The following is a 72,089-nucleotide window of genomic DNA, read 5'->3' on the forward strand; positions in this document are numbered from 1 at the left end:
GTGGAAGCGAGTTGTTGTTGTTGTGGTTTTATAAAAAAATTCCCCTTACTTGAATGCAACTAGTCGCCAGGCTGCTGTCGCCAGAAATATAAATGATGATAAACAGCCTAACAAGGTTGAAAAACATTGCCAAGCATATGGTAGAGAGCTATAGCTGCTACATCTCAGTTGCACTAAGCATATGTCCCCAAATCCAGTCAAAATATCTTCTAACACTTATGAAGGCAGAGGGAAGCTGGATTGATATTTCCCTTGCAGAAGAAGGAAGAACTGAGCAGATCTGTGCTAGCGTCTCTTTAAGACTGCGTGGCCAATACTGTGCTTCGACTGTGCAATGAGGAATTTCTTTGGTCCGGCTACAAAAAGTCACAGTCAATGTCATTTTTCAACAGTGTACAACTTTGACTGCTTCATAACTTAAAGGAAAATCAATAGTGTAGGGCGTAGGACGGTATTTTAAATAACATTTTCTTTTAATAGATTCTTCAGCTTTCGGTTGGGATTCAGAGCTGGCACCAGCACAAGGTTCTGCTAGCTGAAAGCAAGGTTGCTATGGAAACCGGAGTACAGTCCACGAGAAGATGAACACTCCCTCTGTACAGAGTGTCGCTGGGCAAGGGAGACGGGAGGCAAGGGCAGCGTACTGAATCTTTCATTGTTTTAATAAAGTCTATGTTTCTTCTTGTTTGAATCGCGCCACACGAGAAGGAACACGGTGCACTCCGACGCCATCCCACAGTGCCTCTTGCTCACATCTACAGTTCTGGTGGCACTTTACAATAATGGGCACCAGCAGAACGCAGTGGAAGTGCATGAGGCATTCATATGCGGTTCCTGTGGGAGTCGCACATCATTTCATTAAGATATGATTCAAATTCTTGTTCTATATGGCATTGAGTGGACTGACTTGAAGAGTTGGTTGTTATTAGACATCAAGTTGTATAGTAGAGCTCAGGGTCTGGGTAGGACTGGGTAGAGGCATTTTTTCACTTCTGTCAATTCATTCCGGCAGCTGCTCAGCCACTGACGTTATTTATGCGTGTGTATGCATTGGAATTCATAACTTGATTTCGGCGGTGATGGTTTTTAATTCAGTCAGTAATTTAATTCAGCTGTCAGGGATCCTAAAACACTTTTTTTGTTTATCTCTCTGGCTTGGTGGAAATGGAAGGTGACACTTTTTTGAATAATTAAGTACCAAGTATCTGTCCCATTCCCTCTGAACCAGAGTTTGCCGTCTCTCATCTATACAAAAGCTGAGGCTTTCTTGGACTGCCCAGCTCCTACCCTGACTCACACTGTCTCAATTTAAGCCCATTACTCACTGAGAAGCCTGTTTGTATTCCCCTATTATTACCTGATAGGAGATTACCAAAGGGTAAGCCCCAAAAACACAGGCGTGTGCTGTCATGGGTCTATGAGTTTCTGTTACATAAGATTGTAGAATATTATTTCATTATTTCACCATTCATGTGGGAATGATACAAAGGCCCACGAGAAGACATCCGTTATCAAATATCGCAACAAATTAAGATCATGCAGCACCTGTTAATATTTTTACTGCCTAGAACACCGATAGATTACTTTTAATATATGCTCTTGCCCTTGCCCAGCTCCAGCTGATAGGCTTAAATACCATTTAACCCGATAGGCCTACATAAATCACCTAAAGGCATTTAGATGTTATTTAACCTTGTGCCCTTATGATGCAGTTCCAGAAAACAATGACAATTTAATCTAGGATTATTAGATTAAATAAAACCTGTAAATTATTACCAAGAAAAGCTATGTCATGGTTAATTTCCACTGGGTGAGAAGTATCTGTTAAAGTACTACATTTGTTATTTGTATTTATAAATCTGGGCCATAGCATTTGAACATTACTGAAAAGAGAAAGACAAGATGTTTAAAATATCAAATAAACAAACATCAATAAATACGATAATTGTGGTCATTTACCTTTCACTATGAAAAATTGCCACATTTTCAGATTTAACAGTAATGTAAAGCAGATGTTAACTCTACTAATCTCCTAATCTGGGAGTTGTGTAATGCATCATGTATATATAATTAATTTAAACAAACAGGTGGTCCAGGACTCCCTCTGTAATGAGCATCTGTTTTGTTTTCTCATCTGTCCTCTTCAGGCTGGTTGGTTAATTGAAACCCTGGCATTTGCCTATATATATAACAACAAATATGTAAGATTGACTGTCTCACTTGCTTTTGATGATAGGAATAACTTGTTGACTGTGATTCACCTGGCAAAGTGAAGGCAATGTGTCAGCTTGGCTAAATATTGATTGGGGAAGAAACCACACAGGATAAGAAAACAAAATACAAAATCTGGTGAAGATCAGCAGACCATTAAATAGAAACAGATTGGTGACTCCAATTTTTAACTGACCGCTTCAGCACATTTTAGAAATCCTAGTCAAATAAATAAAAAAGACTATTAGGTTTGCTGGAAGAAGAACATGCAGAGTGAATGAGATTCTCTTTGCATCACATTCTTCATAGAAACATTATAGCATTCAACTCACTCTGGAGTCATTCGACCAAATTGAGTAAAAGCCTTAAAATAGCACGCTCTGAATGAACTTATTTTGTTTTGCTCTCTCGCTTTCTCGCTGAAAGATAATTGTAGCACTGTCACTTCTGCTGAAAAGAAAGAAAATGCTAAATGAAAGGCACTCAGAACTTATAATCACCAGTAGATACTTTTAATTAGTATCAGATTAATGCCCATTTATTTATGATTTGGATTGTACATATTTTGTCAGCTCAATTGGGCCAGTAAATAATTACTGGTTAAGAGCTTTTTGCAAAGTAGTTACATCTGACTATAACTGAGAAATATGAAATTAAATTATTTAATTTCCCACATATATATATATATATATATATATATATATATATATATATATCTTGACAAGATAATCCTTAATAATAACACTTCTTATTTATTGGACTGCTTTAAAACTGTTTTAATATAGAAGGGGGTGTTTACATGTTTCTCATGCAAAATGTCTAAACAGAACAACCAAAGAGAACACTTGCATTTATCCTGTGCATGTAATGTAATAGACATTATCATTATGCAACAGAATATGTAAATAATTAACTAAGTACTTGTAAACCTATTCAGCATATATAAAGGAGAAGATATGACTTTTCATCTGAAATACAATAGTCTCTGATACATCAAAGACAGATAAAACATTGGCAGCATTTTTTATTACCTTTTCAATCTTAGTTTACAAACTAGAATTTGAAAAACATTAATGGCAAAAAAAATTATATAATCTGATTGCTCTTCTTTCACAGAATATTTAACACATTGCTGCAATGTTAAAAATAAATTAATAATCCTTTGGACTGGACTGGAAGCATTTTAAAAAATACTTTGACGTAACAAAACCCTTGGAACCAGCTGAAGGTGAATACTAGGTAGATTATTAACAAATGAATAAGTATGAGTGTCATTTTCTTCAACAGGGAAATCTAGGAAAGGTAAGACTAGACAAATACAAAGGCTTGATTGTAATTAATAGAATGATTGCAAATTAAATGTTGTTTATTCACTGTAATGGGAACAGATCAAAGAATCACCTTCATACAAACATAGCAATGTTCAAAGATTGCTTTACAGACAATCAAGTGACAGAGTTTAGATGGTTTTTTTTTTTGTATTATTGCATTTGTAATTCAAAATAAGTGTTTGTACCAACTTTCAATATACATACCACGGTAACAGAAAGCCTGCTATTCACTGTAATTGGCATTTTTCCACTTCTCTGACTGCAGTTATTTTTCATATTACTATTAAAACCTTCCCAATTGCATACATTGTGTATGTTGTGATATATTTCTGGTGGTCATCATTTTACACTTCCTTGTGTCTTCAGTAGGTGGTTGAAATGGTTTCAGTGGATCTGAGATAAAACATAAAACCCACCTTTTGATGATACTCAAGAGTTGTTTATATTGAAGATGCTATAATAATAATAATAATAATAATAATAATAATAATAATAATAATAATAATAATAATAATACATGCTTAAATGCTGTAATAGAAGCCACCAAGTACTAAATGTGATTTTGGCTTTTTTACACTCCATATTCCTTGTGTATTATTGTATATTTAAGGTGGAGAAAATGCTTACTGAATTGTATATATATATATATATATATATATATATATATATATATATATATAACTGATGGGTAGTATAGCATATTTAATGCATTCGATGGGAAATCAAGACATTTATTTGTTACAGATAGTAGAACTACTCATTATGCTACTTCTATGGTCCTTTGAATAAAAATCAGTTTCATCCTTACCTTGAAATGCAAGAGGCATACATTGACAGCACGTGGCATGTAGTGTGTAATCCTGAAATGGAGAAACAGTGGAAAAAGCAGAGAGCCTGAAGGCAACAGGAAACTACCAGCAATTCTTAAGCATTGAAGGCTATAGTTGGTTGCATAACAAGACAAACCTATCCTGATACCCCTAGAAAACATGAAAGAGAGGCTTATAATGGTGTGCTAGTTCAGATAGAGAAGGTCAGTTAGGTATTAAGTGTGTAATCTCGTCAGATGTCCAATTTCACAGTTAAAGTAAATATTTGATACAGCAACATCTGAAGCAATATATACATATATTGGCCAGAAAAGGTTTGTGAACCCAATGATATGTACAGAAATTCAATAGTTTTAACATGATTTTCTTTACCAGGGTTTATATTCAGAGCCGTTTCTAGGCACAAGCGACATAAACGGACACGTAGGGCCCCCGGCCACTAGGGTGCCCCCTAGCAAAATATTATAATAAATAAATCAAATACATTTTCAATGATTTTCTATAATTGATTTTCATAAATGATAACAGTGATCAGTTTTCAAAGAATCATGGAGTCAAACATCATAATTTATTTGTACATATGTGTGCTTATACAAACATGTACCAGATGGTAGGCTTAAGCCCATTTTTAGTTATATGTTGTACCAGTGAGGGCTGCCCCAAAATCAAATCCTGCTTAGGGCCACAATAAGGCTAGAAATGACACTGTTTATATTAACAAATTCCATGTGAACCCTGGTGTTATCAGCTCAGTTAATGGGGATAATGAGAATCAGCTGTTTGTCACAAACTTTGTGAGTGTGGTCTTCACCACACAGGTGTTTGGAAACACCTGTAAGTACCTCAGAAAAGCAGTTTTTGATGCTCATCAGTCTAGAAAGCATTACAAAACCATTTCTAAGGATTTGGTGCTCCACCAATTAGTTGTCAGTCAGTCTATAAATGGAGAAAATTCAAGACCACAGTCAATCTCTGAACAAACTAACAAATCAAGAATCCCAGAGTAGCAAGCAAGGATCTGCAGGCAACTCTCGCCTTGGCTTATGTGACTGTTCATGACTCAACGCTCAAATGAAAACTGAACAATAATGGTGTTTTTGGTAGGATAACCAGGAGGAAAACACCACACTCTAAAAAGAACTTTGAAGTTCACCAAAGAGCACATAAATGATTCACAAGAATTCTGGAACAGTGTTCTCTGGACAGAGGAGTATCAAGCCATGAGCTGAACCTGAAATGAAAATGGGTCATGTAGCAAGACAATGCTCCTAAACATACAAGCAGATCTACAAAATAATTTCTGCAGAAGAAGACACTTCACGTTTTAGAATGCCCTAATCAAAGACCTAAACCCCAATGCTCTTTAAGGAGGAATTGTCCAAAATCAATGTAAGAGACTGACCAACAGTTACAGGAAATGGTTAGTTGAAGTAATTGCTGTTTAAGGAGGTGCCACTATAACTGAATCTAGAGATACACATACTTTTGTACATTAATATTGAATATTTAATATTTTGTGGAAAATAACTATTCAAGAACTATCATGTCATTGTCTCATTTGTTTAATCAAGTAACCTTTATCTATAATTAGGACTAATATTAAGATCTAATAACATTTTAAGTTTAAGATATGGGTTCACATATGTTGTCTCACCACTGTATATGTACACTAGTGCTTCTTCAAATGAATAATGCATTGATTACAGTCAAATCATCTAGTCCTTCCTTGTTTACCTTTTTGGTTACTTTTTTGAACACAAAAATGTAAATGAAATTAAATGTGGACTAAACACTGTCTGTTACTGGGAAAGGGACAAATGTCATGATGTGGACAATTAAAATACTTCTGAACTGTACTCTATATAGTTTACCAATTTACAAATCCTTCTATTATTCCTATTTGTGATCAAATAAACTTTGTCCACTGATAACAAAAGATCCTATGACCAAAGTTATAAAATCAACACACATTTTTTGGCTAAGAGCCAAACTTTCTTATAGCTGATTGTAGAAATAAGATAAGCAGCATCAGAAGTTTGTGTTTGTGATTTCTTTTATGACGACTTCTTATGGAATACAGCCCCTAACACCATGTCATCGCTCTCTAAGTCTTTAAATGTATGGCATTTTTACAACTGTATTATAAAACAATATATTATTATTTAAGGCTCCCATAAATGGGGTAAGGGTCCATCAGAAACAAATATAAAGTGTTTAAGCTGTAAGGCTATACTCTTTCAGGCAAGGTTAAGGCATGAGCAGCTGAATGGTAAGGAGCAGGGTTATATAAAATTATTAAATCAATTTTGATACAAAATGACAGAATACCTGTTAACCAAAATCAGTAATCTTTAAAACAACATGACAAAGTAAATTAAAAATATACTTTTTATTTTTGACCTGGGGTTACACTTTAAACCTACAAGTTGCTTTACTGTTAATATTATTTATATTTTTAACTCTTTTGGGAATGTGATTATATTCATTGATTTAAATACAAGTGGTTTATTGTTGTAGTATATAAAATTAAGAAATCTCAGTGTCAGGATTCTCTTATTTGAATCACCTTGAAATAGCTGTTCTGCACAATTTACTAAGCTGTTGGCTGTACTTTTGAAATAATTTACCTTTTTATTATTAAAGAGAAAATGCATATTTTATGCTTACAGAACACAACTTGGGATGTGTAACTGAAAAACAATTTCACATATCATTCTGTTAAGAACAATACAGAAGGAATGCATGCTGATTTTGTCTGTTAAAGTTAAAAATTTAAAAATATTGTTCAGTGACCTTGTACTTATCTCCAGTTCCTGTGATGTTTTCTTTTACTGAAATTAGTGGACCTACTGAGTAACTACAGGTAGTGACAATAATACAAGTACTTTGTACAGTACCAGTACTACGAATATGTAATCCAGATTGTTGATTAAGAAATAGATTAAGGTTTCAGTTGGATGTTACATTCCAGTGCTTAGGTTACACAGATAAGTAAGTTGAAGCTTGTGACACACATCTATATATATATATATATATATATATATATATATATATATTATATATATAAATGTCAGGTTTAAGATGGTGCCTTTTGCAAAACAGATTTCGAAACTGCTAAAGCAATTGGAATAATTTAACACTGTGGGATTATTTTTCATAATTTTATTAGGCTTACCATATATATATGTTTGTATGTGTGTGTGTGAGAGAGAGATAGAGATATTGCAATGTTGGATCTATCTCCAATGTAACAAAATACCTTTTTCTTTCTTCATCAGATGGGGAGAAAACATTTTTCAGGGTTAGAAATCACTCTTATTGTGCTGTTCCTGTTGGCTGCAATTGTTGCCCTTGTCTTAATAGTCCTTTTGGCCACAGGAGAACCCGGTGTCTTGCCTGGTAAGTGTAATTGTGTCTATTTTGTGTTTTCATGTATTTGCACAAATGTGTATTTAAATATTATACTACAATCTCCATCCCAGTTTTCTTTAAGAAACACATTTGTGTAATGTATGGCATATGGAATGGCCTAGTTAATACATTTAATCTGTTACATAATATCAGTGAGCTATACATATCAGAGCTATGAGAAATGTATCAGTTTTTAATTAGATTCCTACATATCACTGTATATTCAAAGTTTGAGACACTTTAATCAATCGAAAATGCAAAAAGACGGAAATTCCCTGCGTGTAAACTTCACCAATGGCAGGTGGAATTAGTAAGAACATATACTGTCATCCTATAAAAGAGCACAGGACATACTAATGTGGGCTTCATTATTTTGCGTGACTTCTCTCTTTGCTTCTTTTGAACCCCTTTCTGACATTCTCCTGTAACAACAGCACCAGACCTGAATGCATATTTAATTTTCTTCTGAACCCCATCCTTTCAGTATCATCAGAAGCCCTTTCATTGGCTCGACATAACATGACATGTAAACTTCCCCCATTGAAATAAAGTGAAATGGCAACCTCCTAATTCATAACATAGTTTCATGTGTAACTGTTGTCTTTTTTTCTTCTTTTTTCAGAAGAAAACACTCCTCAGTTCCTTCCAGAATGCCCGAGTATTCCACAATCGGAACGGGTTGACTGCTTTCCGGATGGAGGAGCATCAAAGGTCAGCACCACATATTCAGTTTGGGGTTCCCTTGCTGTTTAATCAGGAACTCTTCATCCACTTTGAATCTTGAATATGTAATTTTATTTCAATATTATGAAATATAGTATAGTATAGCAAATACACAATAACACAATATATTTGTTTCTGCTATAACTTTTAACAGGACGCATGTTTCTCACGTGGATGTTGCTGGCAGCCTTATAATGAAACATTGGTGCCTTGGTGCTTCTACTCCAAAAATCATGGCTATGAAGTAATAACTGATCAAACCCCCAACCAGCAAGGTGATGTATGTTTAAGTATAGAATAGTATTCTTGTGAAAATCCTAAGGCTTTCATTAAAACTGTAACTTTTCACTTTTTAAGGATTCGAAGCAAAACTCAGAAGACTTCCGGCACCTTCTATTTATGGAAACGATATTGAGCATGTCACTTTTTCTGCAGAGATGCAGACACCCAACCGTTTCAGATTTAAGGTTTGTACACATCTGGATTTCCCCTCCCATTAACATTCATATCTATATATGGTATTAATTGCTGTATTGTTTAGGTATGGGCTTCTTGATGTACACGTTTTAATCTCTCTCTGTGTTATACATTATTTAATACAGATTATCGATTCCAACAACAAAAGATTTGAAGTTCCTCATGAGCATATACAGCCATTTCATGGCCCACCAGCATCCAATCCCAATTATGAAATTGAACTTGTCAAAAACCCATTTGGATTCAAGCTTAGAAGAACATCTTCCAAGAAAGTCCTGTGAGTATTTCCTTTTTTATATAATTCTATTTCTTCTTCTTCTTCTTCTTCTTCTTCTTCTTCTTCTTCTTCTTCTTCTTCTTCTTCATTTCATGATAGAGAGCTTGAGATTAATCAACAATTAAATCATTTTAATGAAATCAATGATTTTATGTGTGTGTGTGCAAGCATGGGATGACTGAGTTTGAAGTCCAAGTGTTATCAGTCCTGTTTGAATGTTATCTTCTAATAATGTTTCCATATCATAAAATATAAGAACTAATCTTGTGCATGACTGACTAATTGGTGACTGATATTGAAATAATCACATTAATAAAAATGTGTGTAGTATTTAAAATGTATCTATATTTTGCATGAAATATAATGCAGATAAATGAAAACCATATGGAATAAATCGTCAACATGACATGTTTTCAGCATGGAAATCTCTTGACGTTTCATATTTTGAGTGTAGTTGTATAGGAAACAATATAAGCTTAACAGAGATAAGCTATAAGAGATAGTCAGATGTAATCTTGACTAATAAGGTCTTTAATCTCTTACCCACATTGTGTCTCATTTTAATCATTACTAAAATGCTGCATGGAGTTCAGGAAATTCACTACTACTTTTACAGATAATCCATGCTGTTTTGACACGTGTGATTGGACACAAGGATACATGTCTTGCCATAAGCCAATGTTTTATTCATCTTGAGTAACTTAATTGGTTTGCTTTCATAGGTTTGACACAACTATAGGTCCACTTCAGTTTGCGGATCAGTATTTACAGTTGTCTGCAAGACTACCTTCTCATAACATTTATGGTCTTGGGGAGCATGTTCACAGAAATTTTCGTCATGACACTAATTGGAGAACCTGGCCCATTTTTACAAGGGATGGATTTCCCAATGGTGTAAGAATATATTTTTTCTTTAACCAGATTTTATCAACCATTTTCCTACAGCACAGAATCATTACCTGTTTACCTACCTGTGTAGTGAAGTAAATGAGTTATTACCTCAGGGTACATGGAAAAGACAATGAAATATTAAGCTTCCCAGAGACGGCAAATCAACAACACTGAGTGATTCTGGCAGTACTAATTCTATACAGCTTAAAAACACACATACACAAACATGCACCCTCAATAGCTTGTTGGGAAATGTTAAAGGCTATGAAATTAACCTTATCCAAATCTGAAATATATATGTATATGTATATATGCCTCTGTTTTCTGCAGGCCATTGTTGTTTAATAGTGTAGACAGTGATTCAAACATTAAGAATTGCACTGACTTAATTTCAGGAAACACACAACCTCTATGGACATTATACATTCTTCTTGTGTCTGGAAGATGAAAGTGGGCAGTCCTTTGGTGTTTTCCTCATGAACAGCAATGCTATGGGTAAGAATCCACATACTGTTTCCTATAAATTCTATGTGTATATATATATATATATATATATATATATATATATACAACTTTTGTATTCAGACCTTACATTATTTATGTAATTATGGACACCTACAAATTATTTATGAACATGTCAGATAATTCAAACTCTAAAATGATTGATTCTAGCGAAATATACAGCAAACTATAGGCAATCTATAGAGGAAATCCTTTAAAGCCCTTCCCAGGGCATCCCAGAAATGTGATTAATTATCTATGAGCTCATCTCAGTTCTTTCTCTTTTTTTGTAGTTCTGTATTGATATTTGTCTCATTTTAATTAAAACTAAAATAGCATTATTATTATTATTATTATTATTATTATTATTATTATTATTATTATTATTATTATTATTATTATTATTATTATAAGTAGTAGTAGTAGTAGTAACAGTTGTTGTAATAGTTGTAGTGTTGGCATTATGAACCTAAATTGAAATGTACATCCTGTTTTGTTTGAAACACCCAGAAATAACTATTCAGCCTGCACCTGCTGTAACCTATAGGACTATCGGGGGTATCCTGGATTTCTATATTTTCTTGGGGAATTCTCCAGAAGCAGTTGTTCGGGAATATTTGGAGGTAAGAATGTAGGAGAATTTAGGTTAATCTCTGAGTAAAGAAGACGATGTTTGCACTTCTATTTAGGAAATGTTACATAGTATTTTCATGAAAACAAACTGGTCTCTCTCTCAGTCTGAAACAAGGTTAATAATTGGGGTATCAGGCACTTTGATACCTTTTATATCAATGTCAAGAGAGCAGTCAAACCAGAAACTTCACTGCCAGCTTAGATAAAATTATTTTTGTTTTATCTTTCTGTCTTTTTTAGCTCACTGGAAAGCCTGTGATACCGGCATACTGGTCTCTGGGATTCCAGCTTTCTCGCTGGGACTATGGGAGTCTTGATGTGATTAAGGAAACTGTGGAAAGAAACAGATTGATTGGATTGCCATATGTGAGAGACGTGGCCTTTGAGGGGCTTTTATTGTTTTATTGTTTTATGTGCTATTGGTATTGGTAACTGTCCATCTGGCTTTACATCTGTAATTAATCATTACACTCCTTTACATTCCTTACAACTCATTACATTCCTTTTCAAATGTATAGTGTCTATTCATCGCAAATAAATTCAAAAATTTAATATTTAGATTAAATTGGACATAGGTGTTTCAAGCCATTCAAAGTAAGTGAAATGTGACAGATGAAAATATTGAGAGACTGGTACTTACACACATCTGGGTTTAACACGGGCACAATAACATTATGCCAACCTGAATCAGATGTAATTGAGTTATTAAGTTTATTTTTCCCTGTGCATAATCCCTAAGAAGATTCATTCAAGCTATAGAGAAAAATAAATTGAAACCAACTACGATGAATAGCTTTCTCTTATATTTTAATTAAATCAAGTGCACTGGCTTAAACAAAAAAAAAAAGAATATAAACAGAACAGAAAGCACTAGATATGGGCCAGTAGTACATTGTTTTATTATTATTATTTATTATCTCAGCTAAATGAGACTGTATGTAAGATAAACATAGCATGTAAGATAAGCTAAAGAAACTACTTTGAAAACTAAATGAAAAGCTGTTAAGTACAATAAAATAAAATTAAATCACTCAGTTAAGAGCAACAGATTTATTAATTGTAAACCTACTTCAATTAAATAATCCTGTAATACTATAGCTCATAACACTAGTTTTAAAATGAGGAATAATTCAGTCAAGTGGTTGTAATTGTTCACCTTAATACAACATAGCTCAACAACATAATCCATTCAAAAATGAAGTGTATGCATACAATGGAATGGTTTAAATGAACGTTTAAAGGAATATTGCCACTATAGAAGGCAGGGGAATCATTAAAGGTAATGTCCACATTTAATCACATTTAAAAGATAACATAATTACAATTCCTAATAAATGGCTAGGAACCTCTTTTTGGTATTGTGATGTCAGTTATTGAAATGATTTATTCCTTAATTTTCTACTTTTTTTTTCTTTACAGGACATCCAATACACTGATATTGACTATATGGAAGACAAAAAAGATTTTACGTATGATCTTGTAAATTTCCGAGATCTGCCTCTCTTTGCCGATTACATGCACCAAGCTGGACAAAAATACATCCTCATATTAGTAAGTTTGTTATCTTTAGTATGTGATAGAAGCTTTGTTTTCCCAATTGATTTGTCATCCACTAAGCAAAAGATAATTTAAATTGCAGCAATTTCTTTCAGGAATTTGATTTAGGCTTCAAAGACCTCCATTCTCCTTTCATCAAACTATGAAACACGGGTCTCTAATGGATTAATGACAGTACAAAACAAACACATCACAGTGACATGCTAATCACAAGTGGTTATGTTTTCAGGATCCAGCTATTGCTATCAGTTCCAGAATCAATGGACCTTACCATTCTTTTGAAACTGGCAGCAAGATGGGCGTGTGGGTCAACGAGACTGATGGCAGAACCCCCCTTGTCGGAGAGGTAATTATTTCAATTATATATCATATATGAGAAACCAGCCAATCACAGAGCAGCATTTCCATCATTCAAATACCTTTAGGAATTACATCTCTTATACAATACAAGCCCCTCCTTCAAGTGGCCTATTAACTTATAACACAGGGATAGGTAGAATATGTTTCCTAGCAAAAAAAAAGATACAAAATGTAATTATCATTTGTATTTTATTTTATAATTCTTTCAATATTTCAAAACATTAAGTGCTGTTCTGTAATTGGATGCCTAATGATTTACCTTTCTTAACGCTTTTCAGATAAAATGGTTACATTTATGAGCAAGGCAAAACAAAATAGATAAATCATTATCAGCCCCACGATGTAGTTTGTTTTATTTCAGTTGTAAGTGCAAGTCTTCAGAATGTTTTTCATGAAACTTTAAAATACATGACATATCGGCTGTCTTAGGCAATGTAAAATTCTGTGTCATCTGTGGACTTTCTTTATATTCTGATGCTAATTGCTTGATACGTTTAGAGTATCAGTTGAGCTTCAAAACCATAGCACTTCAAAGTTGCTTGCAGCAGGAACCAGGTTACAGCTTTGTTTCTGATACAAAGCCCCCCCTCCCCAAGAAGGCTGAATAGGATTGTTATATGTATAGTGTAAGTCCTTAATGTCAATTAAAACACTTTCAAAGGATTCTTTTTTCAAAGAGTGAAACTAATTTGTGACTTCTGCCTTCTTCCATGCTGATATCTTTCCAACTAGTGAATACACAGTTAAACATTTTTTTATGTATGTTCTAAGTAAGATTCATTTATACAATTTGTTTTCAAATATATATAGGTTATTATATGGCAGTTCGAATATATCTTTCATATCATCAACATCATCATCATTAATTATAACTAGCCGAATCTACTTTTTAAATGATTATGTTCCTCCTAGGCATTTTTACAACATAATTAAAAGGACAATATTTAAACTATGCCAAATGTATGTCATTAGTTAATGCACTTCCATTTAACTTTTTCTATTCGTTATTATAATGTTGTATTTATTTCCTTTTGGAAACAAGATTAATACAATTTGTAAGAGGTTCATGGGATGTTCGAATTATTATTTTTATTTATGAACATTGTTAGATTTGAGTAGTTCCTAAATAAATAAATTGGCATGTGTAAATCCATGTTAAGCTTGTCTGACATGTTGCTTAATGAGGCCTCCCATTGTTTATAACCCAGAGTCAGTACGATTAAACATTTGAACGGTACCCATATTTCCTTCCCCTGCAAAGTGGTTATGATAACAAGGCTTTCCGTTGCAAAAGAATAGATAAAGGAAAATGCTGAAAAACAATTTCACTTTGAAACATTAAGAAGAGCTCTTTTTTTCCCATTCTAATTTTATTGATTAATGTCCTTGACACAAAACAGCAGATTGTTGTTACAGGATATTTTACACTTTGGACAGAGCATTTAATGTAAACAAAACAGAATACAAGACAATCAATTAGCCTCATAGTGCATGTGTAATATATAACTAAAATATGACCCTCTATCTGCCTTCAATCCTCCAAAAAACAATTGTTGACAGCACTCACTTCAACACACACAGAAAAAGAAAACAAATGGTGGAGTAAGACAATGACAATGTAAAAACAACACTGTTTTATCATAGCATGGCAAACGACTTTGACATTTAAGTTCAACATCAATCAAAATCAACACCCTCTGATAGGAAATTACAAGACCAGTAGTTGATGGCGTATTTCTTTTACATACAAGAAAGAAGAATCTGGCAAAAAAAAGGCCAGCATCAAATACCAGTTTTATAATTTGTGGTAGCCCATGTCTTGACTTTTTGATATAATCCTGACTTTAGTCTCAAAAGACCAGTCCTGTTCCAGTGGTAGGACTGGGTCAATTAAAAGATTAGTTCTGACGGAACTGCTGACGTTTCAAAAGTTTCTCCTAAAGCCTGTTGAAATACTTTCCCTGTTTAATATACTCTGGCAATGTGAAACACAATACATTTACATGAGAATTGGAGACAGGAAAAAAAAATGTTTTCACTTGTACAGGCACCCAGACAGCTGATAAATATTGCCATGAAATCACAGAATTGTGTACAATCATATTCTCTCTTCGTGTGTAACATTGTACAGGTGTGGCCAGGTGACACGGTTTTCCCAGACTACACTAATCCACGGTGCACTGAGTGGTGGATTGAAGAAGTTGAGAAGTTCTACGGAGAAGTGAAATTTGACGCTCTCTGGATTGTAGGTTCCTTCATTCTCCTTCCCTTGGGTCTAGAACTGAGTTCAGATCCAACATTCGTACTGAATACTTGTTTATGGCAATTCATATGCCTGGGTAATATGAAATGTACAGTATAAATATATATATATATATATATATATATATATATATATATATATATATATATATATATTACTGCAAATTACCATTGTGTAAAGCCATCTTACCAGTGGAAACAGAAGACATGCTAAACAACTTTATGAATGTTATTTATGGAGAGTGAATATTGCTTCAAAGCTCATCCTGGATTAAAATTGTGGATAAACATTATCCTCTGTAATATCATGCAAGCGTACTGTTTTAACCTTTTCAGAAAACAGACTTTTGATCCTTTATATTCAAATTATAATTATACTATTTACACAGTATGTATTTTCCTGTATGCCCTCCCCTCTTTCTTGAAAGGATATGAATGAGGTGGCAAGCTTCAAGAAGGGTTCAGCAAAAGGGTGTGCCGATAATAACTTAAATTACCCTCCATTTACCCCAAGTAAGTATTCTTTGATAGCCAGTTGTACACTTCCATTGATATATTTCAATTGCATCTTTTAATATATAATTAACATATAAATATAAAAAATAGCAGTCCACATGTGTCACCATCTTGAACCTTTGTCAATGCACTTTTGGGAGACAGCTTTTCTATGATACTTCCACAAACCTCCGTATGTGAATAAACAGACACAAATGCACACATACACAAAAGAGAATGAGAAAGAAATAGACAATTTTACACTGTTTATTGTACATAAAATTATATAAAGCAAATAATACTAAGAAAACAATCTGATTATTGAAAACTGATCAAAAAGTTGCATATGTTTTCATCTTATAAAGTGAATATTCAATTATTTAGTTTTCAAGTACAATAAGGAATTTGGAAGATGCTTGTTTTAACAAAGTAGGCAAAACACGAAATGAGTTATTGTTTCATTCAAATACATGCACATCCTTACATTGGATTCTTGTCTAATTCACATTTTTTTAAATGTTCTCTTTTGAAGGAATTCTTGACAATGTTATGTATTCCAAGACTCTTTGCATGGACGCAAAACAAACTTGGGGAAACCACTATGACGTTCACAGTCTATATGGCTACTCGATGGTTTTATCAAGTGAGAAGTAAGACAACTTCCTTTTGTCAACCTTTGGTTTTTGAATTTACAGACATAAAATCTTCTAAACAGATATCAAATGAATTCTTCAGTAAGATCAGATAAACAAAAGATTAATTTAAATTGTTAGTTTCCTAAATGTAAAAATAAAAGATAAAAACTGCAAATACATATTTTGAAGCAGTAAATATGATACATTTTCAGGTTTTTATTTTTTAAGAAAGAAAGCATTTCGTCTTAATTATAAAATCAATATAAATCTTGTTAATAAATTATAAAAAAAGGCTTTTAGGGCACTATCTGATTACTATATATTGAGTCAAGTGGATGGTGATTTATTTTAATTTGTTGTACAATATGTTTTCACTATTTCCATCTTTCCACTATTAAACATAGATTCAGATATGTCAGCTTGATTCATAATTAGATTTAGTTTATTTCTTTTTTTAAATCCATACTATTAAGTTTGCTGGTGTTTTGTTTTAATTGTAATTTCATCTTTTTTATGTGCATGTGTTTTGCACTGCAGGGCCACCATAAACAATAAACATAATCAAATACATATACACTAGCGGTTATTTAAGGACTTATAGTCACCAAGAAACAAAATAATTATCATAAATGATGTGAGGTCGTGGCGATTTAATGGTAGTAACCAATATGATCATCGTCATCATCATGATAATTATAGAAATAATAATGTGATTTTTTTTTCTCCCTTCCCATCAGAGCACTCAGACGTATTTTTCCTGACAAGAGAAGTTTAATGCTGACAAGGTCCTCGTTTCCTGGAACGGGCAAGTTCTCAGGACATTGGCTTGGAGACAATGCTGCCAATTGGAACGATATCAAATGGACAATTCCAGGAATGCTTGAATTTAGTCTTTTTGGGATTCCTTATGTAAGGGTTTTGTTCCAGACCTATTTTATTTCTTTTTACTCCTCTAAACAGACCTGTCAGTTTGTGCTCTAGTTGATACTTTTAGTGACAGAAAAAAATATCACATTTTTAGATTTATATGTTTAATATTTAATATTCATACGTATCCTACATCACATCATCACCTATGTCGTTGTTACTGGATTTCATTAACTACTGCGTCTATATTAAGTTACATTCAATGATATGAAACTAGGGAAAGTACTGACATTGCACATTTAATGTAGCACTCCTCCGAGTCAGCTGTCAGCTCAACTGTCACAACTGAAGGAGATGGTGGAACATGAAATACAGTCTGTCTTTGTGTTTCTTCCACAGCTGATGATTTGCAATGTGATCTTATACAAGAGATAGCAGGTCTGGATTTCTGTGGCGGTTTAATTCAGTTTTCTATATTATAGTGCCCAGTATGTTCTGGATTTTCTAAAAATGTAAAACACATGTTATCTGCAGAAAAGGCTTATGGCTTACAATATATACAGTCTGCATTAATGTGTGCATTGTTCTGTGATTACAATGACTCAATACAAGCAATATTTAATCGATTTCAGATTGGAGCAGATATTTGTGGTTTCTTTGACGACACAACAGAGGAACTATGCAGGCGATGGATGCAAGTTGGAGCATTTTATCCTTTTAGTAGGAATCACAATGCGCAAGGATATATAGTAGGTTTTTGCAAGTGTACCACATTCATTCTCATGTAGAAATGGCAATCAGGGACAAAAGTTGATTCTATAGATTTATGTTCCTTAGGTTTCAAGAGAGAGAAAGAGAGAGATCTGGCTGATGCATCATCATGCCAAATAAGTTTCTATGAAATTGTGAATAAATTTGATCACAGTATTCCTACTACTAGAAAATAAGTTGGTTCGTCCTTCAAGCTACAAGAATCATCTTATTTAACTTTTGATCCTAAATCATCTCCAATAAGTTAAACCAAAAACAATGAATCACTTCTAAGAAAAAAGCTTTTAGATTTAGAAAGAATTGTCATTAATCTTCTTCCTTTGTCCTTTGTTTTATTAGCCTCAAGATCCAGCTGCATTTGGTGCTGATTCCCTTTTAGTGCAAACATCCAAAAAGTACCTTAACATCCGGTACACCCTGTTGCCATACCTCTATACCCTGTTTTACATGGCACATACTAATGGGGACACAGTAGTGCGACCAATGATGCATGAGTAAGTCAGAATTTACTTGATCTCCTCCAAATGTTGCTGAATAAATAAATACATGAATCTAGCGCACAGTACATGCATTTGTCTAATCTGGGAGATTTTGAAAGGTATTGTAGCATCTGTAAACTCATTAATGTGACATTTAATTTACTGACATGTGTGTATTCATTTTCTTTTCTTCTTTTGCTTTCTTTTCTTAGGTTTTACACAGATGAAGCAACGTGGACAGTTGATCGTCAGTTTTTATGGGGGCCTTACCTTCTCATCACACCTGTTTTAGACCCTGTAAGTTGGTGATATTTCTCTTAATTAGAGGTAAATATGGTTAAATGAACAATGGACAACTGAAAATGAATTACACAGCAACAGATTCAATGCAATTCTGTGAGAAAAGGAAAGACAAAAGCTGAAGCTCAGAATGTATTGTCCAAACAATTTCAATTGTATAGGAACACCATTTAACTGTTCTTCTGCTTAATACTCAAGGTTTGTGGAAAGATTGATGGACTTATCGGTTTAGTTAATACTGTGACTTAATCATCATGCTTCACTTTCAGTTTTCAACCTAGTTAATGTGAAATCAAGTCTCTGACATTAAGACAAAGCAATATTATTGTTTTTATATGCAGAAGCATCATAATTTGGCAGATGGTGCACGCTTCCATAGTCATTTCAGTTTCAGCAGTTAATTGCATTTAATTATGTTTGTTTGTCATTTATATGCACATCCCAGCTTTTCTGTCTGAAGTGCAATTTTCATGAAATAACATCTTAATGATTGGATGAGCATTTGGGGGCGTGTCAGATACTTGAAAGTTATGATTCATTCTTCAGCAATCTATATCAGCAATCTGTGAATTTGCATGAAGCGGAGATTCCTTGTTTTGGCTACAGAGATTGTTTTTGTTTTGTTTGTCGTTTTACTTCTTGCATGCTGACAGAATGATTTAATTGTTTGTGTTAAAGAAATACATAAAAAAATGTGCTGTTGGTAAAAAAGGAGTGAAGTTTGTGAAATTCCAATAAGGTCAAATTGGATTGACACATTTTAACTATTACTTGAATTCAAAACAAAAATTCCACCCTTACATGCATTTTTCTTAATATGATGCAAGATTTAGTGATGCATGGATTAAAATTTTCTCAAGTGTGCCTGCACGGAAATTGTGTGCATCTGCTTTGCTGTAATTAATGTCAATTTCCAATGAGTAAATGATGCAGGGTTAAAAAGAAAAATGTTAGACCACTTTCTCTTGATGAAGTATCTTAGCTGTTACACTAATGAAATCCAAGATCTATCCAAAGATCAGAAAATTGTAAACCTTGATCTTATCTTACAAGATTGACTTGGGAAATTCTCACCACGCTTCAAAATTTAACAAGATCTTGATAGCAGCCACCCTCATTTAAATTCACCTAATTATTTTCTAATACAGGCCTTTGTGACCATCAAAGAATGGGGAGCTCTACTTTCATATAAGGGGTCTAAGACTGCCTGACCTATCTCTTTTGAGCATTCTAATTAGACCGGATATATGCTGCTTTTGTTTGTGCTCCTTCACAAAATAAAGACTCCCACAACACCTGAGTCTGACACAAAGTCAATCTCTCCTCAAGAGCTAGCGCATGTTTTAGGGAAGAATTACGTTTGAAGAATCGGCAACAAGGCTCTTAAAACAATAGGACACAAACAGCCTTTTTACTCACTGAGGGCAGGGGCTTGTATGCTGTTTATGTATAATTAAAAAATATTGTAAAATGCATCTTCCATATTCATAAAGTGCATAAAGTGGCATCTTCCCCAATTGCTTCCTTTTCAAAAAGATAAAACATCAGTTAAATAATGTACAGTGGCACTGATGCAGACAATTAAAAAAACAGTCCAAGCTATTTTAAATGCTTAGATAATTTGCAGATACCACTTTTGCCTCCGGTCAGTTTGATTAAAACTGGGAAGTTTGCGTAGATTTTTACCAAATTACTAATAAATTGTATATAATTATACTGTTTATCTACAATAATTACCTATCTACGTATTCATAATTTCAATAACATTTTTTATGCTGGCAATTACTGTGAAAATACTTTTTACAATAAATGCAGGTACACAACTGTATCAATATGTTTAGCGACAATACTTGCGTAGGACAATACCTATAAAAGCCTACTCTTAGATTGTATTGGCTTTTGAAATATGCACAGCTATGTGAATTATTAGGGTCGGTTGTCTTATCAGATGCAGAGATAGAGTTGTAATTGCTAATTACCAATTACCAATTACATGGATGTTAAAGCATTTTATTTTGATTTTTAGGAATCATTTCAGCTTGTGTAAGCCTGTCACAGCACATTTTCCAGGACAATATATAACTTTTCATTAATGTTGTGTTTCTTTAACATTTTTATTTTCCGTTTTTATAACTTAATTAGCTTTTTTTTTCTCATTCAGGGTGTCGACAGAGTGAATGCTTATATTCCCGATGCAGTGTGGTATGACTATGAAACGGTAAGGTTCTCTTCATCAAAATTCAATAATATAAACTTGATCCTTCAATTTAATTAGTCAAACCTTTCCAAAATCTCATTACCCATAATTTGAGTGCTCTACAATTCCTGATTTAATTGAATGAGTTCAATCAAAGTGGAAGAAATAGTACACACCTGAGAAAGTTCGGTTTAATAAGAAAGTAATAAAATCTTGAGGCCAATCTCAGTACTGAGCTGAATATTCACTTCATCGAAAGAGCATGATGGATGCATGTGTTTCCACTGCATTGATGACTGTTAGGTCCAAGTGATGTGTTTAAGGTTTTAGCTGCAATCCGAATCTGCTTAAAAACAGTGTTTGTTTCCTTAAAAATGCTCATGTTGATACCAGACTTGGATTTGTTTATAAAATTGCCTCAGCATTTTGAGTACGCCGTGAAACTGAAGCTAGAATTGCTCAGCTTCTCATGCAGGATGATTCAAATATAGTTGTCTATCTGCCAAGAGAATTTAAGCTTTAATCTTCCCACAACCTAGATCTAGACTTTCTAGACATTTTTGGGAGTTGATGCTTTCACTAGATGTCCTGACTATGGTTCATCTCTGGTTGAATCACTAGCTCTACTCCTTATTCCTGAAGTTGATTATTGGTGTCCCTTGTAAGGAAGGTAATCTATCTTTTTATATTAAACTACAATTAAATTGAAAAGGAGGCGGACATTACATTCCAAAGGTGTGAAAACAGTGTAGTCTATATAAACTGGATGACTGGCTGTTGCATGTGCTGTAGATGTTAGATCAAATTAAATTATTTCTACTGGTTCCTCAAAGCAAGTGACGCAGTGTCAAAAGGTTGTGTTGATTAAGAAAACAGTTCTTTACAGACCAGGATACAATGTTAAGGTTGGAAAGAGAGGGACGTTATCACGGCGAACAATAAAACATGATAGGATCTGTAATTGCTTATGGATGCTTCAGTGATTTAAGCACGCGACGCATCAAGGCTGTGAAAGGGATACTCAGGAAGAGGCATTTAAAATTCTTGCCCATTCTGTCAAACACTTCCTTTGGGGTTTAAAATTAATTGTAGCGGAATTCATGTTTCAGCTGTATAATGTCCCCAAGCCCTTTTACATTTATGTATGAACTGCACACATTGGAAGGCAACTTGGGGAATGTTCGGACTGATAATGATGCCCACTCACATTGTGTCTGTGGCTAATTCTGTGGATCATTTGGAGGTCAGGTTGATAGAAGACATACCTGGGCAATCTATGAGATCTGTTTGCCAACTGGAGAACAGTAGCAGTAGCAGTCGTTCACCCTCGGGAAACGCTACATATCCAAATGGATGGATCAGAGGAAATCCAGGTGCATCTGGATTTCACATTTCTGTTTCTCTTTTTCATTTCACTGATCAGGAGGAAAGAATAATTCCCCGTAAACAATCGATTGACATGTATCTTCCCGCTGACAAGCTGGGACTTCACATCAGGGGTGGTGCTGTCCTCCCAACTCAGAAACCTGCGGTGACAACTGTCAATAGGTATTCCCTCACTGTGGTCTCCAAGCACTAGCACAGTCTCCAGAATCATACTCATTTAATCTCTTCCTTTGAATGTACAACAAAAGTGTCAAACCAGATCTATGGCACAGTGTTTGCTAAGTATACACTCCTAAACATGTGGGTTTTGTGTTTGTTTTTTGGGAATAAAATAGATCAACACTTGTATTAGAGTAATACTCTTATAAATAACTTTAATTGGATTCCAGTGTAGGAAACCCTGAAATATTACACAACAAATATCTTTCCCCCTTCATAAGCAAATGCAACTTTTCCACAGTCGTCAGAATCCTATGGGACTGATTATAGCACTGGATGACACTGGCAATGCAAATGGAGAGCTATTCTGGGATGACGGAGAAGCCCGAGGTATTATATGATACAGTGTAAATTAAAATATATTTGGAGGATTGTTCCTTTATTATGGGGTGGGGGAGGCAGAGGGGATTTACTTAGACTGGCTGTAAAAACAGTTCCCTATCTAGATGCATTTTCATATTTTTTGTTTGTTTTAAACATCTTTAATAAGTGTTATTTGAAAGCATCTTCAATCAGCAAAGTGAAGGTAAAGGACTGTTTCTGTTCTGTCAAAGTTGAAAACAGGCAAGTTAAATAAAATCTCTAGTCAGTAATGCTGACTTCTTTTTGTCTTCACATGTCTAATAAATCAAATATGCAACTGTGTCCTATTATTTCAAACATTTCAGATACAGTTTCACGTGGGACTTACATTCATTACCAGTTCATGGTCAATCCTGTAAGTACTTTTCTAATTCAGCTTTGTGTGTTTCTAATTCTACTTTTTATTATTTTATTGATCATGTTTCACACGAGTTGATAACTATGCCAGGTGTCTGTTTTCAATATTTTATATTAAAGACTTGTCAAACTTGCAATAAATTAATATAACATGATGACATGCAGTATCCATTTTACTTCCTACCCTCAGGGGTTTTTGAAAATGCAGGTGCTGCATAACAACTATTATGACCCAAACAACTTGATGTTTGAAGACATCAAAATTCTTGGAGTTACTGATCCCCCAACATCAGTGTTTATCACACATGAACAAAACGTCACAGCTGTACCAGCAGGGTACATTACCTACGACAATGTTAAAAAGGTAAATTATATAATTTATTTAAATGAAGATTACGCATTTTTGAAGTATACTGTTAGGGAACCTGTCAATTAGAGAGACAATTCTTTGTTCAAGGTTGTGTGTGTGTAATATAATTTAAACACTGAGAGTATTACTACTTCAGCTTGTCAAATATGAGGGCACTGGTATCGTGGCAACATGGTTAACATGTTTCTTCTTTGGTAATGCAAAATTACCTCTCATGGTTTTGTAAATTAAGTTACTTTGAACAGTGGAATGAGGGTAGTTACTAATTAACTTGTGCAGAAACAAAACACACAGTTTACTGTAACCTGTTGGGCAATGTTTGGGAAAACATTTTTACAGTAGCTTTGAAATTTCACTTTTTACTTCATGATAATGTCATAAACCAATTCCTTAACACCTCAAAGATCAACTGAACAGTATTTCACCAAGACATTAAGTTAACAAAAACTTTCTATTTAATTACTAGTATTGTAGTGCCTTTTTAATTTATGAAGGCCGACAGATCGACTTGACAGTTTGTTATTATAATCAGACACTTATTTCACAACATTTCAGGCATTGCTTCCCAACACACACAAATCCTGGAAAGTTTTCATTGTTTTATGCAAGCCTAATTCCCAGTAGACATCCGCCCCACATCCTGGGACATTACTATATATCTTGGTATTCACACTATCTCACATATTGGGAGTTTTGAGAACTTGAGATCTGTGTATCATATTAATCTGCAATCAAAATAAAAAACAGAATGCAGGCGTCCTGTACTAGCATTGCATATTTATTGGTAAGGACATATGTTTTTTACTTTGTACATGTGAGTGCATGTTATGGTGTAGATGCAATCAAATATGTCAGTTGTATAGTTGACATGGTGGTGGGCTACAATACTTCACCACAAATTGCCCAGTTTGGGGACCGTTTTTACGCATTACAGCTTCATCTCATTTCACAATATTTAGTTTTTGAGCAATCATTGTAAGTTTCCTTTGATCTCTTATGGAAAGGTACAGTTAGTTAGTTCAATATGCTTTATGTGTACTTCAGCATATAGTATTAGTACATTACAAATTAGACAATTCTATTGTGGAGTTAAAAGTTCTGCTTGAAAGGATTTGTTGCGGTTTTGGAGGAAGTGCCAGTCCGAGTGAAAAAGTTAATTAATCATTTATTGAGCCTTTGATACCAAAATGTACAAAATAATACAAATAGAGGAATACAAATAAAGTGAAAGATACCAAACAAGTTAAGTACACTAGGTATATTTTATTGAAGTATGAATACACTGCATACCAAGTTTACTTAAAAGACGAATGTTTTTTTTTGTGGACCAAGACTTTATTTAGAAGTGGGAAATTGTTTTATGCATATTAAATAATGTCAGCATCTTTATTATTATTATTATTGTGTAACTAGTTTTGGGATTTTCAAAAACACGTTTGACCCTTAGCCTTTTATATAACTTGTTTTGTGTGATGACCCCCCAACAGTAGAGGTCTGGCGAAGTCATCCCAGCGGGTATGTAGTCATGGTGTTGAAAAAAAAGGAAAATAATTGCTTTTAATTAAGTACTTACAGGTGGAGATGGATAAGTTGTTTTTCCCCAAAAACTTTATTACACCTTATTGTGCCACATATTAATTGAAAATGACGACATGCCAAAAACATTGCACAAAATGTCATTGCTCTGAACCCGAGTTTTCACATAATCAATCGAACGTGGGCACTGTGTTTTACCACTTTTACCACACATTTGTGTATTGAATTTTCAAGTCTGCCATGTGTTGTGCTTTTACAGGTTCTTCATGTAACAGGTCTTCAGCTTGAACTAGGCCAGAGTTATACAGTGGAGTGGAATAAAGTTTTAAATGAAGTTAACAGATTTGACTGCTACCCTGAAGAAGGCTCCTCAGAAGAAGCATGCAAAGCGCGTGGATGTATTTGGGAGGTCATTATTTACACTCAATTTCAATGTAATATTCTAATTTACAGTGTCAACTGAGAATCATAAGTAACAGGAATTTTAATATACAATTGCATACATCAGACATTTTGAAGCTATGAGGGACCAGGCTGTGGTCTGCTTGTCTCAAGAAGATGGTCACATATGGTTGCTTTTGCTTAGATATCCTTGGTGTGCTGACAAAGTGTTTCATTAACACAAGCTTCTGTAAAGAAGCTTGAAAGCAGATGAATTAGACTGTCTAAATGGTTCTTCAGTTTGTCACAGAAGACTCAACTAGTTAATAAGGGGTTGCAGATATTGATTTATAATATATTGAAAACGGTTATCCCAACAAAACATTAATAATATGCTTTTAATATGACAACCACTGTATTCTACTATATTGTAGCTTTCGTTTTCCTTATTTTCAGACCTCAAGCACTGCCAAGGTCCCCTGGTGTTTTTTTCCACAAGACTATGGGTACATTGCCAGCAAAATTTCAGAAACCCCCTCTGGAATGTCTTATGAACTTCGAAGAAATACAAAATACCCAAACAACAGATTAAAATCAGTTGAAACCATTCGTCTTGAAATAAATTATTTAAATGACCATTTACTTCGATTTAAGGTAATATTTTGACATTGTTTTGTTGTATTGAATGGGGTTGGGCATGTTATTCAGTTTATTTCGAAGCACATATATACTGCATGTGTTTGTATATTAATGTATGAAAAGATTGATATGGTAGATAGATACACAGATACGATTTCACTTCGGCTAACCGAAGATCCTCTACGCGAATCACAATCTATTGCTGTTATGTATCAACATTTAAACAGAATAGATTAGTGATCAATATAGTTCATGCTGAGCATTGTTCAGTTAAGCTCCTCTCATAACTTTTTTAATCTAGGCATAATACAAGTTTAAGGCAGCAGTATAATTCTATGTAAAAAGCTACTTTTGATATTCAAAAATACATAAAGCACAAGTAAAATATTCAGCATGGAACTATGAAATCTAATGTTTAGTGTTTTTTTTTCCTTGGGAAAGTTATTTGTTGTTTTCCAAAAAATCTGTCTTTCCAAGTTTGCTGTCAATTAAACTGGCAAAAGAAAATATTCAACAAGTATTATACCTGTTGGTTCCTCTACAGATAGACAACCCAACTGCTAAGCGGTATGAAGTCCCTGTTCCTCTTAATATTCCCAATATACCAGAGTCCAATTCAAACAGCCGACTTTATGAAGTAACAGTTGACAGTAATCCTTTTGGTATAAAGGTGAAAAGAGCAAGCACTGGAACCGTAATGTAAGTAACAACATGGCTAAAGACATGTATTTTTGATATACTGGTTAATTGGCCTCTAGATTTAACTTAACTTTTAACTAAGATCCTAAAGCTGGTTTATGGTCAGCCTAAAGTTAAAATAGATGGCACAGTCAGACATGATGTGGAAAATGTCTGATAATTATTAATGTGGTATAGCCCAGATATAAAGAAACCATTTAATCCAGTCAAAATAATAAATAAACAAATAAATACAATCCCTTTTGTTTAAATGCAGTTGTCAGTTTAGCCAACAGCCTTCATATCATAATCCAGTTTTTGTTTATGGTGGAGTTTTTTTGACAGCATTTTCTAGACTACTGCACACAACAGTATTTGTACACAGTTGAGGAAAAATATTTTGGGAAAACATTTATGACACAACAGGGGGAAAACAGGCTATGCTGAAACATTTTCTTGCAAGGTCAGCTGGTTATCATCTCATCTCATGTCTTCCTGGCATCAAAGACATGGACGAAGGTCACACCGAGCAAGGAATTGTATAAGCAGGGCTGTGCTGGCGTATTTGATTATTTATGTCCTTCTTTAGTGGGCTTTATTCCTAATAGATTCTCTGTCTTGTATCCATAAAACACCACCCCACATATCCTTCCATAGATTGTTATAAAGAATAAATGCATGTGTGCTTTGTCTTCTGATCTTATTTAACTCAAAACTTCCAATTTACTCATACGATTTCTCAAAAGGTAGCACTGAGGTTAGAGTTTTACATGTGTTGTGTGCTGGCAGATTTACGGACACAAACCATTTATAATTTCAGGAACGTCAATCCTGCAGGGGTTGTACTGTACTAAATATAATCTATAGTAGTTGCAGTCCATTCCCTCTGACCTGCTTGTATGTATGTATTTACTGATTATTTATTGTGTCACTTGGGACACAACCTAGTGTGTACACTGTGAAGGACGAAAATCCACAGCTAACCATTAACACTACCCAAACTTCCTGCCCAGGTGTAAATACTTATCTTTGTCTGCTTGTCCAGACTTTCGGATCTCAGCCAAATACGTTTTAGTCCAAGAACATCTGTAATCTTTTTGCTCATCTGTCAGTAAGCCACTGAAATGCATTATGTTGTCAGGACATGGACTGTATCTACAGATTATCAAATTGAACTCTTTGAGTCCATTTTTTATAGCTGGGATTCCCAAGTTCCAGGCCTCACATTCAGTGACCAGTTCATTCAGATCTCCACTCGATTGCCTTCAGACTACATCTATGGTTTTGGAGAAACTGAACACCATACCTACCGCCATGATCTGAACTGGCACACTTGGGGAATGTTTAGCAAAGATCAACCCCCTGGTGTGAGTATATTGTTTTTCTTTGCCGGTACATTGCAGTACTTGGCTAATAGTTTATTTAACCCACACAAAACCAGTAAGGAGTGGAAGTAAAGAGCAAATCTGTTTCTGTTTTCACTCTGCAGCTAGGGATGCCTGCCGCTAAAGGAGCAATTATGTATGCATTAACTAAAGGTTATTACTATGGATGAGAGCCAGCATTATACCGAGTTTACTGTGTTTCAATCATATTTACATCTCAAAAGACTGCAAAACTTTGTGCTATGAGAACAATGCATACCCTACAGTGAATTTTTTCACTTACGACATTAGGATTGTATGCATGATGTCACAAGCTGTCAACCTTCATTAAGGAATGTGTTAAATGCCTTTTCTTCATGTCACATAAACTATCATATCAAAACTAAGACTGACACATGCCTAGGAGCAAACGTTTATCCAATGACACTTTCATTAAAGGATTTCCTTTTATTCAATTTATTGTATCAGTATACGGATCGTAAAGGGTACTTCTATCAAAAGGCAATATGTAGCAATAGGAGAAAAGACAATGATACAAATGGAATGAAAAAGTATTCCTTAATGACATCTTCAGACGTTTCAATAAATTATTTATTTTCATTATAATAGCTCATTAGCTAATTGCTCATCTAAATATTATATAGAGAGCAGTGGCAACAGAAGTAGCTGCATTCAAAATGTAAACAAAAATACACCAGAAACAAAAAACCTAAAAAAGTAAAGCCACTCTGCAAAGCTTACAGCAGGACATTCTTAACTACACAGTCATTCATAGCGGTTCTCAACCCTCCAAGATTGGATGGGAATCTCTAGGAAATAAGACATGCATCTTCTGGACACTAGTGTGAGCCACCCAAGAAAAAAACATTCAGAGGTGTAATCAACACTCCTGTTGAATAGGGCATTAAGATTTATCCTGCTGTCATCTTTTTGGTAGGGCAATCCTTGTTGGATATGTGCACTCTGAGCATCTCAATTCCTTTTTATTTTCAGTACAAAATGAATTGCTATGGTGTCCACCCGTTTTACATGGCCCTGGAAGAAACTCAAGATGCACATGGAGTTCTTTTACTCAACAGCAATGCAATGGGTAAAGACAAAACCCTATTTTTAATTTCCCTTCAGGTTTATGTTAAGAGAGAGCACTATTGGCTTAATATCTTTGTTCAAGTGTTCTCCAACAAGGAAAGTTAAAAAACAACACCTCACACACACATACACAATGATTTCAATTTAGATGCTGCCTAATTCAAAAGTGTTCTAAACTGATGAAGAATACATACATACAACCATTCTCACTAGACAGTGTTTTAAATAATTATGTTATGGGGCTTAGTTTTCCAAAAGACTTATGCATGCAAGCCCTCCCTAAAACGATTCAAACGATCCCAGTCACAACCTATCTTTCAAGTCGGAAGCACTGCCCAAGGGGGAGGGGTTACTGTATAAGAAAACTGTCACAAGGGAGGAGGCAGCGAGCTGATAAGGGAGCCTGCCCTGAGGTGCACTGCCAGGGGGCCTTGGCAACACAACTCCAGACAGTAACCTCAGAGGCCCCGTAGGACCACACTTGGCCGCCCAGGAGTGAGGACCGCAGTCACGCTCTTACCGGGAACTGTCTAGAATCAGCATATACAAAACGGGGCTACAGCGATCAACTCTTACACCCTCCGCTTACAATAGCAAGACCGGCTGCTCTACTAGTGCAGCTAGGAGCAAGGCCATGATCTACTTGCACAATATATGGCAATTGAGCAACTTGTGCGGCCTCTGCGAATATCATGGCAGTGGACCCCTGATCCACAGGAGCAGTGCCACAGACCCACTGAAAAAATCAACAAAATACACATTCGGCTAGTCACCAGAGTAGCCAAACTGAACACAACATTATACACAGTGTGGCAGCAGGAAGTTCTGCACAGCACAGGAGGATCCTCGCACAACTGACCAGTACAGAACGGACAGCTCCACTGTGCTGTTAAACTTACAATGTTGTTTGAATTAACTGTATACAGCACGGGGCAAAGGAGACAGCTCATGTGCCACATGTGGAACCTCGAAGCGGTGGCCGCTTGCTCCGCTTGTTGCAGCGGCGTCCTGCAATGGACCGGGCCTCCGGGCACACCGTAGCGGGGGCTGCAGCCTGATCGTGCCTGCTGTCGGTGCCCAGACAAACGGGGTATAGGACCTCCCCACTCCAGGCTGGCAAGGTGTGTTGGCCGCAAGCAGCATAGTGGCGGGAGCGGGAGGAGGAGGAGGAGGAGGGGAGTCTCTCCATTCTTCCGAGCGCACAAGCGTGTGAACCAACAAGCATGCAGTGGGGGCACCGGTCAGTGTTTGCACCAGGGGGCACACAACAACTGGGACGCCGCTGTGACAAGCAGAGCGCCTAGTGGGACTGGCCGCTAGTAAGGGAATCTCCGGACAAATGCTGTGTATCCAGACACCGCGGTGTAGGATACAAGCGCCGCAAAGGCTTGTAGTAGAGAGTAGTAGGCCACCAGCTGAAGCGGGGCCTAAAACTGAGGCCTGCACACACGAACGAGGAGCGAAGCAGAGCTCGATCCCAGCAAGCTGAGAGAGCGAGATCTCCTATAGCCGCAGCGGCGGGCTGTAGTGCGGGCCCAAGCTGGCATAGGAGGCCCTCACGTGACCGAGATCTCAACACACCGAGGCTCAGGTGGGCCACGGATTTTCCTGCTGCTGCTAGTGCTCTTGCTGTGAAGGGAACAGAATTCGATAGCTATCAGATAACTAAGACAAACAAATAGACAGTGGTGAAGACGGTAGTGAACAACACAGCCGTGAAGCCAGCCAACCGAATACAGAAAAGACAGGTAAGGTCTTATGCACAAACAAGACATGGAGAGCTCACGTTCTTGGGTCCAACGAAATGGCAAAAGAGGACGCACCTGCGTAGATATCACATTTAATAGAACAGGATGTGGGAAGGGACCTGTTCTGAGTGACGTGCGCAGGGGCCAATGGTAGCTTTAATAGAGTGACTTTTCAATCGGGGTTCCTACGGAAGTGCATAGAAACCCCTCCCCTCCCCCTTGGGCAGTGCTTACGACTTGAAAGATAACTCCCCAAGTTTTATAGAATGTTTGCCTTTAAAAAGCTAAACTACAATTAGCACAAGTGCCATCGTGTTTACAGCCACTGCAGATGGTGACTGTTGAAACGTGTTTGGGGGGAAAACAGTCCATCTGGAAGTGCAGGACATGGCAATAAAGCCCCACACAGCTGCATTCATACATACTGTACAGGAGCCATCCGATTTATGCTTCCATTATTGCCTTACTCATCATGCACAATTTTATATTACATTTTTAATCACAACATGCTGCAAAGAGGACCAATGCAGTAAAACTAAATTGGGTGCAGTTTAGAGAGAAAGTGAACACTAACTAAATAAAAGAGTAGTTGATAGATTAAATATGCTCACCTTGTTACATGCCTGGCCCGTCTTTCTCTGTGTTGTGAAAGACATTGTTGTGAAGGAACAAGGCAGGGTAAACCTACACAGCTACATTTGAACCTACAGGTAGAGAATTGTTCACATCTGCTATACACAGCTGCAGCCTAATCTTGTCGGTAATGATCTGTCAGTGAGAAACCAGCTAGAATGTCAATTCTCCCATTTTGAGGACAATACTGACCCCATATTCTTCTTGTAAGGTAATATAATGATCAATAGAATACAATATTTGCTCTTTCTTTCTGGGAATACAAATTATTTAGATTCTCACACCGGAGCTTTTTGTATGGTGAGTTTAAATTACACAATAAGATATTTCTAATTTAAGAGGACCACGTTTTCAGAATACAAACACCAATTAGAAAGACTTTAAAATATGCATGGGTCAATGCAAATCAATATTCGAGATGTTTGGAATACCGGTCATGTTTCAGCTAAAAGTCTTTACTGTATGGGTGTTGATTTCTAATTCAAGTTGTCGAAAACCTGGTACCCTCTTTGTTTTCATTTTCTTCGCATGAAGGTTAATTTATTTAAAGTGAAGATTTAAAATATTTAGAAGTGGCACATTAAGCTTAAATACAAATAATCTAATATCGTACTTCTCAGGCTACAGCTGTTAGATTCTTATACCACAGCACATATAACACAAAATGTTTGTCTTATTATTTATGGCATAAAACCCCTTTTACAATGCAATACAACATCCTGCTAAAATATACACACACATACACACACACACTTCAGACCTATTTGTATACAATTGTTAAAGCAATGGAATTAGAATTAATTTCTCTTTTTAATTCCAACCTTTCAGATGTCACCTTCCAGCCTGCTCCTGCTTTGACGTATCGCACTTTGGGAGGGATTTTGGATTTCTATATGGTTTTGGGTCCGACCCCTGAACTTGTTGTCCAAGAATACACGGCTGTATGTTTCAATCCTGCTAGAAAATGTATTCATGTTTAAATTGCCCCTCACCTGTTTATAACACCACACAATTCAGGCAAAACATGCAATCTACAGGTTTGCTGGATTCAATGTTGCTCCTAATGCATGGCTGATCTAGGCTGACGGACCTTAGGGAGATGTAATTTGGCCAGACACGAAGCAAAAGCAGCTGGGGTTGGTTCGCATCGCTGCACCACAGCATCCCCTACTAAGTAATCATCTGAGTGAGGCCAGCTAAGTTGAGCCCTGACCTTGTTGTCTCAGAAACTTGGCAACATTCATTGATCAGGCCATTATGTGGAAGTGTCAGCTCCCATGCATTGGGATGCATTTTGCTCCTTAGGCTTTATGGCATTCAGATAGTGTGTTGGAAGTTAAGGAGAGAACCAGAGTACAATCTCAGAAGTCTTCATGTTTGTTTCCTTGTTATTTTCTAACAGCTCATTGGACGTCCAGTTATGCCTGCCTATTGGTCACTGGGATTCCAGCTCTGCCGCTATGGATATGAGAATACTTCTGAAATTGAACAACTATACAAAGAGATGAGGAGTGCTGGCATACCATATGTAAATATTGTATTGACTTTTTGATTTGAAGTACTGGATTAATACTTTAACAGTTTTCAATATACAGTGTTTTTATATAAATTATAGATACTTCATCAACTCAATCAAATCTTAATAAATGAATGGCTTGTGTACAGTTCTATAGTCCCTAAGCTAGATCTATAATTCTTAAGGTTTTAAAATGCTATTCAACAGGTAGTTATCCTTTTGATTTTATGAGGTCTCTATATATTAAAACACCAGGAAATGTGGACATGTAAATTAAATATATGATTTGTCTCACATTGTTTTAGAAGAAACGATATAACAAATGGGGCGGTCCCAGTGGTTTCATTTTCAATATATCGAGTCATGTTTATACCTGAACTGTCTTTGGCTTTCTGTCCTAGGATGTCCAATATGCAGATATTGATTATATGGAAAGGCAACTGGACTTTGTTCTTGACAGTAACTTCCAAACTCTGCCAGCTCTTGTTGACCAAATGAGGTCTGAGGGCATGCGTTTTATTTTTATTCTGGTAAGTGTGATGAAATACCTTAAAGCTGCTGCAAATTAGAAGCTGCAGAGGAAATAAAAGATCAATGGCATGATGTTTATGGTACATATATGGAGTTATTGAAAAGGTTATTTAGAAGAGGTTTCAGTTTTAATTGTAATTATCTTCTATGTAGGTTATGCCTCCATCTCTTATGTTTTTAATAGGGGTTCATTACATAGTCCATGCAGTTAAAAGATTCTTTGCATATGTACAGTGTCTGTAGGGATGTATTACTTCCTTAATAATGAAAAAAGAGAAGAAACTAAATCAGAACCATATTTGAAATGTTAGATTTCAAATGATACACTTGCTATTGTCATTATATTTTATATTACCATCATTGCTTCATGGAAAGAAAAGGCTCTGATTAATGAATGGCCAACAAAGCCACAAGGCAGCCTAGGAGTAATGCACAACACGTATGTCTTTTCACATAGGAAAATACAATATAAATTGGTAGTTGAATTATATGTTTCCAGACTGAGTAAGCCAGTATTTTCTCTGATATTAGGATCCAGGAATATCGGGTAACGAAACACTTTACCCAGCGTTTGAACGAGGACTTGAAAAGGATGTTTTCATAAAATGGCCGAACAGTAATGACATTGTGTGGGGAAAGGTAAGAATGATGATAATAATAATAATAATAATAATAATAATAATAATAATAATAATAATAATAATAATAATAATAATCCTCATCACCATTATCCTCAGCATTAACATAACATGTTTTCTTTCATTTTATTTTATAATCAGCATGTCAAGTATCCTGGTTGGTTTGTCTTTCAATTTAATGGTACAATACTTCTCAGTGGCAGTCAAGTCAAATCTTGTGATTGTAATTTACGGTTGTCAGGTGGTTCAAAAGTCTGATTTGATCTGCTCCCATGTTTATGAGTTTATAATCATTTCATATTTGTACTAATTTGTATGATGTTTTATATTTGTAAACCAGAAAAATATTCACCATTATGTGTGTTCTTAGGTTTGGCCAGATTTTCCAAATGTTATAGTGGATGAAAGTTTGGACTGGGACACACAAGTCAAGGTAAATAAATAGAAAAGATTTATAACACTCACTGTCCTTTTATAATACAGTGTGGATGTCTGTGCGGCATCTTTAAACCTATCAATGGTATTATATATGCATGCAGCATGCAGGCATTTGTGTATTTACGTGTTTGTTTGCTTTCAGTTATACAGGTCATATACTGCTTTCCCGGATTTTTTCCGCAATCGAACAGCACTATGGTGGAAGCAAGAAATTACAGATTTCTACACAAACACCATGAAATTTGATGGTATTTGGATTGTAAGTATAATTGAGAGACTGACCTTTCAGCCAACCATATCTGTGTGTTGTTATTGTACAACTAAGGTTATTGTATGATTAAAATATTGCATTTTGAACCATCAATTTTCCACGCAGTCACGTCTTTTAAAGGAAACATTCATGGTAGAATATTTAGTCAGAGAGAATATTAATGTTCACATAGACTTACTTATTCAAAACTACTCAATAACAATGTGTATGCTAGAAGCAGACTGAACATTAGAAAAGATTACTAAAAGATAATGCACTGTAATAAAACATGTTTTTTGTGTGGTTTTTTTAGGATATGAATGAACCTGCAAGCTTTGTTCATGGCTCTGTTGACGGGTGTAAAAATCTAGAGCTAAATTCCCCAGCGTATATGCCACGTAAGATTAAAGAAAATACATAATGCATTAATACACATTTCTACAAAGCATGTGTTTTGTTTAGGGTATACTATTCTTTTTTCTTGTTTTAACCTAATTTGTTTTTCGTTTTTTTAATCCCTCTCAGCCTTGGAATCAAAACATCTCGGGCTCAATCATAAAACTCTGTGTATGGAAAGCGAGCAGTTCTTGCCTGATGAGACTCCAGTCAGACACTATGATGTTCATAACCTTTATGGATGGTCTCATGCTAAGCCCACATATGAGTAAGCTAGAATTTCCATATGTAATTGTACTTTTGTATAATGTTTGTTCTGGCATGGGCAAATTGACTATAACATTACAGCATATATTCCACTGCCTGTTCACCAAACTGTACTCCTTTCATTCATTTAATTCATTTTGCAAACACATTGGAAATTGCCAGATGCCTTCCCAGAGGTATCAGATTTTGCCACCAGGGGCTGCCACTTTAATTCAGTTTTTTATATAAAGGATCACGAGCTTTTTAGAATGATTCATAGACATCTATACATCCAAACTGACACGTCTGACAACTCTATACACTTATGTACTGCTGAAAAAAGAGTCAAAGATTATGGATGTCACATAATTTAGATGAAGCCTTCAGAAACAAAACGCAAATTCTGAGAATACACCCATCACAACCACAAGCATGCACACTTAATTCTGTTTGTATATATGTGTACACTGTAGGAAATGATAACCGAATGAATGCCAATTAATAAACCCATACAAATACAATTAAATTTGATTTAACTGAAAACGCCATGCAAATTCCTATTCTATGCTCTGAAAAACGATACAGAGATTGCACTTTTGCCACCGATTTCAAGTACTATAAAGCCATAGAAAATCCAAAACAAGAATATTCACAAAGGTCCGGTACCCATCCATGCACTGTAAAAATGACATGGATAGAAAGCACCACTTCAACTGCAGTCAGCTTTTGACAACAATCTGCATATGCAAATGAAAGCAGAAGAGAGTTGGATCTCTCAATTTGAAAGAACAATTTGATTGCCTGGTGGCCTTTCTGCTCACTCTTACACTTTCAGTTTCAGGAACAAAACACTCTTTGCTTCTGAATCTCCACTGTGTATTAAGTACCATGTATGGAATAGGGAGATGTGCAACTTAACAATGACAACCGAGCTTGAATATATTTAAGCTGTGTGTTTGAGTGTGCATGGCAGTTTATGAGGCTGATCAAATTATGCAAAAATAGTCATTTAGATGTAAGACCGTCTCAGTGGTATTTGTGACAATATAAAGAACAGCGACAATACAACTGACATGTCTCTTGTCTCTTTTTGAATAAAATAGTGCTCTATTAGAAGTCACAGGGGAGAGAGGCATAGTTGTCACGCGGTCAACATACCCATCCAGTGGTAAATGGGTAGGACACTGGCTTGGTGACAATTTTGCTAGGTGGGATCAGTTGTCAGCATCAATCATAGGTAAGTATAATTGTATTGTGTCTTTAGTGAGTCAGTTAGTTAGTTTTGTTTGTTGTCATTGTTTTTTTTTTTGGGGGGGGGGGGGTTGTTTATTATCTTTCGCCTGAAAAGTGGTGTATCTGTATCTTTATAAGACTGTATGAACTCACTCACTCATTACCATAGCACTTAAATGTCAATTGAAGTGTCTGTTTTTAAGATAAGTACATCTATGGAGGCACCAGTTCTCACAGACCATACTGTATCAATTAGATTGAACTTATGTTAACAATCTGAAGCCAAATAACTGTTTATGTTGTCTGCATCAAAAACAATGTGCCTTATTTTGCAGGAATGATGGAATTTAGTATGTTTGGAATTTCATATGTAAGTATTTGTTCATTATGGTGTTTGTTTGTTCTCATTTTGCATTGAAAAACTCTTGATTTTTCTTAACAAAACGCCTTATGCTTCTGATCTCTTCAGACTGGAGCCGATATTTGTGGGTTCTTCAATGAGCCTTCTTATGAATTGTGTGCGCGATGGATGCAGCTTGGTGCCTTCTACCCATATTCCAGGAACCACAATGGGAAAGGAAACAAAGTAAGCAATCGTAATTTAGCTTGGAATGTAACCTTGTGAAAAAGGTGTGACTTCATTGCCAGTCATTATCAATGTGAATTTTCTATTTCACTTTTCTTTTCTTCTTTTATACATATTGTGGCATTCTTTCCAATCTGACCTTTAAAAGTGTTAGAGCAGCTTGAACAATAATTCTGCTGTAAGAGTCAATGTAGTGTTTCTAAATTTCCTTGTTAAAATCCAACATGACTACATTGTTGATGGGTGCACCTGAAATTGAATTTTCAAGGTTATCCCCTTTTGTCGAATCATTTCATAATGACTTGCAAATGGGCATTTAAGCAACAGAAGACATGCACAGAGAGCACAGAGTCAGCACTATGACCAGGGAACCCAAGCAATTGAAAACGGTATTAAGGTCACTTAAGAGCATGCTTCTTGTTTTTAATCAATGCCACTACTGGGCAAGGTGCATTATTGTTGAATACAACAATTTCAACACATATGCCCCTACAAGGGCGATGGATGAGACAGCATTTCTTGACACTCATTAACAAACCAGCTTATCTTCAAAGAGATAGCATTACATTATAATTGTAATCATTTACACTGTCTCTGTTTCATAGTCCTTCATAGTTAACTAAATATGATATATATATATATATATATATATATATATATATATATATATATATATATATATCACTTGTTTTTAGACAAAAATAATAATTTGGATTGGAAACAAAAACAGCAAGGACCTAGTTAGTGATCTCATTAACAGAGAAATGTGACATGGGTATCAGAGACAAGCAGTCACAGTTAATTGTCTTAATTAAACATATTTTCATTAAATTTAACCAATGATTTGTCTCAATACAGATGCAGTATTGCTATTAACCAAAAAAATAAGACAATTTTCTGTCTCCATATTTTTGGTGGGATGATTATGATTAAATGACTAATTTAATAAATGTGTAACAGGTGACAGAGAACAGGAACTTCTTATCAGCTGGAGATTAATTATTAGACACTTTATCTTGGCTCTGCTCACCCAAATTACACCATATTTCTTCTGTTATCAGAAATGGCATGCAAAGAGTTGTCCAGATAGTGAAAAATCCCATCTTACCTTGAACTTTAATCAGAAATGCTTAAGTTTCTACTTCCAGCAATGTGACGTGAGAGGACATGTGGTCGTGGGCTACAACCCGAGTACACATGCAGACAGTTTAATATTATACAAAAGAACAATTCCATGTCATTGATCTAGCTAATTTTTAATTACTGACATTTCATTTTGTAAGAATGTAGTGCGAGCAGCCCATTGAAATTCATGCATCTGTAAAAATCAGAAGTAAACATAATTTGACAAGCTGTTGGTTTGACATTGCTTGTCTTTCTGTCTGTGAATAACCATAATGTTTAGAAATGCCCAAGTCAGAATTTGTCACTTTTAAAATGCTCAAATCTGGAAGGTCATCAAAAGTTTGGAACTTGCTGCAGTACACAGAGATAGATCCCTTACAAATGCAAAACTGCCACTGTTTAACGGGGCCATTCATTTATGTAAATGCTCTCCTCCAGAATATTAGCTGTCCCGAAGACTAATGCTCAGCCTTTAACAACACTTTTGGAAAGGAAACAGCCAATACAAATGTGTACCACTTACAGATATAGAGTTATTGTAGTACATACTGTAAATCTGCCATTCATTGGTGAGGTGATACACTTCATTTAATTCAACTTTCATTCATAAAACTGAGTTTGGATAATTGGGACAGGACAGATTTGTTTTGGCTGTTCATTTCTTTCCTGTGTTCTGTTTCCTCCAAAGATGTTCAGTAGTGGTCAGAATGATTGACCCATCTGCAAATCTTGCAGAAACCCAACTAAGAGTCACAGTAAAGCATTGATTTGCATAAAACTGTTGTTATACACTGCAAAAGTAATGAAACAGAAGATGTTTTGGTTAGCATTTTATTGCACCCCCTTTTTGCAATCATATGCTAGGCACTCTAACCATTTAAGCAGTGAAAGTTGATTTTGTTTGTCATTAGTCTTTTTTTTTAATCAATTTATTATTACAGTATTATTATTGTTATTGTTTGTTGTTTCACCACTACTGTTTTATGAGCTGCATCTGATAGTGATATATATGGACTGGGAATATTTTAAACATTACTTGTTTTTTTTGTTTTGCTTTTTGTGTTCTCCATTAAAGGCACAGTAGGGTTTTAAAGACAATAAGTAGATAGCAACAACAATGATTATGAGCTAGCCCTGACTAATGAACCAAAACTAGTCAGACTAATTTAGCCTTTGTTCTGTACTTTAGTACTTTGCACTATACTTTAGCCTGAACCATTTTAGAAAACTGACTACTGAAGAAGTAACTAGAATACAGTGTAATATCGTTTCGGGTTTTATGCTCAGCAACATCACATACTATATGTGTGCATATTAATTTAAGTATATTTAACAATTTTCTCCCCCAAAAAGAATGAAAAAAGCCAATCCTTCTGTTGGTAAAAAGGAAACTGTGAACTTTAATGTCTGCAGCCTGCCTGTAAGAATAAAATAATTTGCTCAAGGAGGAGAAGGAAACTAATATGTTTCATGGTTTAATAAAACCCATATAGGAGTGACTTTTGCCTAGTTGGAAAGTTTTGTTCCCCCTGGGTTACTATAGCATTTTCCAGCAGGCACAAGCACCCTGCAGTCTTCAGCTTTGGGCAAAGTAATCTGTCGGCAAGTCAACACAAATGTAAAGTCTCTACAAATTAAGACTGTGGAAACTATGAGTTCATTATTAATATATCTTAAAACATATATTTATTTATTTTTAAAAGAGAGAAAACTAGATTTAATTGAAGTACAAGAACAGTTTTAAAATTAGTCCCTTCTCCCCCCTCAGAAGTGAAATGATTATCATATATCCTACACTTCCACTAATGGGCTAAGAGTAGACAACACTAAGGCTGGGTAAACAGAAGGTGTTTGAAGTACACAAGGCAAAGGATAATTACAGTTTACAGCAAGGAGTTTGATTTTACTAACATTGCTGGGGGGGTTGTAATTTCAAAGTTCATTACCATTCAATGATTTTGCACCTTATTAATCACTCATCAGTTTTGAGTTTATTATACCTCAGGATGCCTGCAGTTGCATGTATTTATGTATCTGAGAACATAGCTACGGTGTTATTTTGATGAAAAATGAAACCCGAGGTTCATTAATGGCAAAACTAGGGCGCTAATTATGCTGCAATCCATGTATTGTACACCTGCACTTTTGAATGTATTCATATCTCTTCTTGGCTCTTAACACTTTCTTGTGCATGCTTAATTTGGTTTTAATTTACTTGTTTTTTTTGTGTTGTTGTTTATTGTTGTCTATAAGCTTATTTTGTGATGAACACCAGATATTCTATAATGGCATACAACCACAATATAACTTCATCGGATTCAGGGTGACTCTATCAGCTTGGGGTTAATAGACAGTGTTAAAAATTCAATTTGTTTGATTTTATGTTCGGCATGTGGAATTCTTCCAAGTGCCTCTTTCCCAGTCCATGCCATCTGAGTCCTTTGGCTAAAGCTATCATTTCAAATTCAGCTGCTACATGATTCATCTGGTAAAGATGGAGACTGTTTCGCTGCACTGTTGAATATCTTTTCCACAACATATTATGGCATGTACAGTATATCTGATTGATCTGCGCTTTAAATGGAGAGTAAATATTTCATTGTGTTCTTTAAAGGAAAAGTGAATGAAAGCCCAACACGTGTAGATACTATTTATTTTGTTTTTTGCAGAGACAAGATCCAGTTGCATGGGATGAAGCATTCAAGGTGCTTTCAAGAGATGTTCTTAATATCCGCTATACCTTGCTGCCATACCTTTATACTCTATTGTTTGAAGCCCACAGCCAAGGAAGCACTGTGGTCAGACCTGTTTTTCATGAGTAAGTGTGTTATTGTAAGAACTCTATTATGATGATGATGATGATGATTATTATTAATGCTACAAATGACATATATTCATAATAATCATATTTATAATACACAGTTATTATTTCAAGTAATTATTTCTGCCTTAATGAATAACATTATTGTATTGTGTCTCCTTTAATGCAGGTTTGTAAAGGACAGACAAACATGGGATTTATATAAGCAATTCCTTTGGGGACCAGCACTTTTGATAAGCCCAGCATTAGATGATGTAAGTACTGCAAAAGCATTATAAATCATGTGCCGATACAAGTTATGCTCATGTTAGGTTGCATTTTGTCCAGGCTAGGATTAGGAGTCCCCAGTAAACATAAGCTTTCATAATGGGTCAGGTTACCTACTGGTGTAATTCAAAGGTTTATAGTGACAGGCCAGAATAAAGGTTATAAACATTATTATCGAGTCTTTAGGCTAATAAACCATATTTGTATTAACGAAAGATGTGGATGTATAAGGAATAATTCACAATAAATAAAAATACAAAATTCTAAGATTTCACCAACCTACGTTTTTATTAGGGATAAAGATGAAGGAAGGAATGGCCTGAAAAGGTTGTTTAGAGAGCATAATTTGGAGTCAGATGTAGTCAGCTACATTTGGCACTAAAATTAAGTGCTCAAAATTGTTTTATATTTTGGTCTGGGCTTGAGATAGCCTGCAGTAAACTCTGGATTTGGTCAAGGTTAGGGTTCAATTTCTATTGAGTTTTCCTAGGCCTAGCTGGTTAAAGATGTAATGCAATTGTGGTACACCTGTTCATGCCTGATGGGCCCAATGTGCTGTTACACACGGGTTGGGAAACACGTATATAAACATAAAATCTCTTAGGATGTATGCAGGAGTCAAACCCCCATGCACATATATTAGTGTGAGAGACCCCTTTATAACTGAATCCTTTCCTATCTGTTTTTAACAGGGTGCTCGAGAAGTCAGGGGTTACATGCCAGAAGCACGCTGGTTTGACTATCATACAGTAAGGGTCTTCATTATATTTGTATATTTGGATGAGATCAATTTGTTCATTAGGGATGACATGTACTGTATATCTGTTTCTAGGCAGAGGATACTGGGAAGAGTGGTGAGTGGGTTAACATGCCCACTCCTCTCAACCACATTAACCTGCATGTCAGAGGCGGATATATAATCCCATGGCAAACACCAATGAACACTACAAAAGACAGGTAACTACTAATAGCAGTTCCATACAAACTTTACTAGCCTGTAAGTGAGTCATTCAGTAGAAATGAAGGAATCCAGGATCTTTGTGACGTCTGCAGTGTTACTTCGGTTCTGGTTTCATATTGAAGCATTTTTATAGCCTTATTCTAGCAGTGTACATACTATATATATATATGTATTCCTGAGAGACATAGTGTGTCAATTAAACCTATCTGTTGTTGTATTTATTAATTATTATTTTGCCAAATATAAAATGAAATGTAGCTTATTAAGTTATGTTCTTGGTTTTATAGTCGCACAAATCCTATGGGACTGCTTGTTGCTTTGAACGACCAAGAATTTGCTCACGGTTCTTTGTTCTGGGATGATGGAGTAGGCATTGGTAAGTCATTTATGATGCCATTACCCATTGTACATAAATGTATAGTTTTGTAGAGAGAGACATCTAGAAAAGCTAAAATGACATGTTTCTAAGTTATTCTAAGCTACTGCATGTGTCATTTTGTGGACTGCTTTTATGATCAAATGACCTTCGAAGAGATAAGTCTCTCTGTCTTAATGCTTTAAACAACAAGGAATATACATTACTGCACTCGGATCCAATACTATTGTGCTGTTTATTATTTCCTCTCTATCTTTCTCTGTAAGATCATTCAGTTTATAGTGACATAGATTTCTTCACCTTCGTTGTATATGTGTGGTTTATATAATTTTACCAATGTGATTTTCCCAGGATGTCAGAAATGTGAATTAATTAATGTCAGTTAATATGATAGTAATGTATATGCCATCATTTTACACAGATGTGTTTGCTTTTCTTATTGACAGATACTTATGAGAAAGGAATGTATATGCTGATGTCTTTTACAGCTAATGGGGTATGTTTATTATGCATTTACATGCATGTCATGTGACATTTTATGTTTTAAATGTTGTATTGCATTGTTACTTATATATACATATATAATTTATGTGTGTGTGTTTTTTTCATCCTATTACCAGAACACCTTGATGAATCACATTTCACATTCCAATTCCTCTGGTGATCATCTCACATTAGGACAAGTCAAAGTGTGGGGCGCAGGAGTCATTCAAGTCAAGAATGTAAATGTATTGTATGAGAATACTAACTATCCTATTGAAAGCTTCAGCCATAATTTGATGACACAGGTATGTGTTTCATGAAGGTTTTAGTCATTTTATTATTATTGATTGATGTTACACAGAGCCACCGACTCAAGGTGATAAAGTTTCCGGTACCTGAAAAACAAATTGAACAGTCAAGCAATCATTGGATCATCAGTTAGTTAAAGTTTACCATGTGCAGCTAAGCAACTATTTGATAAATGCGTAAAATCTATATCAATGAAGGCTGAGGCCGAAGTTCAGCAATGTGGCGCACAGTAACACACAACGCACTGTAGCGGCGCACAGTAATGCACAAAACAGTGTTGTATTAAGTTTATACTCCAATAAACCTGTTAATGGCATGAGCTCTGCTGACTGAAGTAGCATCAGTCACCACAGAATAACCCTTCAGATTTAGCTGGGTGACAAGCCTCACTCAACGCTTTTGCAAGAAATCCATCTTACTTGAGTGGAAGTCATTATTACTGCTTGGGACATATATTTCTTGTTAAAATACAGACATCAATGGGCACAATATTATCATGAGGGATTATTTTCCATTGGCAAGTAATGTAAACATGGATTTGGAAATCTAGGAACACTTTTGTACTAGCACTTTTTTAGAAGGCACCACTTGTTCATTTACAATGACCACTATGGCACTTTTTATAGTAACTCCAACCATTGCCTTATGTGTCACTTTAAGCCAGTCACCGTTAAAAAAAGACTGGAGAAAGTGAACTATGGGAGTAAACCTCACAGGCCATGCACAGATCTAAATGTAGCTGCTAACTTGATAAACAATTATGCTTATACTTTGACACTTGATGGAAGAGGAATATGAAATCTAAAGCTGTTTCATATTGCTAATGATGATTTCAAATGTATTTTGCAATGCTTCATAAACGTCTACCAATTATTTATTTCAATGAAATCTAATCAGTTGGCATAAATGCACATAAGGCTAATTTAGATAATTTAATTAGCTAATTAGAACAACAACAAAACTATTTTGTGTGCATTAAAGTACAACTACATGTTTTGACAGCGAAAAACTATTCTAACATTCTTTTATGGAAAGTTTTTTTTTTCATATTAGCATCAGTTATTGTATATAATTGTCTTCATTGTATAACATGAATACAATATCATCATACAATACATACAATACAATATCATTTCATGATAAAAAAAAAATCGTAATACTTAAGAAATAGTTTGACCTTTTATTTTGTGTATGTAAAGAGCACACCATAAATATTCATTTTTAAACAATACTCAAAAAAAGTTATGTGTTTATATCCTCTACTCCATTTACTATTATTTGTGTCTTCCTGCAAAATAATAATTTGCAATAAACAGATATTTCTGCCATCTATCATCTTATATTGTCGCCTGACTACGAATTGCTTAAGTGTTCAGAAGAGTTGTGTGGCATTTTGAAATAGACTTGAATTAACATCATCAGTATCCATTTCAGCCAGGGCTCAGCTCAGTGCCAGGTGGAAATTACCTTTGATTGCTCTAAATGTATTTAAATAATCCTGTTTCCAACATTTAATAAATACATAACTTATTTAAAATGGTTATGGAATAAAGATGGCGTTTTTATGAATCAAGAAATCCTTTGCAGCCAGAGCTTCCTAACTTTTTATTTGTGTATTGTTTTGTTTCAGGAACTTATCATAGATTTGGCGGACAAGTTATTCATTTTGGACAAGCTCTTTACAATTTCCTGGAAAACAAGTATTTAACACATTTAACACAAGCATATCTGCTAAATATGAGTGACAAACCCATCGTGATGGAGAAGATGGAATGAATAACAAAACATTAGTGATTGAAAATGTTTTCAATGCTGAATGTGAATTGTTTGCAATAAAACATTGTCATAATTTGTAATAAAAATAACACTTATTAATAGTATTTTGTGCACTGAAATCCATTGAGTTGTTTTGCAGGATATATTGATTGGAAAAGCATTAACATGGCCATTTAAAGTATTTAGATCTATAATTTCTCATTTTCACAAGTTTATTGTAAAATCACAATTCTGAAAACCTAGTTTTGTGATATACTCTATATATACTTCATTAATTGCAAATATAATGTTACAATAATCAATTATTTATACAACAATAAACATAGTGGCATCACTTTTTCAATATGAAATTTAATTGATTTCTGCTCTAATTGGCAGTCCTCTGGGGGTAAGAAACATAGAATGCTATAAAATTAGATGCAAATTAGAAGCATAATAGATTATCTAGGTGATATTTCTGCTAAGAGCAGCAGGAGATAACAGGAATGATAATTATTTGGGTTTTATTATTAGTAAGAAAATTAGAGTTCCTATTATATTATCATGTTAGTATTTGTTCAAGCGAGAGTTATATATTAAAGCTAGAGGAAACAAAGTTTTCAAAAAACTAGATTAAATAATGTTTTGTAAGTAGAGTCTAAAATTCACAAAATTATTGTTGTTTCTGTGCTTCTAATAAAGTACATTCAGTTAATGTAATCTAAAATTTCAAAGAAAGAATTACGAATGTGCCTCACTGATATAACATTGATTGTCACATTATGTAGCAAATGTAGTGTAGACCTTTTCCCTGCCCTCATTCAAGGACACACTACAATACAATTAGCACCATATGTGTAAGTCTAATATACAGTCTCCTTTTCCTATACTGCTTTCCAGAATGAGTTTGCAAACACATCATTTGTTTGTTGTCCCAGAGACTATGTAACACACATTTAAGTAGGCTGATTAAAATCACTCCACTGTAAATGCAGACAGCAACAAATACCACACCGAGGTCAACCTGACCTTATTATAGTGCTTCCTGGCAGAGATCTGTCTGCGGATGTAAAATGATGCACTGTCAGAGACATGTGTATAGTAGACTTCAGTTTTACAGATCAGTATTAGATGCCCAAAGCAAATCAATTTCAGCAAGCACTTGCACTTGTTTTGACTAAGCTCTGCATTGCCAGTTAGTGCCAAATGTATTCTTTCAATTACATTTTGATAGTAGCTTATTAATTAACCTCTTGCAAACAGTGTTGACATAGTAAATAAATACAATTGGTGATGAAAGTTGATTTTAAAGGCGTTAAGAGTATTTTTTCCTATTATTGTTATTATTCTCTGGCTCAATCCAATAACATATGTTGTCAAAACTTGGCTCTAGGATAGCTTTTGCTTATGTTATTATTTTAACTAAATGGAAATCTTGTGAAAGCTTGAAGTTCAGACGTATCATCTTGATGATCCAAACACTGTTTTCTATTCTATTTTAATTAGACTGACTTTCTTATGGGAAGTCTGTGTGTTGCCTCTCAGTAAGAGATACAGTCAAGAGCTCCAGCCTGCAGCTACAGTTTGCCAGTAGTAAGAATGACGTTATTAATATCATTGCTTTCTGGCCTAGAGCTTTGATTGTGACACAACCTTCACAAAGTTTCTGTGGCCCGTTGTCTTGTGTCACTGAGCCCACACGATTAATAATTTACCGCACAGTTGTTTTTTAACCCTGTGGCACGTTATGGAAAATGTCAAAGATAATGACAGTTTATTTTATTGAATTCACATATTTTGATATTAGGATCATTCACCTACTGTTGATTGGTCAATGAAAGGTCCACCAATGAATTGCAAATTACAAAGTTGTCCCCTATCATGTTTTGATTTATGCATAGGAGAAAGTGACTTACAACAATAAATAAATCAGCGATGGGGTACAGATTTGTACTTTGCGATGCATGGGTAGGTCACAGTTTTAATTTGGTCTCATCCTAAGTCAGTCAGTCATCTAGCTACCCTGATCAAACCATTATCCTGATTTTATCAGACTGGTTTCTGGATCTGAGAGACACAGAAAATGCACAGAAGTTAATGCTTGAATTACAACATACTCTTTCAACAATTAGTCATATTTTGAATGTGAACTGTATAAAGACAAAGGCAGTGTTGGATGTGTGTAGGAAGTCACAGTGTCACACTGTTGGTGCTGATTCATTAAGACTGAAAAGTTCTTCAATCAACTGTCTATTGCAGTAAGAGTCAGGTGGGATTTGGACATAAAGCTGATTTAATGACTTTAATGGAAACTGATACTGTCTGCTACCTTAATTTATGTAACTGTTTTTGTGTTTGCATTGCTTAATGATAACAAATGGAAAAGTATTATTCTCTGTAAGCAAAATGGATCTGTCCTTATTTTATGTTGCAGGGATAGCAGAGCGGAGTCTCTTTAATTAATGAAATATCAAAATCACTCCTCCAACTTCGTTAAGAGGATATTAAGAGGTCATTGAGGACAAGCGTGAAATAATAATGGTAAACACAGTACCAAGAATAAATATACAAATAGGGATAATGCATGTGGTTTGTATGCATTCTGCTATCTAGTGAGTGCGAGAATACATCAGTGAAAGAATACATTAGCTGTGGCGTGGGGGATGAAAAAGAAGTTCTCAGTCTTTTGCATGAATATATAAGAACTAGCTTGGTTTCGATACCAAGAGATTGTTTCAAATATACACAACTTCTCTAAACTGACACGACAAGGGCATTATACTAAATCCTAGAAAGATAATATTTTGATACACGCATATAACAAAAAGGCAGTTGTTATAAAAATTAAGCTGTCAGATAGTGACATCTTGCATTCAGCTAATTGACAACTTGTGAAGAAAGCCCAACACAGAAACCACATTACAATATTACCTCTGGAAAAGAAGCCTGAAGCCTTTTGTGATATTAAACCAATCAAGTCACAGTTTCTCCCAGTTAACATAAAATATTTACAATACTGGCTTTGTGTGTTAAATGTTGTTTTATTGGGTATTTATGAATCTCTGACAGTGTTGTAAATACGATTTGAAATTTAGCAATGTGTATTATGCATTCTAAACAGCAGGCAACAACTATAATTCAAGAGACAGAAAAGAAAGTTTACCACTTAAACTACAAACTGCAATTGTTAAGCTCTGTAGGGTTACAAATAAATACAAAATAACTTGGAAATGTTTTATTTAATCACTGCAATTCCCTAATGTGGTTTTGAGTATCCACGCAATTTGTTTATAGACCGTTTTGGCTACTGTGAGGTATAGTTTCGTGTAGTCACGGTTTTGTGTTCCCGTGAAATTGTTGGCCAGTCATTCATCCATAAACACATTGTGGAATCATGATGTTGCACAGTGATTGTGAAACTTATATATTTCATTTATTTTTGCCTTAAATGATGGCAAACCAACCAACTGGCCCACCTCCCCAGCACCATCATCGACCAGAACATATTACTCATGTTTATTAATGTATATGATGCATAGTTACGCCAACAAGTGAGTGTAAATTGTGCCCATGGAACCTAACCCCATTTTTCCCATAGGCTTTTAGTCTTGCCAACCACGATATTGGCTCCCGCAGGGTTTTTCAGGAATCTAACCCGCGTGGTTGGCAAGGGATTACTGTACTCACTCTGCCAACTTCTACATCACACTTTTTTATGAACCATTTTGTTGGCTCTGTACTATTGTCTGGAGTATTACCACCCTCCCAAAAGGTTCAGTGCAGCTTGAAAGTGGCACATGGTGCTTTAAACCAATAGCGCCACCTAGGTAACCCTTTGTTTATTAACTTTGTGTGTGATATCACTCTGTCCTTCCCTCAGGAAATGATGGATAAGCACAGATCCACTTCAACAGGGAGTCCCCAACCCCCTGCTCCTGTGAAGGGTTTGCACCTATTATTGTTAAAACATAACATCATATTGTTACGAGAAGCTTTGTAGTACATGGACAAAAGCAGTCACCTTGTAAACTTTATTAGTTTCAGCTCAGGGTTTTTATTAACCGTAGAGGGGCTCTTTCACACAACAGGGTTTCCCAGGGGTTCTATTAACAATACAGGTGTCCAAGGATTTCTATTAATAGTGCAGTTAACTTTAAACAGTCAACAATAGAGAAGACACTGTGTAGGAAGTAATAGAAAAACAGTTCACCAATAATAGACATAAACAATTGTCACTGAGCCATTTTGATTGGCCACTCCTTATTTACATTAAAATAGTACATTTTATATAACTCAGCTAGGGTAGAACAGACCCTGCTGCTGTATTTCCTGTGTGTGCTTAATTCCATATCTTAAAAATCAATTGAAACTTCACTGCAATCAACACTGGGACACCTCTGACATCACCAATACCATCCCAGCATTCTGTGGACTAGGTCAAGTGACCATACTGAAGAGAGCAGGAAATAATCAACAAGAGTAATTTCAAGTCATTTTACCATTCTTGTAGTATTTTCCTTTTTTTATATATATTTTTAATTAGTTTAAGATTTAATCTGAAGTATAGTTCTGAATATGCGAATATTGTCACATTTGTAAACACAGCCACGGCATTATCTGTTACCTATTATTTCAGACTATAGGGACTGATATGGGGGAAGGGGGGAGAGAAAATGAATATTTTGACTATACAAAGCAAGTTAGTGTAATATTAGAACATATGCAGTATAAAATAATTGTAATCTGCCAGCTTTTATTTCATTATATTATCAGCACAGGTTTGATCTATGGTGTGATCTACAGCTTTAGACCCTACTCATCACTTTTTGTCAGTCCCTGTGATGTGCGCTGGATAACTAAACACTGATTCATATACAATTTTTCCCCTTGGTGAACTTTGCATTCGATTAGGCTAATTACAGCTGCTGTTGTATTAGTTCTGCCATCCTCATATCCAGTTATCTAAATGATAATGACTTTGGCTCATCAATTTAAGAGTGACTGTGAAGAAAAAAAAATGGTGAGTGATGGATTGATGTAATGAGCCTGAAAATGATTATGGAGGCGTTTCCGCGGAATTGAGCATTCTCGGTACAATTTCCCCTTAACATAGAAGCTGTCTTATACAAGGTCTTTAAATTATATATACTCCCCAAAAATAGTAATAAAAGGAATTACAAGGGATGCTTCTGAGTTCTCCATTGTGATTTATTGTCTTCTCTGATTCATGAGTTGTCAATTTATGACAAAGATTGGGCGATACTCAAAAGAGTTCTCTATGCATATGAATTGTCATAATTGAACATAATATTTAAACACACAAATTGCTTTTGGTTTGATGTTCAGTTGTGTTTTATATCCAGGGAGGTGTTCGCAGAATATCTATCTGTCAGGATTTCCCTCCCCAAAAATGTGGGATAACGTCAGGATGGCGGATGATCAGAAAATTCATTCAACAAGTGGAAGATCATTTTGACCTGAATATTGCTGTTACTTAGATGTGAAAAGGAGTAAACCTTTAATCTTCAATTCAAATTTGTATTTTGTGGATTTTGTTTGTTTTTGGATCTCCCCAGACCAATCTCTGTTTTTTTTTTTCCTGAAATACATTACATCCATGCCATGAACATGCTAACCTCAGAAATACACTTGGAACATAAGCCAGCTGGGCAGAAATGTATGCCCAAAATAGCAAGTGGGTTAATGAGCCACACAGTGCTTAATCTGTTGTCCTGTCACTCAGCACATAGTTTTCATGGTGCTTTGCCACTGACAGCTTTAATAATAAGCTTTTTTCCTATTATTCCAGGCCACTTCACAAGTTGACACCCCCAACACCCACACATTTTCGTTTCAAATATATAGCAATTATATTTGGACAAGTCAAACCAAAAAAAAAAAAAAAAATGCAATTAAACAAAATGGAAGATAAATGAACGTGGCCTCCACTCCAATAATAAACATTTAATTGCCTTAAAACCTTTTATTATTTTATTTTTTATTTCTTTGCAGACACTCTTATTCAGGACGGCACATATTGTTTTGCATCAGAAATCTCAATATCTACTAAGGCTTTTACATTTGTGTTTCCCAAAATACGAGTGATTTACAGTGATTGTAATTATGTGAATTTTTAATTGCAGTGGCTTGGTGCTTCTGTCTGCAAGGTTCTTGAAGAGCAGAAGACAGTACAGGGTATGAAACACAATTGTGAACATACATTTGCTTTCCTCACCATATGTGAAAGGGTCGTGAAATTATCAATATTAAGGAAGGGTTCTCACAGCACAAATTGATTTAAAAAATAAAGATAAGCTAATTGTAGGAGACTGAAATTCAAAGCATTATACATTGGCATTCAATTAGATTGTGTATGCAGAACTACAGACAAACAAGGATTCTCCATACATAGGTATGAGGACATTTTAAGAACAAAGCTAAAACTCATGGTATGAAGTAAATCACAACTAAACATTTATGGAAATAGAGTCGCTTTTCAAATTCCTCACTGACAGAATCTTCCACATCAGCAGAAAAAACAGTAAAAACTAAAAAAAAACAGTCTAGGCTCTCTTTGCTTTAAGAATTGTGTCACTTTTTACCTTACTGGACTTTCAGAATCACAAAATATTCTTCCACTTTGTGTTTTCAGTTACTGGTTAAAGATATGATGAATTGCTGACAACTCTGGGGATATTTTGTGTTAGTTAAGGTCACTATTAGAAAAAAGAAGAGATAGTTTGTGTCCTTCAAATGATTACAATATTGGCAATAACCTTATGTGTTATTTTAAAAATATTTTTAGCTGTATTGTATCTTCAAATAAGATATCATATCCCAAGTCTGAAAAAAAACAGCATGTCCAAGAATTAAATATACCAAAGAGTTAAAGAGTGTTAGGTTGTGTAAATAATACAATGTTCATTGGTGAGGCAGGTGGAAAATTGCTATTCAAACCTGTGTCTAATTTATTATAATAAAAAGGGCTAGAACAACATGAAATCTCACAAATGTCTGCTTACTTACCTTTGCTATTCACAAATCACAGTATTACAAGACTATTCAAAAGAGCTTAATATTTTTAAAATAATAATAATGGTATAGTCACCTACATGTATTTTGGAGATGGCACATGCTATTCATACTATTATGCTGACAGGCCTGCAAGCAATTAGTTAAATTCTCTCTTCATTATGACCACTTTTCATTCATTTGGTTCATTTAAAACAGACGTGGGTGAGCTGGATTGTTATGACTTTCCGTGATCTTGTGCTCTTTGCCCCTTATTTAAATTTAATACTTGCAGTCAGGTGGATTGAAATCTCATAATAAGCCTTATTAACACCCACCCAGAAAAATAAAATAAAAAATCCAAAAGGGCTTTTTAAATCATTCAGATGCAGTGAGATGAGGTGTTAATTTAAGTACTATTTGATTTCACACACATGCACATATTTATACATAAATATTTAAAAAGAAAAAAAATAATAGCCTCACCAGGTTTAGAATAACACCACCTTTTTTTCCAAGGATTGTGTTAATAGTTCATTTCATGTAGCAGTAATTGCCTGTTATCACTAAATACTGTGATTTGTCTTTTGGGGGATCAGCTTAAAAGTCCGGGAAGTACTCCACTAGTACTCTACTCCATAGAGAGTGTGAAATCTGCTACCCCCTGTCCAAAGTGAGGTGAAGTGGGGTCATCCGTCATCACTTCCTCTAAATGGCAAAGGTAGGTCGAGATACGCCACTTATCCGTAACTGCAGAGTTTTCCAGGCAGGCAGAAAATGTTTAAGCTCATGGCCCACACCCTTTCTTCCCTCTTCCATCAATTTGTGCTAAAGATCTCCTTTGAACCTTCCTCAGATCTCTTTGATATTTGCCAGTGGAAAATAATTGAAATGTGTGATCTCTGTGTTACTACATCATGATGATGGGAACTGTTGGTCATCAGTCACGAATTGGGAGACACATGCAATCTGCATATGATAATAAAGGGTAGGGAAAAATACTAGTTTACTCTTTTTATGTTGACCTAGATGTATTAAAGAAGCAATATTACAATTAAGAATTTTGTTTAAGCCTATGTCATAATTACAAAAAATAGCAATATACCGCTAATAATGGGAAAAAAAAAAAGTCTCAGGTAAGATTAATTTACCCCTTCATCTTGGTTTTCAGTGGAAGATACCTTATTTTCTCTAAGGGAAATTCAGACATAGTAATCAAAAGTATAGCATTAGAACAATCAAAAAATATAAAAAAGGAAAGTAAATGGGAGTGAAAATTATATGTAGATTTAAGCATTTCAAAATAATGTAATCTGTTCTACGGCATGACATTATTTAAGTCTTAAACCTTGAATGTCCCTGTCTGAGGATTCTTCAAATATAAGGTGAATTGAGGATATTAATTGACCTCCCAACAAGGCCTTTGTCATTTGATTTGGCCTTTTGAAAGGATATGAAATGCTATGGCTGCCCGGTGGTGGAAAATAGCTCCATAGAGAGCTAATAAGATTTGAAGTTTCAAGGGAAAAAGAACAACAAAATCAGGTAGCATTTTACCTTATATCTAAACAAAACCATTTTGAATGAATTGTTATCTACATGATTGATAGGCATTTAAAATTCTGCTTTTAATGTGTAGCGCAATCCGAACAGTAATGTGACCTGTTTGTTTTTATTTCAGTTTTTTTCCTGGGTGTGTTAGAAATTACATTTTATGGTCTGGGCTTTTGCACATGTTGGAAAATTGGAAATTTGGAAAATGTTTGATGAAGTACGAGAGGAAAAGGTGAGGCGTTTTGTGAAGTTATTAGGTGTTATGTTTGATTTATGGGGGCTTTTTACACAAGCACACAGAAAAATTAATTTGTTATTTCTTAGGTAAAGACATGCTTCTTTTGTGCTGTTTTTGTAATGTTTTTCTACAGGTATCATGATCAATAGGCTCCACTGAAGGCTATTCAATAATTCAGTCATTCTTCAAATATAATTGTATTTGTTATTATAATGCAGTACATCCTTATGCATCCTTATGAACTAATATATATGTCAAGCACAACACACAAATGCAAGTGTCTATCCTCTCAGGGAGTGAGATGACTTAGGAATAAATCATTTTTATATTATTAGTTCTCTTAAAGAGATTTTTTCCTGCATAAACCTGCAATGTCCTGCAGTGCTAGTTAATGTTCCTTAATGTCATTTGTACTTTAAAGTCCAGGAGAGACAGCCTCATCCATGTTTACAGCTAACTGCTAACTTTCCACCAAACAGATTTAAAATGAAGCAATACACAGTTTCCATCTTCCTTTGTGTCTGCTGTTGTTCATTTCTGTGCTCCTCCCATTGTTCAAAGGACTCAAATACCTCAGTGCCAAAACACACTTAAAAACAAATGTTTGCGCAATCAACTTATATTCAGGTATGCAGTGAATGTTTTAATTATTAACTGAAATTAGAAGTGCAGAGTATAGCCGGACAAGTATAATGGGGCAGTTTGAATTAAATAAAGACAACATAGCAACTTGTACACGATCAGATTTCAGTTATATTATTTGTTTTAACAAACAGAGTTATACTACCGATCTGGACAAAAGAAATACAACAATTCCTGGCATCATCCATTTATTTATTTTCAAGAATTTGAGCCATGGACAGGAGATACACATTTGTACAACACATTCTATCTTTAGCCGTACAACAACCACCGAATCATGATTCATCTCTACAACTTATATGGCACTGGCATTTTTGCATCTCGAATAGCATGTCAACAATCACTTGTTTCTGTAGGGACATCATGGCTTGAGAAACACAGAGTTTTGAATGATGCTTTCACCAAGACATTTGATTTTCGGCAGCTCAAAACACTGTATTTTGTAATATCGATATTACTGTGTTAGAGCTTGGATATAAACAAAATGCATGACTCTTGATGTTTAAAGATCACGGTAATGTATCTTGGCTTGCCTTTCACATAACATTAACTAATCATTGAAGTGATTTCAAAATATTTCATTTCATGAATAAATATAGATACAAGTCTCTGCATTCAAATACATTTATGGCTGCAAATCATAAGCAGAAAGCAGAAAAAAGAAACCTGAAATACATTTCCCTATAGGTAGAAGTCGGAATGTCCACTATTTAAATCAGCAAAGCAAATAGTTCCTGACACACAGTTACAATGAGTGCAATTCCCATTAATCACTAGACGGCTGTTCAGTGGTATGCTCCAGTGGGAAGCCTATTCACTAAGACACTGTTTGAGTATGTGCACCATGGGATTGTGCAGCCATGCCATGGTACTATTTTATGTGGAAAAATCATTAATTCAATTGCACATACTGCCTTCAAAGTAGAATGCTCGATGGAACCATGTTGAATACAAACAGGGATAATTATTACACAAAAACACTGATGCCAGTAAGAACCACTTCATTTTGTACACTATAAGAAGTCTCAAATGGGATGATTTAAGAGAATATAACTAATCATCTAAACATTAAATGTCATGAAATCCTAAATCTAGTTCATTTCAGTGGCATAAGAACTCCATCTGTGCTGCTGAACTCAACTTCAAAAAGAAGAGAAATTTTAATTCAAGGATGAGTAAAAGGCTGAATCAGTTATTAGCAACTACCAACTGATGCTTTCAAAGGGTGAGAGTGTAAAAGCTGTTGTTCTCATATAGTCATATCCAGAGGCGTACTGCAGCTTATTCTTTGTATCAGTGAAGCTTGAGGACCAAGGTTTGCAGTCTAATTTTTTTTCTTGTAGCTGCAGCAAAAAAAAAAAAAAAAATGAAGCGGAGTGTAGCTTTGATTAAAGAGAATATTTGATGAGGGTATAAAACTACATTTTGGAAAGAATATTGTTATACATAATAAAAGTTGCTCTTGCAACACCCATGAGATAACCGAGATGCTTATATTTACAGTTTAAAGCGAGTGCATTACACGCAGCGCATGGTTCTGAAGTGCAAACAGTCCCTAAATTAAAAAGATGAAAATCAAAAAGAGCAAATGCAAAACAAAAAATCCATAATAATAACCTTCCTTTTTGCAAGAAAAGGTTTTGCAAAGTCACAAAGAACACCTCTCGCTTTCAGCAAAAATGGAGTGCTGGAAAACGTGTTGTCATCTGTTAGACAGTCCAGTGGTATTTCTTATTGATTTTTAATCTACATATTTCAAAATTTAATTCTTCATGCATCAGTGACACAAGCAGATAAAACTGATTAAGTTGCAGAGAGGATAAAATATCTTGGGGAAGATATAGTCAGCTGGAGAAGTTATTTTGTGAAGACCAACAAACAAGAAACCAACAAAAAGATAACAAAAAGCACATGACCATTATGCATATTGCTAAAGGGAATGTGTTAATGAATATTAATTTATCAAAGTAAACTATGGCATACACTGCAAGACTGTGTGTACACTTATGTTGCATGATACATGGAGTTTTCGTCCTTTATTAATTTATTTTTAACCAGGAAAATGGAAGATTTAATTGAATTGACCTTAAATAATTGAAGAGACACATTTCTTTTAAAGCATTAATTGAAATAAATGTTCACAATGTGACTGAAGAAACAAATGCATCACAATAATTGACAGGCCAAATGTATTACTAATGTCTGTTTGAGATGTGAGTTATTAAGAAGATATCTGATTTAAATGCAGAACAGAAGAGCAGATAATTAGTAAATGACAGATGTCTTAAAAAACACAAATTCCTCTAAAACTTGCACCTACATAATTATATCATGATTAAGGCAAAAATGCATTTCAAATGTTTTATTTATTCAAATTAATAAGCTATGTTTAAGAAGCATAGGACTTAAATATGCATGGTTCCATTACTTGAGTCATGAGTCTTTTGAGTTTTTAAATAGTGAAACTTACATTTTGCCAAACAAGCAAGGGTGCCACTAAGAGCAAAACTGAAAGAAACAGCAAGGGATTAACAACATATTAACACACTATTCCCAGGGGTTTATGCAAATTAATTGTACTATAAATTGCTATTTATATTGGTGCTTGTTGGGCCCTTTTCTTTCTACACTTTTCTTCTCAGTGTTCACTGCACTATATGCCTCCTGAATATGAAATTGTACACAGAATGTACAATGAAAGGGTTAATCCTCATCAACATCAGTACATTAGCTTATAAATTCAATTGATTTTTACTGCAGAGTTCAAAAACAAAAAAAGGCTGTGAAAATGATTATAAATGGTCTCTAAGAGAACAAGCCTGAAGAAACAATATTGGATTACTTGAGATTACAGCCTGATTATATTCTTCTGTGAGATGCTAGAAGACTGTATAGTGCCCTCATCTTAAACTATTTAACTTCTTATGCTCTTTATAGGCAAAGTAATCTAGGATTGTATTGGTTCTGCCAGCATAAGTTACATAGAAGTGAAATACATTGGAATAGGTCACTGTACTTCATGAGCCGCATACTGACGAGGACGTTTAGACAGTCACACAATGAAATGAATAATCCAGGCAGTTCCTATTGTATGTATTGTATATTTCAGGGACATATACTGTAAAATTATGAAGTTTAACTCCTGCCACCTTGTTAAATGTACTTCTTTTTTAATACAGCAGCTTGTCAGGGGTAAGGAAAAGCATTGTTGTTATTATTGTTTGACCTCCCAGTTACATTTCATTAAAAACCATACGCCACAATCATTGTGAATTACATAATTCAATAGAGGCTTCAATACAAGCAGTATTTTTTGTATCCCCCATGAATACATATATTTAAAAAACATGATATTGTATCATTTATCTCTGCTTTGCAATACCTTAGGTGTACAGCATCAAGATTACCCATTGACATTGGCATCCATAAAGAAATGACAATCATCACCAATAGCTTAGTCCAGCTGTTTGGAATACAGTTTCATTCCTTAAGGCCGCAATTTAAACTAATGAGAGCCACACTAAATTAGCACATGACTATAAAGACACAGAACATAAAAAGTGAAACTCCTGTAAAATTGAGGATGTTTACCTCCCTGTAGGAGGAGATTGCTGGAAAACAGATGGGGCAGGCTTTCGAATCATCCCAGGATATTTGTCTTAAAGGAACAGTGCTCTTAACTGGCTTTGAATTGATTTTATGAGTAAGACATTGTTCTGTGTATCACTATGCATCTTATCAACTGTCAAAAGCTCAGATTTGAAGGTGAGGAACAGTAGGGATGAACAGTCATGTCATATCAGGTGAATGTTCAGTATTTAGGAATTACACTCAGGTTGTGATTGATTGTGATTGTTACAAATTTAAACACATGAGTGATTAGAAATCAGCTTACAGCAGTGAAGGGGAAAGAGAGGCTTCAGGAAGCACTGGACCCTTTGAAGCCCTGTCCGGCTAAATCATTCCCTGATGGAAATCAACAGGAATTATGCTTTGTGAAGGAAAGCTAGACAGCTTTTTTGATATTGGAAAATAACTGTAGACATTTTGTGTGGTACAAATGTAATCAAAGGTCACCTCATAGTCCTTTCTATGAAAAAGAGAACCAGCCTAAGCATATGGCTTTAACTGAAAATGTTAACTGATGTACTGTAAAGTATAAATACATAAATATATGATGATGATGACGCTGATGATTATGCTATGGCAACGATACAGATGTTAATTGTGTTCGTTCTGTAATTTTTTCTGTTCTTCCACTAAGAGTCAGAGCTCAGATGACAGGCTCTCACAGAACGCTTCCGTGTGGTGTCACATGCCTGAGAAAATTATTTTGCCGCGTTTGCATATTAGATGGAGCGCAGCTTCTCAGCAGGGAATATATGAACTAAGAGGAAGGCTTTTTATAATACGCACAGGCATATGATGAAAGCTCATAATTGCCTATTTACAGAATGTCCTCCTGAGTTCTCACACAGGCAAGAAGTCCTTTATACATTATTCCTCGATTATGCATACTTACTGTTCCTGGTGAAATAAGTACTTAAATGTTGAATGATTACTTCAATGTATCTCTCTTTTTAAACAATGTATATATTTTTTCTGCTTCTCATAGCTAGCCCAGCACTATATCTTTTCAACACATCTATCAAATAAATATGGTATTGCTCATTATCACTAAGAGAGCGAGAGAAAGGGAGAGAGGGAAAGGGAGAGACACAAAGAGAAATGAAGAGTCTCCTAATTTTATGTTGGAGTTTGAATAAGCCTATGTGTTGTAGTAGACCACAGTGATAAAACAAAGTAGTTTAATCACTGTATTTTTTTATGTATATAATTAAACATTGAAATTAATAATTGCTCAGCCTGCATATCATTTGAAATAGTTTAAATTTAGTCATACATGCCCGTTTAAATTACACTGAAAATGAAAATTGTACCTCCATTTAGAACCCAAATGAATTCTAAAAGTTTAGTCCCTTATAAATAAAGATGATGTTAGTCTACACTTCTGCACCATTTGTTGAAAGACATTTTCTAATGAAAAATGCAAAACAGTAATGTATTAGCAGGTTTTCAGGAGTATTATATGCATTTGTAACTAAATTGCATTAATTATATGCATGTTTTATTGCATTAATTATATGCATATATTAGATCTAACCAAAATAATTATTTTGTGAAAAATAAATAAATTTATTAATTCACCATTAAAAACTGAAACCAGCCAAATCAAAATGTGATTTGAGTTAAAAGGGTATTTCTTTTTAAATTTACAAATATCTCAAGTACTATGACTGAAGTAATAGGAATCAACTGGGAATTAATAAATGTAGCCACAGCTGGTGATTTCTGATATCAACATTCTCCAGGAGGGACCTGTGCCCCTATCTGTCATTTTTTATCTGTCCAAAAAGGATAGTTCTATATTCCAAAATGATGCCCCAGTTAATATCTATCATGCAAAGCATAGACATTTAGGGCATCAAAATCCATGGATATCCATAAAGCATATGTGGACTGTCCTCAAACGATCCCCTTGAAATCATTCCTGTAAACTGAATTCCTGGGACTCCCTCATACAGATTGTATGCCATTAATGGGCTGCAATCCTGCAGGCCAGGACAGCTGATTTGATGCAGAAAATGTCTAAGTACACAACAGCCTCTCATATGGCATAGGACAATGTGTTAACCCCAATTATATTTGGTCAGAGCCTGGATGTCAGCTTACTCATGTGTAATCTCTATCTCTCTCTCTCTCCCTTTATAAACACACATGATCATTCCAAATTAAAAATAAATAATACATAAATATAAATATAATACATTATATAGAATTTGTAATACTGTAATTAAACATTTAAACTAATTCAATGTTTTTTCATGTTGCATTTTAAAGAAAATGCTATACATTTCAATGCAATTTTACTGTTCTTAAGATTTATTCGTGTTCGTTTTTCAACTGTAAGAATTCTACAGTGAGGAAAAATTAAAAAAAATTCAACCTTATGACCCATTCCCTCAATGTAAAAATAGGCTTCTTTCAAGAGGGAAAGGTTAACCAATTAAATGTAATTGCCAGAACACAGAATTTCACTTCTATTTTAAGTAAAATACAACAAAGACCCCAAAGCATATTGTATTATTCAGGATATGCATTTTTTTCCCAAAACAAACATGCATGAAAGAATTAAAAACCTTAATTGTGCAACATCTGTGTAAATAAAATTGTTTTAAATATACAATTCAACATTAAGGGTCATAGATTACATTACCATATAATATTAGGTTGTGGAATTCTAAAATCTTTTTCCAAAATAAGTTTTTTGTTTGTTTGTTTGTATATAAAACCTCAATGCAGATCCACTGGTATATACAGTGCACATATACAGTACTGTGCAAAAGTTTTAGGCAGGTGTGAAAAAAATGCTGTAAAGTAAGAATGCTTTCAAAAACAGATATGTTAGATTATATTTATCAATTAACTAAATGCAAAGTGAGTGACCAGAAGAAAAGTCTAAATCAAATCCATATTTGGTGTGACCACCCTTTGCCTTCAAAACAGCATCAATTCTTCTAGGTACACTTGCACAAAGTCAGGGATTTTGTAGACATATAGTCAGGTGTATGATTAAACAATTATACCAAACAAGTGCTAATGATCATCAATTCAATATGTAGGTTGAAACACAAACATTAACTTAAACAGAAACAGCTGTGTAGGAGGAATGAAACTGGGTGAGGAACAGCCAAACTCGGCTCAAAGGTAAAGACAGTTTACTGTCAAAAGTCGTACACCATGGCAAGACTGAGCACAGGAACAAGACACAAGGTAGTTATACTGCATCAGCGAGGTCTCTCCCAGGCAGAAATTTCAAGGCAGACAGGGGTTTCCAGATGTGCTGTCCAAGCTCTTTTGAAGAAGCACAAAGAAACAGGCAACGTTGAGGACCATAGACGCAGTTGTCCGCCAAGGAAACTTATTGCAGCAGATGAAAGACACATCATGCTTGCTTCCCTTTGCAATCGGAAGATGTCCAGCAGTGCCATCAGCTCAGAATTGGCAGAAAACAGTGGGACCCTGGTACACCCATCTACTGTCCGGAGAAGTCTGGTCAGAAGTGGCCTTCATGGAAGGGGGCTCTTCACCATCAGCACTCGTTTCAGCCTCTCCATTTTACTCCCCTAGACAGACCAAACTACATTTCTGTTAATGATTTTACTCGTTTGCCTGTCTGGGGGAAATATCATGTCTACATAGAGAAGAATAGGGAAGAGCCTTTACAACCAGCACCTTACCAGTCATCATCAGGGTCCTTGTTCTCCAGCCGTGGATCTTCCTTTGTACCTTGGTTAAGGCTTCCTCCCAGCTCTGGGTGCCCATGTTGGTCCCGTCGATCATGATCCCCAGAGCCTTGATCATCAGCTTCACAGGGAACTCTCTCTCTGCCTGAGAGAGGTAGACCTTGCTGTTGGCCTTATTAACAGCAGCCCCTGTCTCTCTGCAGAAGCCGTCCAGCAGTTCTTCCACCCTGGCCATCTTCCACTGACGGCGCATCTGTGCAAACCACAGCCATGTTGTCCATGTAGGCCAGGGCTTCCAGTTGCTCTCCACCAGCACCCGGGAGATGGCCACAACTAATGTTGTGGCTATCTCTCTGATTGTTTTGTTTTGATTTCTAAGGCAAAACTGAAGGCAAAAAGCAGGAACTAAAGACAGCTGCAGTACAGGCCTGGCAGAGCATCACCAGAGAAGAAACCCAGCATCTGGTAATGTCTATGGGTTCAAGATTTCAGGCAAAGGATTTGCAACCAAGTATTGAAACTCACAATTCATGATTATGTTGGTTTGTCCAGTTACTTTTGAGCCCCTAAAATTGGGGGGACCACATATAAAAATGGGTGTAATTCCTACACTGTTCACCCAATTTGGATGTAACTACCCTGAAATTAAACTTGAAAGTCTACACTTAAAGAACACCTTGATTGTTTTAAATCCATTGTGGTGGCATACAGAGCCAAAAATATGACATTTGTGTTACTGACCAATATTTATGGACCTAACTGTATGTATGTATGTATGTATGTATGTATATATATATATATATATATATATATATACTGCCTATACTTCTGCTACTACTATGCTACTAAACAAAAACATCACACACTAATAGTAGAAGACAGACAGACTTCAACAAACCTGTCCACACAGGACCAATTTGCCCATTGAGCACGTATCTTCAACCACACAGGGCGGCAAGACATGGGCGGCCCTCTCCAAGTTGACTTGTGTCCAGCCTCCAGTGTTTCATGTGTGTCCAGGCAAGTAACCAATCAGATGCATCTTATACATTCTGCCCCCAGAGCAGTCCTGTCCTAACAGAGTTGGTTTTCAAAACCTTGCTTCACTGTTTGGATCACTTACTTCTGCTTGAAGATGGGACAAGCAGATTGACAGTCCAGAGAGCCATTGACAGGTTAGAATTATTTTTAAGAAAAAACTCAGGGAAAGTAATACTCAAGTTTGGAAACATGGTGGAAGCAGCAATTGCCTGTAACATCTTCATAGAGAATCTTGAAATATTAGTAAAATATACCGTTTATTTTGCATAGAAAATATTTTAATAAACCAACCATGCTTATCATTTTTCCAATGTGTTTAATTTGTTCCAATATACATTTTCAACATTAATTTTGAACTGTGATCATCAACATGTACAGTACAGGCTGTAAAAAGGCACGATCACAAAATAAATCACTGGAAAATTTAAAATAATATTAAAATCACAATAAAATAACAAGCACAATTATAAACGGATTAGAACATATATATATATAAACCAATAAAATACAGTGCGGGACCAAACTGCATCATTGCAGTACTCTAATTGGTCTCCATTTTGTCCCATTCAATGCACCAATGACAGTCAGATCAGGTGCACTGTTGTGAGTGGCGAGCACAGCTTTTCAAAACTAAAGCCGATTAAAAACTCCCTTCACTCTATGATGACTGAGCAACAACTCAATGGACTGCTGACAACATCTATTAAGCATGAACCGTCTCAACAGCTGGATTTAACAGAGACTGTACATGCCTTTGCAGGGAGAAAATACAAGGCAGGTCAATATTAGTGGTAAGAGTATACTGTTGCTTTCTTGCTATCTGGTGAATGTTTTGGGGGGAGAGGTCTGTGCAAATGAGAATGATGTCTATATTTTCAAAGTAGAATCCAGATTAAGTTTCATCGTCAAAGACATGATTGGTTTGTTTAAGGGCAATGGTTGTACTGCTACATTTTTTGGAATTGTGTGTCGTGGTTTCTATGGAAGGAGAAGCCGGGGTGTTGGGGTGACAAATTGTGTCACCTCTCCAAGGTGCTGAAACTTAAACATACATTGCATGTCCACCTCTGAATATATCTGTGCAAACATTTCTTAATCACATTCCACACCACTGTCTCAAGATAACTGCACATATTCATGTTAAAATTACATGAGTTAAAAAAAAAGAAAAAATCCTTCTTGCTGCTACTGCACCTCCCCCCCCACCTTATATAATTGCTTTGTCTGCTCTCAAGTGGTAAGAATTATGTTTCTATGCACTGTCAATTTATGTGGCAAGAGCAGAACCAGCAAGTCCCCATTCCTGACTTTGATTGGCAGATATCAGAAAAAAAGAGACTGATCTCTGACTTTCCTGTCATTGTACGGGTTTTTTTATACAATTTTGTAAATTATTACAGAGACTTTTATGTGGTCACCAGAGTATAACCACTGCAACTTCACAGCAACATATAAATCCCACATGACATTCCCTTCAAAGGTTACAGTATCAAAACCTCAGTGACTTCTTCATAATAAGACTCTACAATGTGCAAGTGTATGATTTAACACAATGTACATTACCACAGCAAACACTTTAATTAGCATTGGGGCCGTTAAGTACACAAAAAACTAAAATTTAAGAATTGCCAAGCAAGCTAACAGTATATCATTTCATGCATCAATTGCATTTAATTACCCAAACTTAATTATTCAGTGTATTAAAGTACTGTTTCAAAATTAATCTAGATCATTTTCATTAACTACCCAAGTAAGATAAGAAAAACAGCATATATAATGAAACCAAAAAAGGTAGGCGTTATTTGATGTGTTCATTTTAATTAGTTCTTTCATTTCTTCTTGCTTCCAACTGAAGACAAACTGCCGAAAAGGTCACTCATGAATCACAGAGATCTGGACTCAAGGCATTGTTTCATATTGAAGGTTATACTATTTGTTACATTCAGCTAAATTACTTTTACCAACATAGAATCCAAGAAATACATATGCAGTGATTAATGCAGATGGAAAGCCAAAACATGGACTCCCAGACTGGGGAGAACTCGTAGTTTTCAGCAGAACAATATGATAAATATGAGAGTGGAGGCAGAAAACAAAAGAACATAACTTTTGAGCATCTAAACAAATGTATCATGTAATCAATTATACAACCTCAATTCCGAAAAAGTTGGGACAGTATGGAAAATGCAAAAAAAAAAAAAAGTCATTTAAAAATTCAGTTCACCCTGTACTATATTGAAAACACATTTTTGATGTTTTACTTTGTGATTTTAATTTGAAAATATACACTCATTTCAAATCTGATGACTGCAACACACTCCAAAAAAGTTGGGACAGTCGACTGTTTACCACTGTGTAACATCACCTTTTCTTTTAATAACACTTATTAAGCGTTTGGGCACTGAAGACACCAGTTGGTTAAGTTTAGCAAGCTGAATTTTCCCCCATTCATCCATTATGCATTTCTTCAACTGCGCATCTGTACAGGGCCTTCGTTGCCTTATTCTGCACTTCATAATGTGCCACACATTCTCAATGGGAGACGGGTCAGGACTGCAGGCAGGCCATGCTAGCACCCGCACTCTGCTTACACAACCATGCGCTTGTAATCCGGGCAAAATGTGGTTTGGCGTTGTCCTGCTGGAAAATGCAGGGACGTCCCTGGAAAAGACGACGTCTGGATGGCAGCATATGTTGTTCCAAAATGTGTACATATCTTTCTGCATTAATGGTGCCCTCACAGATGTGCAAGTTACCCATGCCATGGGCACTGACACACCCCCATACCATGACAGATGCTGGCTTTTGGACCTGACGCTGTATTCCCGAGCCCATGTCAGGATATCCATTACTGACTCATGATGGTTTTTAAGACAGTGACGTCTGAGGGATTGGAGATCACGAGCATTCAGAAGTGGTTTTCGGCCTTGCCCTTTACGCACTGAGATTTGACCGGATTCCTTGAATCTTTTAATTTTATTGTGCATTGCAGAAGGTGAAATGCCCAAAATCCTACCGATTCGTCTTTGGGGAATGTTGTTCTCAAAGTGTTGGATTATTCGCTGACGCATCTGTTGGCAGATTGGCGAGCCTCGACCCATCCTTGCTCTTGAAGGACTAGGCCTTTTTGGAGGCTCCTTATATACTATGATTACACGATTACCTCACCTGTTTCACATCACCTTCTTATTTCAACTTGTCACATCGCTATTAGTCCTAAATTGCCCCTGTCCCGACTTTTATGGAACGTGTTGCATGCATCAATTTCAAAATAAACATTTACCTTGCAGTTGATTAGGTATAATCCTTGTCTTTATAGGTTTTTTGTTTAAATACAAGTCAAAGTACATTTACAAATCACTCCTCTTTGTTTTTATTAGCATTTTCCATACTGTCCCAACTTTTTTGGAATTGAGGTTGTATATTTAACTAAACTACTTAAGACAAATTACATGTTCAAGAGACAGACAGCAAAGTGTAATTTGTGGAAAAGGAGTTTTTATAGTCTTGGATGCATATATCCTTGATTATTCTGCATGTGACAATATGCAGTCTTGTTCTCTTGCAGAATCTTTATTTTATTTGTATTTATGTATGTATTTATTTATATATTTGTATTATTATTATTATTATTATTATTATTATTATTATTATTATTATTACTATTATTATTATTATTATTATTTCTTGGCAGATGCCCTTATCCGGGGTGACTTACAACATAAGTGCAAAACATACAGTTAAGTAAAGGCATCAATCATTACAAATTCAATTTACATAAAACATAGCAATTCAAAATATAATACATTTTACAACTTCCAATTTACACAGGCAAGTACAGTAAGTGAAGTCCTACATCCTGGATGGTAAAAGCTAAGTGCTGTCAAGTATTAGTATTATTATTCAGTTAGGACTATCAGGAACTCCTCCTGCGATAATTGGTCCCTGTGACATTTAGTCCCCACGTCAATTCGCCCCGGCGACAATTCGTCCTCGACGACAATTCATTCCCATGTCAATTCTGGATATCAATGACTGAATTTGAATTTGAATCTTAAACGGGAGTGGAGTGCATTATTGCAATATGAAAACCTCCAGCATACATACATTTTTTAGAAGCATTACAGCATACATTATGTGTAAATTGACCATATTGTCTTGCTGCCCACGTGTACTGAATCTTAGTCAATTGTTAAACCCTTGACCAGTGTAATGGAATAATTACAGTGAACATATTTTTAATTATTATACAGTATAACACTTTACAGTAACTCTTGTATTACTGTAATAATCAGAGTAACTTGCTGGCAACTCTGCTGTCAGTAAGGTAGTGTAAATCTAATAAAAAATGTTTATATACAATAATGGGCAATAACTTCCATGCATTTATACTAATGTTACTAACCTACTCAGTGTTACATACTATCACTTACATATACTACTCCTAATCTAAAGTGTACTACTACTGCTTAAACTAACCAACAAACTATCACTGATACTAATCTGCATATTATCACAAATTAATACACAAAGGATTGGCACATGCAAAGTATCTTCTGTTATTTTACAGAATGGTTAAATTGTAGTCCTCCAAATACTAGTAGTTAGTAAGCTTTTCCTTCAGTATTATGCAAGCACAATACCTTAATCTTGTAGTATACTAGCATAAAGTGAGTGTGTGAGATGTATTAAAAAAATATGACATGAAAATTAAGGCAGCGTTTATTAAATCAAAGTCTCAAAATTCATGAAATGCATCGGCAAGCTATTTAACCATACTCATTTGCCAGCCTGAGCTTAACAAAAACGTAAAAATCACAAATGCAAACTAGGAAATAAATGTACTAGAATGTCTTAAGATGGTTACGACATTGATATAAAAAACTAAAAAACAACATCTTTACATTTCTTTAACGTGTTTACTTCACTAAATTATGATATAGGAAGAGGGCATATGCTGAGGTGGTATACCTTTGAATGATGTTATGGAAATTCTGAATATTTGGAGCACGGCAATATGTATGGAATGTGCATCCTTTATCAGTTTAAGCATTAATCTGAGTTACTACATTTAGATCCAGATGGCTGAATTCAGGAAAATGTGACATAAATAAATAAAAAGTACCTAGTGTAATTTTAAGTGAATTTTCCTCAAATTGAAAATGGAAGGACTCACTTTGCATCATCCCATATTTTCTGTATCCATCTGCTATGCCATGTGTTTAGTTTGTACTAAGTGAGAATCTGGAAGACTAACTGCAAAGCACAGTACTTGCTAGTGATGCATGCCATTTCACTTTTATGTAATTGCAAAAGTGTTATAGATTCATTTGAGCTTTTAAAATTAGATTAGAGATAAGGAAAGATAATTGCCTTCCTCTGGTTATCTACTGCAGTGTCCTTTTTACTTTAATTGCTGGAGAGACTCTTCTGACAGAAAGCAAATAAATAACATGCTTCGTTTTTCCCTCCTATTAAATAGAGTTTCAACCAGTTGTTTCCAAGCAGGTGTCTTTCCCCTCAAGCCAGCCAGAGTTAGATATTGGTGCTCCCACACTTTGGCATTCACTTACTACTTCTAAAAAGTATAAATAAATAAATTATATGTATTTCACTCTGTCAGATGGTTACAAACACCCTATACATTTTTTTAAATGTTCTTTTCAAAAATAATCACCCGAAGCATGTTATACATTTTCTTTCTGTAATGGAATTGTAAGGGTTGAAAGGGCCACAAGAAATAGCTGCATTAACAAGCTTTTAAAAATGTATGGATCATTTTATATTGTGTATGTAAATGTTCAGCCCTGCTATTTAGTGCCTTATGGACTATTTCCCTAGACAGAGTTTCCTATCAGTGTATTGCATTAGCATGCAGTTAAAAGTTCAGTGAAAGTTATTATACATCAGCAAGAATGATAAATGGCATTAGTCCTTAGCAGCTCACCTGGATAAACAGTATATTAAGGGCGTGATTTATGGGACTGGGAGGTCATTTTTCCAAGTCCCGGTTTCTAATCTTGGCTGGGAAAGCAAGAGGAAGAAATATGACCTTGGTTTGATTTACCTTGTTAGCCTCCTGGAAAGCAGTGGACAGCAGGTGTCTAGCTTGGCCAAGTGGACCCTGACGAAGTGCTGGAGGAAGCAGCTCCACGGTGTCCACGCGATGAGGTGCGTTGAGTGAAGAGAGGTCAAGCATTTCAGGACAGTTACTGATAATGAATCCTTCATTGTTATTGGTTTACTGTGAGATGAAATTTGAGTTCAGGGAAGAGATGGGGGTGGTGGCCGGACGCTTATTCACTGCATCTGGTTTCCAGTCCCACAGCCTTCTGCTGCTTTGTTCTAGGGCTGCAGCGCTCGTTTAATACTCGCTGAAGTGTGAATGGCCAACACTGTAAGATTTATTTAGGGGAGTCAAATATTACAAGAGAGAAAAATGAGAGAAGAAAGCCCCTCACTGTTGTGCTGTCCTTGCTCCCCCACAAAGGGCAAACTTTGGCACCTGGTGAGAAAAAGCACAAAATAAGTTCCTGCTGGAGTTAACTCAATTTACATGAATCCAATGCAATATATATATATAGTAACCTGATGGACAATAATCTTAAACATTTCAACAGCTATTAATCTTGACATGTCAGTAACTGAGCGCTGAAATAAACTTGTTGGAGATCAAAGCTGCAATTCCTCATTATACAATGTTAGGCTAATTCTTTCACTCTAGAAAGGTTACTACCATACATTCATAATGGTTTTGCTGAGCATGGCCATACCTGAAATTGGTTCTGCTTCTCTTTATCTGCAGAACATGTAAGCAAAAAGTTCAAACAGATTAAAATCCAAAAACATAAAACACTCAATTAATGCAATGTACTACTACTACTACTACTACTACTAATAATAATAATAATAATAATAATAATAATAATAATAATAATAATAATAATAAACAAAAATAAAAGAGTAAAGATGCTGGGATGAAACAGCGATCATTAAATGCTTATTTTAAAGCAAATACGAGAAATATACTTGCCCTGAATCATGAAAAGCAAACTTTTGAGGTCTTTCCCTGGACGATAAGATCAGTGAAAGCAAAACTGTGTCAGCTTCATGCAAATAAGCCAAGACCTCTCACAGAACTTAAAGCTGGAGGCTTTTGGGTGGAGAGAAGAAAAAAGAGCTTTTGCTGGTCAATTGTCACATGATGCAATGTTCCCTATTATATTTGCAATACAGTTTTACACATCTTAGTATTGTTCTTATAATGAACACTTTGAAACATGCATATTATTCCTTTAGTTTCCATTGTTGGGCCGTCTAGGCAGCATTGGATAATTGTGTTATATTTCAGAAAATACAGTGAGATGTAGAGTGTTCGGCCACAGATCTCAGTGCAAATGAACTGTGCATATTAACACTTCATATCAGAATACATGTGTTTTTGTGCCGGAGAACACTGTTAAAAGGAAAAAAGCACTTCCAAATAAACCTATGTAAGCATACAAATACAAATGTAATTGATTTCTACAAATAGCTTCAATTAATTGTTCTAAGCAATGTCTCTATTGTAATGCTTTAATCTTAAATGGTACCAAAAAAAGTCTTTTGAAATGTGTATTTTTGGCCTGATTTAAAAGAGCAGAGATGGCAACTTAAATGAGAACATCTTTCCAAACATAAAGGATTGATTATTTTTAGAACTAGAATAGCTGCAATAAGCTCAAACCTAATTACAGAAGTCAGTTTGAATAAGAGACTCCAAAAGGTATTGTAGTTCCGAAAGGCCTTGAAAATAGCTTCAATTTAAAGTGTAATGCTTTTGAACTCAGATAGGCACTGGTATCTGATTTAAATATATTATCTGCATAAATGTGTTTTTTTTTTTCTTTTTTTTTTCTAAACACTTTACAGGGTATTAACTCACAATATTCATATTTTACAGTTAGAGATTATTCTGTTATCCCTGCAGTGTCAATTTAGTTAGACTGTTTAGTAGTATAGTATTAGTAGTAGTAGTAGTAGTAGTAGTAGTAGTAGTAGTAGTAGTAGTAGTAGTAGTAGCAGCAGCAGTAAACACAAAGCTAATCTATTTTTTTTCCAAAATTTAAAATAAGGAATATAACAAATCAATAATCAAAACACATTGCAAAGTAAATGTATTCCACTAAATATGGACTTCTTTCTTATTGTACATAAAAAACCTCAGTGATGGACACAGGTTTAACTATAGATTAACTTACAGATTACAGATTAACTATAGGTCTTATTTTAAAGAATGGGCTAACTATTATGAGAGAAACAAAAGATTCTCCCGATGACTTGGGGGGTGTAATGTTTAGGCTTCACTGAATGCTTTAATGGAAAATCCCACAG

At 35.2% G+C, this 72,089-nt stretch overlaps 1 protein-coding gene across 2 annotated transcripts; it reads left to right on the forward strand.

Moving 5' to 3' along the window:
* Window positions 1–3,248: 3,248 nt before the first annotated feature.
* On the forward strand, window positions 3,249–46,048 carry si (sucrase-isomaltase). 2 transcript variants are annotated; one of them, XM_066709381.1, is made up of 48 exons: window positions 3,249–3,439; window positions 7,651–7,771; window positions 8,406–8,494; window positions 8,661–8,781; window positions 8,864–8,973; window positions 9,109–9,260; window positions 9,983–10,154; window positions 10,547–10,646; window positions 11,163–11,275; window positions 11,526–11,651; window positions 12,705–12,836; window positions 13,072–13,188; window positions 15,334–15,447; window positions 15,893–15,977; window positions 16,492–16,609; window positions 17,332–17,503; window positions 18,094–18,210; window positions 18,572–18,726; window positions 18,924–19,008; window positions 21,173–21,229; window positions 22,632–22,756; window positions 23,055–23,143; window positions 23,482–23,531; window positions 23,724–23,897; window positions 25,699–25,848; window positions 26,277–26,474; window positions 27,004–27,158; window positions 28,336–28,504; window positions 29,516–29,612; window positions 32,821–32,933; window positions 33,395–33,520; window positions 33,910–34,038; window positions 34,571–34,678; window positions 35,048–35,110; window positions 35,258–35,374; window positions 35,679–35,763; window positions 35,891–36,029; window positions 37,111–37,244; window positions 37,576–37,610; window positions 37,710–37,826; window positions 41,621–41,769; window positions 41,942–42,026; window positions 42,732–42,788; window positions 42,872–42,996; window positions 43,288–43,376; window positions 43,823–43,872; window positions 43,997–44,164; window positions 45,799–46,048. In XM_066709381.1, exons 2-48 carry the CDS (start codon window positions 7,651–7,653, stop codon window positions 45,874–45,876), a joined length of 5,430 nt encoding a protein of 1,809 aa, XP_066565478.1. In that variant the 5' UTR covers window positions 3,249–3,439; the 3' UTR covers window positions 45,877–46,048. The 2 variants fall into 2 exon arrangements, with proteins under 2 accessions (XP_066565478.1, XP_066565477.1); XM_066709380.1 differs by lacking the exon at window positions 3,249–3,439 and adding an exon at window positions 6,604–6,641.
* The last annotated feature ends 26,041 nt before the right edge of the window (window positions 46,049–72,089 follow it).

This window comes from Amia ocellicauda, chromosome 7 (genome assembly GCF_036373705.1).
Source record: "Amia ocellicauda isolate fAmiCal2 chromosome 7, fAmiCal2.hap1, whole genome shotgun sequence".
NCBI lineage: Eukaryota > Metazoa > Chordata > Actinopteri > Amiiformes > Amiidae > Amia > Amia ocellicauda.

Excerpts from the sequence above, each read along its gene's own strand:
- si (XM_066709380.1), top strand. Across the intron at positions 23,898-25,698 it reads CCTACGACAATGTTAAAAAG|GTTCTTCATGTAACAGGTCT; the intron begins GTAAATTATATA and ends GTGCTTTTACAG. Across the intron at positions 37,611-37,709 it reads GTATGTTTGGAATTTCATAT|ACTGGAGCCGATATTTGTGG; the intron begins GTAAGTATTTGT and ends TGATCTCTTCAG.